Source organism: Gnatocerus cornutus, chromosome 3, assembly GCF_029298725.1.
Source record: "Gnatocerus cornutus isolate USDA-ARS CGAHR chromosome 3, icGnaCorn1.1, whole genome shotgun sequence".
Classification (NCBI taxonomy): domain Eukaryota; kingdom Metazoa; phylum Arthropoda; class Insecta; order Coleoptera; family Tenebrionidae; genus Gnatocerus; species Gnatocerus cornutus.
In genome coordinates, this window is record NC_142235.1 from 9,067,366 (window position 1) to 9,139,454 (window position 72,089).

Consider the following 72,089-nt stretch of genomic DNA (forward strand, 5'->3'; position numbering starts at 1 on the left):
AAATCGTTGTTTTGCATCGAAATATGCGGTTTTCTGTGAGAATTTTGATGATTTCGTGCAGAATTTTGCTGTTTTCTTGCAATTCAGCCGTTGAATCTAGGTAAAAAGTCATGTTTTTGTAGATTTCGTGCTCTTCTTGGCGAATTCAAGATAGAAAACAACGAAAATCGGCGAGAAATCGTTGTTTTGCATCGAAATATGCAGTTTGCTCTAAGAATTTTGATGATTTCGTGCAGAATTCTGCTGTTTTCTTGCAATTCAGCCGTAGAATCTTGGTAAAAAGTGATGATTTTGTAGATTTCGTGCTCTTCTTTGCGAATTCAAGCCAGAAAACAACGAAAATCGGCGAGAAATCGTTGTTTTGCATCGAAATATGCGGTTTTCTGTAAGAGTTTTGATGATTTCGTGCAGAATTCTGCTGTTTTCTTGCAATTCAGCCGTTGAATCTTGGTAAAAAGTCATGATTTTGTAGATTTCGTGCTCTTCTTTGCGAATTCAAGCCAGAAAACAACGAAAATCGGCGAGAAATCGTTGTTTTGCATCGAAATATGCGGTTTTCTGTAAGAATTTTGATGATTTCGTGCAGAATTCTGCTGTTTTCTTGCAATTCAGCTGTTGAATCTTGGTAAAAAGTCATGATTTTGTAGATTTCGTGCTCTTCTTTGCGAATTCAAGCCAGAAAACAACGAAAATCGGCGAGAAATCGTCGTTTTGCATCGAAAAATGCGGTTTTCTGTAAGAATTTTGATGATTTCGTGCAGAATTCTGCTGTTTTCTTGCAATTCAGCCGTTGAATCTTGGTAAAAAGTCATGATTTTGTAGATTTCGTGCTCTTCTTTGCGAATTCAAGCCAGAAAACAACGAAAATCGGCGAGAAATCGTCGTTTTGCATAGAAATATGCGGTTTTCTGTAAGAATTTTGATGATTTCGTGCAGAATTCTGCTGTTTTCTTGCAATTAAGCCGTTGAATCTTGGTAAAAAGTCATGATTTTGTAGATTTTGTGCTCTTCTTTGCGAATTCAAGCCAGAAAACCACGAAAATCGGCGAGAAATCGTCGTTTTGCATCGAAATATGCGGTTTTCTCTAAGAATTTTGATGATTTCGTGCAGAATTCTGCTGTTTTCTTGCAATTCAGCCGTTGAATCTTGGTAAAAAGTGATGATTTTGTTGATTTCGTGCTCTTCTTTGCGAATTCAAGCCAGAAAACAACGAAAATCGGCGAGAAATCGTCGTTTTGCATCGAAATATGCGGTTTTCTGTAAGAATTTTGATGATTTCGTGCAGAATTCTGCTGTTTTCTTGCAATTCAGCCGTTGAATCTTGGTAAAAAGTCATGATTTTGTAGATTTCGTGCTCTTCTTTGCGAATTCAAGCCAGAAAACAACGAAAATCGGCGAGAAATTGTCGATTTGCATCGAAAAATGCGGTTTTCTGTTAGAATTTTGATGATTTCGTGCAGAACTCTGCTGTTTTCTTGCAATTCAGCAGTAGAATCTTGGTAAAAAGTAATGATTTTGTAGATTTCGTGCTCTTCTTTGCGAATTAAAGCCAGAAAACAACGAAAATCGGCGAGAAATCGTCGTATTGCATCGAAATATGCGGTTTTTTGTAAGAATTTTGATAATTTCGTGCAGAATTCTGCTGTTTTCTTGCAATTCAGCCGTTGAATCTTGGTAAAAAGTCATGATTTTGTAGATTTCGTGCTCTTCTTTGCGAATTCAAGCCAGAAAACAACGAAAATCGGCGAGAAATCGTCGTTTTGCATCGAAATATGCGGTTTTCTCTAAGAATTTTGACGATTTCGTGCAGAATTCTGCTGTTTTCTTGCAATTCAGCTGTTGAATCTTGGTAAAAAGTCATGATTTTGTAGATTTCGTGCTCTTCTTTGCGAATTCATGCCAGAAAACAACGAAAATCGGCGAGAAATCGTCGTTTTGCATCGAAATATGCGGTTTTCTGTAAGAATTTTGATGATTTCGTGCAGAATTCTGCTGTTTTCTTGCAATTCAGCTGTTGAATCTTGGTAAAAAGTCATGATTTTGTAGATTTCGTGCTCTTCTTTGCGAATTCAAGCCAGAAAACAACGAAAATCGGCGAGAAATCGTTGTTTTGCATCGAAATATGCGGTTTTCTGTAAGAATTTTGATGATTTCGTGCAGAATTCTGCTGTTTTCTTGCAATTCAGCCGTTGAATCTTGGTAAAAAGTCATGATTTTGTAGATTTCGTGCTCTTCTTTGCGAATTCATGCCAGAAAACAACGAAAATCGGCGAGAAATCGTCGTTTTGCATCGAAATATGCGGTTTTCTGTAAGAATTTTGATGATTTCGTGCAGAATTCTGCTGTTTTCTTGCAATTCAGCCGTTGAATCTTGGTAAAAAGTCATGATTTTGTAGATTTCGTGCTCTTCTTTGCGAATTCAAGCCAGAAAACAACGAAAATCGGCGAGTAATCGTCGTTTTGCATCGAAATATGCGGTTTTCTGTAAGAATTTTGATGATTTCGTGCAGAATTCTGCTGTTTTCTTGCAATTCAGCCGTTGAATCTATGTAAAAAGTCATGATTTTGTGGATTTCGTGCTCTTCTTGGCGAATTCAAGATAGAAAACAACGAAAATCGGCGAGAAATCGTTGTTTTGCATCGAAATATGCAGTTTTCTCTAAGAATTTTGACGATTTCGTGCAGAATTCTGCTGTTTTCTTGCAATTCAGCCGTTGAATCTTGGTAAAAAGTGATGATTTTGTAGATTTCGTGCTCTTCTTTGCGAATTCAAGCCAGAAAACAACGAAAATCGGCGAGAAATTGTCGATTTGCATCGAAAAATGCGGTTTTCTGTAAGAATTTTGATGATTTCGTGCAGAATTCTGCGTTTTTCTTGCAATTCAGCCGTTGAATCTTGGTAAAAAGTCATGATTTTGTAGATTTCGTGCTCTTCTTTGCGAATTCAAGCCCGAAAACAACGAAAATCGGCGAGAAATCGTCGTTTTGCATCGAAATATGCGGTTTTCTGTAAGAATTTTGATGATTTCGTGCAGAATTCTGCGTTTTTCTTGCAATTCAGCCGTTGAATCTTGGTAAAAAGTCATGATTTTGTAGATTTCGTGCTCTTCTTTGCGAATTCAAGCCCAAAAACAACGAAAATCGGCGAGAAATCGTCGTTTTGCATCGAAATATGCGGTTTTCTGTAAGAATTTTGATGATTTCGTGCAGAATTCTGCTGTTTTCTTGCAATTCAGCCGTTGAATCTTGGTAAAAAGTCATGATTTTGTAGATTTCGTGCTCTTCTTTGCGAATTCAAGCCAGAAAACAACTAAAATCGGCGAGAAATAATCGTTTTGCATCGAAATATGCGGTTTTCTGTAAGAATTTTGATGATTTCGTGCAGAATTCTGCTGTTTTCTTGCAATTCAGCCGTTGAATCTTGGTAAAAAGTCATGATTTTGTAGATTTCGTGCTCTTCTTTGCGAATTCAAGCCAGAAAACCGCGAAAATCGGCGAGAAATCGTCGTTTTGCATCGAAATATGCGGTTTCCTCTAAGAATTTTGATGATTTCGTGCAGAATTCTGCTGTTTTCTTGCAATTCAGCCGTTGAATCTTGGTAAAAAGTCATGATTTTGTTGATTTCGTGCTCTTCTTGGCGAATTCAATATAGAAAACAACGAAAATCGGCGAGAAATCGTTGTTTTGCATCGAAATATGCAGTTTTCTCTAAGAATTTTGATGATTTCGTGCAGAATTCTGCTGTTTTCTTGCAATTCAGCCGTTGAATCTTGGTAAAAAGTCATGATTTTGTAGATTTCGTGCTCTTCTTTGCGAATTCAAGCCAGAAAACAACGAAAATCGGCGAGAAATCGTCGTTTTGCATCGAAATATGCGGTTTTCTGTAAGAATTTTGATGATTTCGTGCAGACTTCGGCTGTTTTCTTGCAATTCAGCCGTAGAATCTTGGTAAAAAGTGATGATTTTGTAGATTTCGTGCTCCTTTTTGCGAATTCAAGCCAGAAAACAACGAAAATCGGCGAGAAATCGTTGTTTTGCATCGAAATATGCGGTTTTCTGTAAGAATTTTGATGATTTCGTGCAGAATTCTGCTGTTTTCTTGCAATTCAGCTGTAGAATCTTGGTAAAAAGTGATGATTTTGTAGATTTCGTGCTCTTCTTTGCGAATTCAAGCCAGAAAACAACGAAAATCGGCGAGAAATCGTCGTTTTGCATCGAAATATGCGGTTTTCTGTAAGAATTTTGATGATTTCGTGCAGAATTCTGCTGTTTTCTTGCAATTCAGCCGTTGAATCTTGGTAAAAAGTCATGATTTTGTAGATTTCGTGCTCTTCTTTGCGAATTCAAGCCAGAAAACAACGAAAATCGGCGAGAAATCGTCGTTTTGCATAGAAATATGCGGTTTTCTGTAAGAATTTTGATGATTTCGTGCAGAATTCTGCTGTTTTCTTGCAATTCAGCCGTTGAATCTTGGTAAAAAGTCATGATTTTGTAGATTTCGTGCTCTTCTTTGCGAATTCATGCCAGAAAACAACGAAAATCGGCGAGAAATCGTCGTTTTGCATCGAAATATGCGGTTTTCTGTAAGAATTTTGATGATTTCGTGCAGAATTCTGCTGTTTTCTTGCAATTCAGCCGTTGAATCTTGGTAAAAAGTCATGATTTTGTAGATTTCGTGCTCTTCTTTGCGAATTCAAGCCAGAAAACAACGAAAATCGGCGAGTAATCGTCGTTTTGCATCGAAATATGCGGTTTTCTGTAAGAATTTTGATGATTTCGTGCAGAATTCTGCTGTTTTCTTGCAATTCAGCCGTTGAATCTATGTAAAAAGTCATGATTTTGTGGATTTCGTGCTCTTCTTGGCGAATTCAAGATAGAAAACAACGAAAATCGGCGAGAAATCGTTGTTTTGCATCGAAATATGCGGTTTTCTGTGAGAATTTTGATGATTTCGTGCAGAATTTTGCTGTTTTCTTGCAATTCAGCCGTTGAATCTAGGTAAAAAGTCATGATTTTGTAGATTTCGTGCTCTTCTTGGCGAATTCAAGATAGAAAACAACGAAAATCGGCGAGAAATCGTTGTTTTGCATCGAAATATGCAGTTTTCTCTAAGAATTTTGACGATTTCGTGCAGAATTCTGCTGTTTTCTTGCAATTCAGCCGTAGAATCTTGGTAAAAAGTGATGATTTTGTAGATTTCGTGCTCTTCTTTGCGAATTCAAGCCAGAAAACAACGAAAATCGGCGAGAAATCGTTGTTTTGCATCGAAATATGCGGTTTTCTGTAAGAGTTTTGATGATTTCGTGCAGAATTCTGCTGTTTTCTTGCAATTCAGCCGTTGAATCTTGGTAAAAAGTCATGATTTTGTAGATTTCGTGCTCTTCTTTGCGAATTTAAGCCAGAAAACAACGAAAATCGGCGAGAAATCGTTGTTTTGCATCGAAATATGCGGTTTTCTGTAAGAATTTTGATGATTTCGTGCAGAATTCTGCTGTTTTCTTGCAATTCAGCTGTTGAATCTTGGTAAAAAGTCATGATTTTGTAGATTTCGTGCTCTTCTTTGCGAATTCAAGCCAGAAAACAACGAAAATCGGCGAGAAATCGTCGTTTTGCATCGAAAAATGCGGTTTTCTGTAAGAATTTTGATGATTTCGTGCAGAATTCTGCTGTTTTCTTGCAATTCAGCCGTTGAATCTTGGTAAAAAGTCATGATTTTGTAGATTTCGTGCTCTTCTTTGCGAATTCAAGCCAGAAAACAACGAAAATCGGCGAGAAATCGTCGTTTTGCATAGAAATATGCGGTTTTCTGTAAGAATTTTGATGATTTCGTGCAGAATTCTGCTGTTTTCTTGCAATTAAGCCGTTGAATCTTGGTAAACAGTCATGATTTTGTAGATTTCGTGCTCTTCTTTGCGAATTCAAGCCAGAAAACCACGAAAATCGGCGAGAAATCGTCGTTTTGCATCGAAATATGCGGTTTTCTCTAAGAATTTTGATGATTTCGTGCAGAATTCTGCTGTTTTCTTGCAATTCAGCCGTTGAATCTTGGTAAAAAGTCATGATTTTGTAGATTTCGTGCTCTTCTTTGCGAATTCAAGCCCGAAAACAACGAAAATCGGCGAGAAATCGTCGTTTTGCATCGAAACATGCGGTTTTCTGTAAGAATTTTGATGATTTCGTGCAGAATTCTGCTGTTTTCTTGCAATTCAGCCGTTGAATCTTGGTAAAAAGTCATGATTTTGTAGATTTCGTGCTCTTCTTTGCGAATTCAAGCCAGAAAACAACTTAAATCGGCGAGAAATAGTCGTTTTGCATCGAAATATGCGGTTTTCTGTAAGAATTTTGATGATTTCGTGCAGAATTCTGCTGTTTTCTTGCAATTCAGCCGTTGAATCTTGGTAAAAAGTCATGATTTTGTAGATTTCGTGCTCTTTTTTGCGAATTCAAGCCAGAAAACCGCGAAAATTGGCGAGAAATCGTTGTTTTGCATCGAAATATGCAGTTTTCTCTAAGAATTTTGATGATTTCGTGCAGAATTCTGCTGTTTTCTTGCAATTCAGCTGTTGAATCTTGGTAAAAAGTCATGATTTTGTAGATTTCGTGCTCTTCTTTGCGAATTCAAGCCAGAAAACAACGAAAATCGGCGAGAAATCGTCGTTTTGCATCGAAATATGCGGTTTTCTGTAAGAATTTTGATGATTTCGTGCAGACTTCTGCTGTTTTCTTGCAATTCAGCCGTAGAATCTTGGTAAAAAGTGATGATTTTGTAGATTTCGTGCTCCTCTTTGCGAATTCAAGCCAGAAAACAACGAAAATCGGCGAGAAATCGTTGTTTTGCATCGAAATATCCGGTTTTCTGTAAGAATTTTGATGATTTCGTGCAGAATTCTGCTGTTTTCTTGCAATTCAGCCGTAGAATCTTGGTAAAAAGTGATGATTTTGTAGATTTCGTGCTCTTCTTTGCGAATTCAAGCCAGAAAACAACGAAAATCGGCGAGAAATCGTTGTTTTGCATCGAAATATGCGGTTTTCTGTAAGAATTTTGATGATTTCGTGCAGAATTCCGCTGTTTTCTTGCAATTCAGCCGTTGAATCTTGGTAAAAAGTCATGATTTTGTAGATTTCGTGCTCTTCTTTGCGAATTCATGCCAGAAAACAACGAAAATCGGCGAGAAATCGTCGTTTTGCATCGAAATATGCGGTTTTCTGTAAGAATTTTGATGATTTCGTGCAGAATTTTGCTGTTTTCTTGCAATTCAGCCGTTGAATCTAGGTAAAAAGTCATGATTTTGTAGATTTCGTGCTCTTCTTGGCGAATTCAAGATAGAAAACAACGAAAATCGGCGAGAAATCGTTGTTTTGCATCGAAATATGCAGTTTTCTCTAAGAATTTTGACGATTTCGTGCAGAATTCTGCTGTTTTCTTGCAATTCAGCCGTAGAATCTTGGTAAAAAGTGATGATTTTGTAGATTTCGTGCTCTTCTTTGCGAATTCAAGCCAGAAAACAACGAAAATCGGCGAGAAATCGTTGTTTTGCATCGAAATATGCGGTTTTCTGTAAGAGTTTTGATGATTTCGTGCAGAATTCTGCTGTTTTCTTGCAATTCAGCCGTTGAATCTTGGTAAAAAGTCATGATTTTGTAGATTTCGTGCTCTTCTTTGCGAATTTAAGCCAGAAAACAACGAAAATCGGCGAGAAATCGTTGTTTTGCATCGAAATATGCGGTTTTCTGTAAGAATTTTGATGATTTCGTGCAGAATTCTGCTGTTTTCTTGCAATTCAGCTGTTGAATCTTGGTAAAAAGTCATGATTTTGTAGATTTCGTGCTCTTCTTTGCGAATTCAAGCCAGAAAACAACGAAAATCGGCGAGAAATCGTCGTTTTGCATCGAAAAATGCGGTTTTCTGTAAGAATTTTGATGATTTCGTGCAGAATTCTGCTGTTTTCTTGCAATTCAGCCGTTGAATCTTGGTAAAAAGTCATGATTTTGTAGATTTCGTGCTCTTCTTTGCGAATTCAAGCCAGAAAACAACGAAAATCGGCGAGAAATCGTCGTTTTGCATAGAAATATGCGGTTTTCTGTAAGAATTTTGATGATTTCGTGCAGAATTCTGCTGTTTTCTTGCAATTAAGCCGTTGAATCTTGGTAAAAAGTCATGATTTTGTAGATTTCGTGCTCTTCTTTGCGAATTCAAGCCAGAAAACAACGAAAATCGGCGAGAAATCGTCGTTTTGCATAGAAATATGCGGTTTTCTGTAAGAATTTTGATGATTTCGTGCAGAATTCTGCTGTTTTCTTGCAATTAAGCCGTTGAATCTTGGTAAAAAGTCATGATTTTGTAGATTTCGTGCTCTTCTTTGCGAATTCAAGCCAGAAAACCACGAAAATCGGCGAGAAATCGTCGTTTTGCATCGAAATATGCGGTTTTCTCTAAGAATTTTGATGATTTCGTGCAGAATTCTGCTGTTTTCTTGCAATTCAGCCGTTGAATCTTGGTAAAAAGTGATGATTTTGTAGATTTCGTGCTCTTCTTTGCGAATTCAAGCCAGAAAACAACGAAAATCGGCGAGAAATTGTCGATTTGCATCGAAAAATGCGGTTTTCTGTAAGAATTTTGATGATTTCGTGCAGAATTCTGCGTTTTTCTTGCAATTCAGCCGTTGAATCTTGGTAAAAAGTCATGATTTTGTAGATTTCGTGCTCTTCTTTGCGAATTCAAGCCCGAAAACAACGAAAATCGGCGAGAAATCGTCGTTTTGCATCGAAATATGCGGTTTTCTGTGAGAATTTTGATGATTTCGTGCAGAATTCTGCGTTTTTCTTGCAATTCAGCCGTTGAATCTTGGTAAAAAGTCATGATTTTGTAGATTTCGTGCTCTTCTTTGCGAATTCAAGCCCGAAAACAACGAAAATCGGCGAGAAATCGTCGTTTTGCATCGAAATATGCGGTTTTCTGTAAGAATTTTGATGATTTCGTGCAGAATTCTGATGTTTTCTTGCAATTCAGCCGTTGAGTCTTGGTAAAAAGTCATGATTTTGTAGATTTCGTGCTCTTCTTTGCGAATTCAAGCCAGAAAACAACTAAAATCGGCGAGGAATAATCGTTTTGCATCGAAATATGCGGTTTTCTGTAAGAATTTTGATGATTTCGTGCAGAATTCTGCTGTTTTCTTGCAATTCAGCCGTTGAATCTTGGTAAAAAGTCATGATTTTGTAGATTTCGTGCTCTTTTTTGCGAATTCAAGCCAGAAAACCGCGAAAATCGGCGAGAAATCGTTGTTTTGCATCGAAATATGCAGTTTTCTCTAAGAATTTTGATGATTTCGTGCAGAATTCTGCTGTTTTCTTGCAATTCAGCTGTTGAATCTTGGTAAAAAGTCATGATTTTGTAGATTTCGTGCTCTTCTTTGCGAATTCAAGCCAGAAAACAACGAAAATCGGCGAGAAATCGTCGTTTTGCATCGAAATATGCGGTTTTCTGTAAGAATTTTGATGATTTCGTGCAGACTTCTGCTGTTTTCTTGCAATTCAGCCGTAGAATCTTGGTAAAAAGTGATGATTTTGTAGATTTCGTGCTCCTCTTTGCGAATTCAAGCCAGAAAACAACGAAAATCGGCGAGAAATCGTTGTTTTGCATCGAAATATCCGGTTTTCTGTAAGAATTTTGATGATTTCGTGCAGAATTCTGCTGTTTTCTTGCAATTCAGCCGTAGAATCTTGGTAAAAAGTGATGATTTTGTAGATTTCGTGCTCTTCTTTGCGAATTCAAGCCAAAAAACAACGAAAATCGGCGAGAAATCGTCGTTTTGCATCGAAATATGCGGTTTTCTGTAAGAATTTTGATGATTTCGTGCAGAATTCTGCTGTTTTCTTGCAATTCAGCCGTTGAATCTTGGTAAAAAGTCATGATTTTGTAGATTTCGTGCTCTTCTTTGCGAATTCATGCCAGAAAACAACGAAAATCGGCGAGAAATCGTCGTTTTGCATCGAAATATGCGGTTTTCTGTAAGAATTTTGATGATTTCGTGCAGAATTCTGCTGTTTTCTTGCAATTCAGCCGTTGAATCTTGGTAAAAAGTCATGATTTTGTAGATTTCGTGCTCTTCTTTGCGAATTCAAGCCAGAAAACAACGAAAATCGGCGAAAAATCGTCGTTTTGCATCGAAATATGCGGTTTTCTGTAAGAATTTTGATGATTTCGAGCAGAATTCTGCTGTTTTCTTGCAATTCAGCCGATGAATCTTGGTAAAAAGTCATGATTTTGTAGATTTCGTGCTCTTCTTTGCGAATTCATGCCAGAAAACAACGAAAATCGGCGAGAAATCGTCGTTTTGCATCGAAATATGCGGTTTTCTGCAAGAATTTTGATGATTTCGTGCAGAATTCTGCTGTTTTCTTGCAATTCAGCCGTTGAATCTTGGTAAAAAGTCATGATTTTGTAGATTTCGTGCTCTTCTTTGCGAATTCAAGCCAGAAAACAACGAAAATCGGCGAGAAATCGTCGTTTTGCATCGAAATATGCGGTTTTCTGTAAGAATTTTGATGATTTCGTGCAGAATTCTGCTGTTTTCTTGCAATTCAGCCGTTGAATCTTGGTAAAAAGTCATGATTTTGTAGATTTCGTGCTCTTCTTTGCGAATTCAAGCCAGAAAACAACGAAAATCGGCGAGAAATCGTCGTTTTGCATCGAAATATGCGGTTTTCTCTAAGAATTTTGACGATTTCGTGCAGAATTCTGCTGTTTTCTTGCAATTCAGCCGTTGAATCTTGGTAAAAAGTCATGATTTTGTAGATTTCGTGCTCATCTTTGCGAATTCATGCCAGAAAACAACGAAAATCGGCGAGAAATCGTCGTTTTGCATCGAAATATGCGGTTTTCTGTAAGAATTTTGATGATTTCGTGCAGAATTCTGCTGTTTTCTTGCAATTCAGCCGTTGAATCTTGGTAAAAAGTCATGATTTTGTAGATTTCGTGCTCTTCTTGGCGAATTCAAGATAGAAAACAACGAAAATCGGCGAGAAATCGTTGTTTTGCATCGAAATATGCGGTTTTCTGTGAGAATTTTGATGATTTCGTGCAGAATTTTGCTGTTTTCTTGCAATTCAGCCGTTGAATCTAGGTAAAAAGTCATGATTTTGTAGATTTCGTGCTCTTCTTGGCGAATTCAAGATAGAAAACAACGAAAATCGGCGAGAAATCGTTGTTTTGTATCGAAATATGCAGTTTTCTCTAAGAATTTTGATGATTTCGTGCAGAATTCTGCTGTTTTCTTGCAATTCAGCCGTAGAATCTTGGTAAAAAGTGATGATTTTGTAGATTTCGTGCTCTTCTTTGCGAATTCAAGCCAGAAAACAACGAAAATCGGCGAGAAATCGTTGTTTTGCATCGAAATATGCGGTTTTCTGTAAGAATTTTGATGATTTCGTGCAGAATTCTGCTGTTTTCTTGCAATGCAGCTGTTGAATCTTGGTAAAAAGTCATGATTTTGTAGATTTCGTGCTCTTCTTTGCGAATTCAAGCCAGAAAACAACGAAAATCGGCGAGAAATCGACGTTTTGCATCGAAAAATGCGGTTTTCTGTAAGAATTTTGATGATTTCGTGCAGAATTCTGCTGTTTTCTTGCAATTCAGCCGTTGAATCTTGGTAAAAAGTCATGATTTTGTAGATTTCGTGCTCTTCTTTGCGAATTCAAGCCAGAAAACAACGAAAATCGGCGAGAAATCGTCGTTTTGCATCGAAATATGCGGTTTTCTGTAAGAATTTTGATGATTTCGTGCAGAATTCTGCTGTTTTCTTGCAATTAAGCCGTTGAATCTTGGTAAAAAGTCATGATTTTGTAGATTTTGTGCTCTTCTTTGCGAATTCAAGCCAGAAAACAACGAAAATCGGCGAGAAATAATCATTTTGCATCGAAAAATGCGGTTTTCTCTAAGAATTTTGATGATTTCGTGCAGAATTCTGCTGTTTTCTTGCAATTCAGCCGTTGAATCTTGGTAAAAAGTCATGATTTTGTAGATTTCGTGCTCTTCTTTGCGAATTCAAGCCAGAAAACAACGAAAATCGGCGAGAAATCGTCGTTTTGCATCGAAATATGCGGTTTTCTGTAAGAATTTTGATGATTTCGTGCAGAATTCTGCTGTTTTCTTGCAATTCAGCCGTAGAATCTTGGTAAAAAGTGATGATTTTGTAGATTTCGTGCTCTTCTTTGCGAATTCAAGCCAGAAAACAACGAAAATCGGCGAGAAATCGTTGTTTTGCATCGAAATATGCGGTTTTCTGTAAGAATTTTGATGATTTCGTGCAGAATTCTGCTGTTTTCTTGCAATTCAGCCGTTGAATCTTGGTAAAAAGTCATGATTTTGTAGATTTCGTGCCCTTCTTTGCGAATTCAAGCCAGAAAACAACGAAAATCGGCGAGAAATCGTTGTTTTGCTTCGAAATATGCGGTTTTCTGTAAGAATTTTGATGATTTCGTGCAGAATTCTGCTGTTTTCTTACAATTCAGCCGTTGAATCTTGGTAAAAAGTCATGATTTTGTAGATTTCGTGCTCTTCTTGGCGAATTCATAATAGATAACAACGAAAATCGGCGAGAAATCGTTGTTTGGCATCGAAATATGCGGTTTTCTGTAAGAATTTTGATGATTTCGTGCAGAATTCTGCTGTTTTCTTGCAATTCAGCCGTTGAATCTAGGTAAAAAGTCATGATTTTGTAGATTTCGTGCTCTTCTTGGCGAATTCAAAATAGAAAACAACGAAAATCGGCGAGAAATCGTTGTTTTGCATCGAAATATGCAGTTTTCTCTAAGAATTTTGATGATTTCGTGCAGAATTCTGCTGTTTTCTTGCAATTCAGATGTTGAATCTTGGTAAAAAGTCATGATTTTGTAGATTTCGTGCTCTTCTTTGCTAATTCAAGCCAGAAAACAACGAAAATCGGCGAGAAATCGTCGTTTTGCATCGAAATATGCGGTTTTCTCTAAGAATTTTGATGATTTCGTGCAGAATTCTGCTGTTTTCTTGCAATTCAGCCGTTGAATCTTGGTAAAAAGTCATGATTTTGTAGATTTCGTGCTCTTCTTTGCAAATTCATGCCAGAAAACAACGAAAATCGGCGAGAAATCGTCGTTTTGCATCGAAATATGCGGTTTTCTGTAAGAATTTTGATGATTTCGTGCAGAATTCTGCTGTTTTATTGCAATTCAGCCGTTGAATCTAGGTAAAAAGTCATGATTTTGTAGATTTCGTGCTCTTCTTGGCGAATTCATAATAGAAAACAACGAAAATCGGCGAGAAATCGTTGTTTGGCATCGAAATATGCGGTTTTCTCTAAGAATTTTGATGATTTCGTGCAGAATTCTGCTGTTTTCTTGCAATTCAGATGTTGAATCTTGGTAAAAAGTCATGATTTTGTAGATTTCGTGCTCTTCTTTGCGAATTCAAGCCAGAAAACAACGAAAATCGGCGAGAAATCGTCGTTTTGCATCGAAATATGCGGTTTTCTGTAAGAATTTTGATGATTTTGTGCAGAATTCTGCTGTTTTCTTGCAATTCAGCCGTTGAATCTTGGTAAAAAGTCATGATTTTGTAGATTTCGTGCTCTTCTTTGCGAATTCAAGCCAGAATACAACGAAAATCGGCGAGAAATCGTCGTTTTGCATCGAAAAATGCGGTTTTCTGTAAGAATTTTGATGATTTCGTGCAGAATTCTGCTGTTTTCTTGCAATTCAGCCGTTGAATCTTGGTAAACAGTCAAGATTTTGTAGATTTCGTGCTCTTCTTGGCGAATTCAAGATAGAAAACAACGAAAATCGGCGAGAAATCGTTGTTTTGCATCGAAATATGCAGTTTTCTCTAAGAATTTTGATGATTTCGTGCAGAATTCTGCTGTTTTCTTGCAATTCAGATGTTGAATCTTGGTAAAAAGTCATGATTTTGTAGATTTCGTGCTCTTCTTTGCGAATTCAAGCCAGAAAACAACGAAAATCGGCGAGAAATCGTCGTTTTGCATCGAAATATGCGGTTTTCTGTAAGAATTTTGATGATTTCGTGCAGAATTCTGCTGTTTTCTTGAAATTCAGCCGTAGAATCTTGGTAAAAAGTGATGATTTTGTAGATTTCGTGCTCTTCTTTGCGAATTCAAGCCAGAAAACAACAAAAATCGGCGAGAAATCGTTGTTTTGCATCGAAATATGCGAAGTCATGATTTTGTAGATTTCGTGCTCTACTTTGCGAATTCAAGCCAGAAAACAACGAAAATCGGCGAGAAATCGTCGTTTTGCATCGAAATATGCGATTTTCTGTAAGAATTTTGATGATTTCGTGCAGAATTCTGCTGTTTTCTTGCAATTCAGCCGTTGAATCTTGGTAATAAGTCATGATTTTGTAGATTTCGTGCTCTTCTTTGCGAATTCAAGCCAGAAAACAACGAAAATCGGCGAAAAATAATCGTTTTGCATCGAAATATGCGGTTTTCTGTAAGAATTTTGATGATTTCGTGCAGAATTCTGCTGTTTTCTTGCAATTCAGCCGTTGAATCTTGGTAAAAAGTCATGATTTTGTAGATTTCGTGCTCTTCTTTGCGAATTTAAGCCAGAAAACCACGAAAATCGGCGAGAAATCGTCGTTTTGCATCGAAATATGCGGTTTTCTCTAAGAATTTTGACGATTTCGTGCAGAATTCTGCTGTTTTCTTGCAATTCAGCCGTTGAATCTTGGTAAAAAGTGATGATTTTGTAGATTTCGTGCTCTTCTTTGCGAATGCAAGCCAGAAAACAACGAAAATCGGCGAGAAATCGTCGTTTTGCATCGAAATAGGCGGTTTTCTGTAAGAATTTTGATGATTTCGTGCAGAATTCTGCTGTTTTCTTGCAATTCAGCCGTTAAATCTAGGTAAAAAGTCATGATTTTGTAGATTTCGTGCTCTTCTTGGCGAATTCAAGATAGAAAACAACGAAAATCGGCGAGAAATCGTTGTTTTGCATCGAAATATGCAGTTTTCTCTAAGAATTTTGATGATTTCGTGCAGAATTCTGCTGTTTTCTTACAATTCAGCCGTTGAATCTTGATAAAAAGTCTTGATTTTGTAGATTTCGTGCTCTTCTTTGCGAATTCAAGCCAGAAAACAACGAAAATCGGCGAGAAATCGTCGTTTTGCATCGAAATATGCGGTTTTCTGTAAGAATTTTGATGATTTCGTGCAGAATTCTGCTGTTTTCTTGCAATTCAGCCGTAGAATCTTGGTAAAAAGTGATGATTTTGTAGATTTCGTGCTCTTCTTTGCGAATTCAAGCCAGAAAACAACAAAAATCGGCGAGAAATCGTTGTTTTGCATCGAAATATGCGAAGTCATGATTTTGTAGATTTCGTGCTCTTCTTTGCGAATTCAAGCCAGAAAACAACGAAAATCGGCGAGAAATCGTCGTTTTGCATCGAAATATGCGATTTTCTGTAAGAATTTTGATGATTTCGTGCAGAATTCTGCTGTTTTCTTGCAATTCAGCCGTTAAATCTTGGTAATAAGTCATGATTTTGTAGATTTCGTGCTCTTCTTTGCGAATTCAAGCCAGAAAACAACGAAAATCGGCGAGAAATAATCGTTTTGCATCGAAATATGCGGTTTTCTGTAAGAATTTTGATGATTTCGTGCAAAATTCTGCTGTGTTCTTGCAATTCAGCGGTTGAATCTTGGTAAAAAGTCATGATTTTGTAGATTTCGTGCTCTTCTTTGCGAATTTAAGCCAGAAAACCACGAAAATCGGCGAGAAATCGTCGTTTTGCATCGAAATATGCGGTTTTCTCTAAGAATTTTGATGATTTCGTGCAGAATTCTGCTGTTTTCTTCCAATTCAGCCGTTGAATCTTGGTAAAAAGTCATGATTTTGTAGATTTCGTGCTCTTCTTTGCAAATTCATGCCTGAAAACAACGAAAATCGGCGAGAAATCGTCGTTTTGCATCGAAATATGCGGTTTTCTGTAAGAATTTTGATGATTTCGTGCAGAATTCTGCTGTTTTCTTGCAATTCAGCCGTTGAATCTTGGTAAAAAGTCATGATTTTGTAGATTTCGTGCTCTTCTTTGCGAATTCAAGCCAGAAAACAACGAAAATCGGCGAGAAATCGTCGTTTTGCATCGAAATATGCGGTTTTCTGTAAGAATTTTGATGATTTCGTGCAGAATTCTGCTGTTTTCTTGCAATTCAGCCGTAAAATCTTGGTAAAAAGTGATGATTTTGTAGATTTTGTGCTCTTCTTTGCGAATTCAAGCCAGAAAACAACGAAAATCGGCGAGAAATCGTTGTTTTGCATCGAAATATGCGGTTTTCTGTAAGAATTTTGATGATTTCGTGCAGAATTCTGCTGTTTTCTTGCAATTCAGTCGTTGAATTTTGGTAAAAAGTCATGATTTTGTAGATTTCGTGCTCTTATTTGCGAATTCAAGCCAGAAAACAACGAAAATCGGCGAAAAATCGTCGTTTTGCATCGAAATATGCGGTTTTCTCTAAGAATTTTGATGATTTCGTGCAGAATTCTGCTGTTTTCTTGCAATTCAGCCGTTGAATCTTGGTAAAAAGTGATGATTTTGTAGATTTCGTGCTCTTCTTTGCGAATTCAAGCCCGAAAACAACGAAAATCGGCGAGAAATCGTCGTTTTGCATCGAAATATGCGGTTTTCTCTAAGAATTTTGATGATTTCGTGCAGAAATCTGCTGTTTACTTGCAATTCAGCCGTTGAATCTTGGTAAAAAGTCATGATTTTGTAGATTTCGTGCTCTTCTTTGCGAATTCAAGATAGAAAACAACGAAAATCAGCGAGAAATCGTCGTTTTGCATCGAAATATGCGGTTTTCTCTAAGAATTTTGATGATTTCGTGCAGAATTCTGCTGTTTTCTTGTAATTCAGCCGTTGAATCTTGGTAAAAAGTCATGATTTTGTAGATTTCGTGCTCTTCTTTGCGAATTCAAGCCAGAAAACAATGAAAATCGGCGAGAAATCGTCGTTTTGCATCGAAAAATGCGGTTTTCTGTAAGAATTTTGGTGATTTCGTGCAGAATTCTGCTGTTTTCTTGCAATTCAGCCGTTGAATCTTGGTAAAAAGTCATGATTTTGTAGATTCCGTGCTCTTCTTTGCGAATTCAAGATAGAAAACATCGAAAATCAGCGAGAAATCGTCGGTTTACATCGAAATATGCGGTTTTCTCTAAGAATTTTGATGATTTCGTGCAGAATTCTGCTGTTTTCTTGCAATTCAGCCGTTGAATCTTGGTAAAAAGTCATGATTTTGTAGATTTCGTGCTCTTCTTTGCGAATTCAAGCCAGAAAACAACGAAAATCGGCGAGAAATCGTCGTTTTGCATCGAAATATGCGGTTTTCTGTAAGAATTTTGATGATTTCGTGCAGAATTCTGCTGTTTTCTTGCAATTCAGCCGTAGAATCTTGGTAAAAAGTGATGATTTTGTAGATTTCGTGCTCTTCTTTGCGAATTCAAGCCAGAAAACAACAAAAATCGGCGAGAAATCGTTGTTTTGCATCGAAATATGCGAAGTCATGATTTTGTAGATTTCGTGCTCTTCTTTGCGAATTCAAGCCAGAAAACAACGAAAATCGGCGAGAAATCGTCGTTTTGCATCGAAATATGCGATTTTCTGTAAGAATTTTGATGATTTCGTGCAGAATTCTGCTGTTTTCTTGCAATTCAACCGTTGAATCTTGGTAATAAGTCATGATTTTGTAGATTTCGTGCTCTTCTTTGCGAATTCAAGCCAGAAAACAACGAAAATCGGCGAGAAATCGTCGTTTTGCATCGAAAAATGCGGTTTTCTGTAAGAATTTTGGTGATTTCGTGCAGAATTCTGCTGTTTTCTTGCAATTCAGCCGTTGAATCTTGGTAAAAAGTCATGATTTTGTAGATTCCGTGCTCTTCTTTGCGAATTCAAGATAGAAAACATCGAAAATCAGCAAGAAATCGTCGGTTTGCATCGAAATATGCGGTTTTCTATAAGAATTTTGATGATTTCGTGCAGAATTCTGCTGTTTTCTTGCAATTCAGCCGTTGAATCTTGGTAAAAAGTGATGATTTTGTAGATTTCGTGCTCTTCTTTGCGAATTCAAGCCAGAAAACAACGAAAATCGGCGAGAAATCGTCGTTTTGCATCGAAATATGCGGTTTTCTCTAAGAATTTTGATGATTTCGTGCAGAAATCTGCTGTTTTCTTGCAATTCAGCTCTTGAATCTTGGTAAAAAGTCATGATTTTGTAGATTTCGTGCTCTTCTTTGCGAATTCAAGCCAGAAAACAACGAAAATCGGCGAGAAATCGTCGTTTTGCATCGAAATATGCGGTTTTCTGTAAGAATTTTGATGATTTCGTGCAGAATTCTGCTGTTTTCTTGCAATTCAGCCGTAGAATCTTGGTAAAAAGTGATGATTTTGTAGATTTCGTGCTTTTCTTTGCGAATTCAAGCCAGAAAACAACAAAAATCGGCGAGAAATCGTTTGTTTTGCATCGAAATATGCGAAGTCATGATTTTGTAGATTTCGTGCTCTTCTTTGCGAATTCAAGATAGAAAACATCGAAAATCAGCGAGAAATCGTCGGTTTGCATCGAAATATGCGGTTTTCTCTAAGAATTTTGATGATTTCGTGCAGAATTCTGCTGTTTTCTTGCAATTCAGCCGTTGAATCTTGGTAAAAAGTGATGATTTTGTAGATTTCGTGCTCTTCTTTGCGAATTCAAGCCAGAAAACAACGAAAATCGGCGAGAAATCGTCGTTTTGCATCGAAATATGCGGTTTTCTCTAAGAATTTTGATGATTTCGTGCAGAAATCTGCTGTTTTCTTGCAATTCAGCTCTTGAATCTTGGTAAAAAGTCATGATTTTGTAGATTTCGTGCTCTTCTTTGCGAATTCAAGCCAGAAAACAACGAAAATCGGCGAGAAATCGTCGTTTTGCATCGAAATATGCGATTTTCTGTAAGAATTTTGATGATTTCGTGCAGAATTCTGCTGTTTTCTTGCAATTCAGCCGTAGAATCTTGGTAAAAAGTGATGATTTTGTAGATTTCGTGCTCTTCTTTGCGAATTCAAGCCAGAAAACAACAAAAATCGGCGAGAAATCGTTGTTTTGCATCGAAATATGCGAAGTCATGATTTTGTAGATTTCGTGCTCTTCTTTGCGAATTCAAGCCAGAAAACAACGAAAATCGGCGAGAAATCGTCGTTTTGCATCGAAATATGCGATTTTCTGTAAGAATTTTGATGATTTCGTGCAGAATTCTGCTGTTTTCTTGCAATTCAGCCGTTGAATCTTGGTAATAAGTCATGATTTTGTAGATTTCGTGCTCTTCTTTGCGAATTCAAGCCAGAAAACAACGAAAATCGGCGAGAAATAATCGTTTTGCATCGAAATATGCGGTTTTCTGTAAGAATTTTGATGATTTCGTGCAGAATTCTGCTGTTTTCTTGCAATTCAGCGGTTGAATCTTGGTAAAAAGTCATGATTTTGTAGATTTCGTGCTCTTCTTTGCGAATTTAAGCCAGAAAACCACGAAAATCGGCGAGAAATCGTCGTTTTGCATCGAAATATGCGGTTTTCTCTAAGAACTTTGATGATTTCGTGCAGAATTCTGCTGTTTTCTTCCAATTCAGCCGTTGAATCTTGGTAAAAAGTGATGATTTTGTAGATTTCGTGCTCTTCTTTGCAAATTCATGCCTGAAAACAACGAAAATCGGCGAGAAATCGTCGTTTTGCATCGAAATATGCGGTTTTCTGTAAGAATTTTGATGATTTCGTGCAGAATTCTGCTGTTTTCTTGCAATTCAGCCGTTGAATCTTGGTAAAAAGTCATGATTTTGTAGATTTCGTGCTCTTCTTTGCGAATTCAAGCCAGAAAACAACGAAAATCGGCGAGAAATCGTCGTTTTGCATCGAAATATGCGGTTTTCTGTAAGAATTTTGATGATTTCGTGCAGAATTCTGCTGTTTTCTTGCAATTCAGCCGTAGAATCTTGGTAAAAAGTGATGATTTTGTAGATTTTGTGCTCTTCTTTGCGAATTCAAGCCAGAAAACAACGAAAATCGGCGAAAAATCGTTGTTTTGCATCGAAATATGCGGTTTTCTGTAAGAATTTTGATGATTTCGTGCAGAATTCTGCTGTTTTCTTGCAATTCAGTCGTTGAATTTTGGTAAAAAGTCATGATTTTGTAGATTTCGTGCTCTTATTTGCGAATTCAAGCCAGAAAACAACGAAAATCGGCGAGAAATAATCGTTTTGCATCGAAATATGCGGTTTTCTGTAAGAATTTTGATGATTTCGTGCAGAATTCTGCTGTTTTCTTGCAATTCAGCCGTTGAATCTTGGTAAAAAATCATGATTTTGTAGATTTCGTGCTCTTCTTTGCGAATTCAAGCCAGAAAACCACGAAAATCGGCGAAAAATCGTCGTTTTGCATCGAAATATGCGGTTTTCTCTAAGAATTTTGATGATTTCGTGCAGAATTCTGCTGTTTTCTTGCAATTCAGCCGTTGAATCTTGGTAAAAAGTGATGATTTTGTAGATTTCGTGCTCTTCTTTGCGAATTCAAGCCCGAAAACAACGAAAATCGGCGAGAAATCGTCGTTTTGCATCGAAATATGCGGTTTTCTCTAAGAATTTTGATGATTTCGTGCAGAAATCTGCTGTTTTCTTGCAATTCAGCCGTTGAATCTTGGTAAAAAGTCATGATTTTGTAGATTTCGTGCTCTTCTTTGCGAATTCAAGATAGAAAACAACGAAAATCAGCGAGAAATCGTCGTTTTGCATCGAAATATGCGGTTTTCTCTAAGAATTTTGATGATTTCGTGCAGAATTCTGCTGTTTTCTTGTAATTCAGCCGTTGAATCTTGGTAAAAAGTCATGATTTTGTAGATTTGGTGCCCTTCTTTGCGAATTCATGCCAGAAAACAACGAAAATCGGCGAGAAATCGTCGTTTTGCATCAAAATATGCGGTTTTCTGTTAAAATTTTGATGATTTCGTGCAGAATTCTGCTGTTTTCTTGTAATTCAGCCGTTGAATCTTGGTAAAAAGTCATGATTTTGAAAATTTCGTGCCCTTCTTTGCGAATTCAAGCCAGAAAACAACGAAAATCGGCGAGAAATCGTTGTTTTGCATCGAAATATGCGGTTTTCTGTAAGAATTTTGATGATTTCGTGCAGAATTCTGCTGTTTTCTTGCAATTCAGCTGTTGAATCTTGATAAAAAGTCATGATTTTGTAGATTTCGTGCTCTTCTTTGCGAATTCAAGCCAGAAAACAATGAAAATCGGCGAGAAATCGTCGTTTTGCATCGAAAAATGCGGTTTTCTGTAAGAATTTTGATGATTTCGTGCAGAATTCTGCTGTTTTCTTGCAATTCAGCCGTTGAATCTTGGTAAAAAGTCATGATTTTGTAGATTCCGTGCTCTTCTTTGCGAATTCAACATAGAAAACATCGAAAATCAGCGAGAAATCGTCGGTTTGCATCGAAATATGGGGTTTTCTCTAAGAATTTTGATGATTTCGTGCAGAATTCTGCTGTTTTCTTGCAATTCAGCCGTTGAATCTTAGTAACAAGTGATGATTTTGTAGATTTCGTGCTCTTCTTTGCGAATTCAAGCCAGAAAACAACGAAAATCGGCGAGAAATCGTCGTTTTGCATCGAAATATGCGGTTTTCTCTAAGAATTTTGATGATTTCGTGCAGAAATCTGCTGTTTTCTTGCAATTCAGCTCTTGAATCTTGGTAAAAAGTCATGATCTTGTAGATTTCGTGCTCTTCTTTGCGAATTCAAGATAGAAAACAACGAAAATCAGCGAGAAATCGTCGTTTTGTATCGAAATATGCGGTTTTCTCTAAGAATTTTGATGATTTCGTGCAGAATTCTGCTGTTTTCTTGCAATTCAGCCGTTGAATCTTGGTAAAAAGTCATGATTTTGTAGATTTCGTGCTCTTCTTTGCAAATTCATGCCAGAAAACAACGAAAATCGGCGAGAAATCGTCGTTTTGCATCGAAATATGCGGTTTTCTGTTAGAATTTTGATGATTTCGTGCAGAATTCTGCTGTTTTCTTGTAATTCAGCCGTTGAATCTTGGTAAAAAGTCATGATCTTGTAGATTTCGAGCCCTTCTTTGCGAATTCAAGCCAGAAAACAACGAAAATCGGCGAGAAATCGTCGTTTTGCATCGAAATATGCGGTTTTCTGTAAGAATTTTGATGATTTCGTGCAGAATTCTGCTGTTTTCTTGCAATTCAGCCGTTGAATCTAGGTAAAAAGTCATGATTTTGTAGATTTCGTGCTCTTCTTGGCGAATTCAAGATAGAAAACAACGAAAATCGGCGAGAAATCGTTGTTTTGCATCGAAATATGCGATTTTCTGTAAGAATTTTGATGATTTCGTGCAGAATTCTGCTGTTTTCTTGCAATTCAGCCGTTGAATCTAGGTAAAAAGTCATGATTTTGTAGATTTCGTGCTCTTCTTGGCGAATTCAAGATAGAAAACAACGAAAATCGGCGAGAAATCGTTGTTTTGCATCGAAATATGCAGTTTTCTCTAAGAATTTTGATGATTTCGTGCAGAATTCTGCTGTTTTCTTGCAATTCAGCCGTTGAATCTTGGTAAAAAGTCATGATTTTGTAGATTTCGTGCTCTTCTTTGCGAATTCAAGCCAGAAAACAACGAAAATCGGCGAGAAATCGTCGCTTTGCATCGAAAAATGCGGTTTTCTGTAAGAATTTTGATGATTTTGTGCAGAATTCTGCTGTTTTCTTGCAATTCAGCCGTTGAATCTTGGTAAAAAGTCATGATTTTGTAGATTTCGTGCTCTTCTTTGCGAATTCAAGCCAGAAAACAACGAAAATCGGCGAGAAATCGTCATTTTGCGTCGAAATATGCGGTTTTCTGTAAGAATTTTGATGATTTCGTGCAGAATTCTGCTGTTTTCTTGCAATTCAGCCGTTGAATCGTGGTAAAAAGTCATGATTTTGTAGATTTCGTGCCCTTCTTTGCGAATTCATGCCAGAAAACAACGAAAATCGGCGAGAAATAATCTTTTTGCATCGAAATATGCGGTTTTCTGTAAGAATTTTGATGATTTCGTGCAGAATTCTGCTGTTTTCTTGCAATTCAGCCGTTGAATCTTGGTAAAAAGTCATGATTTTGTAGATTTCGTGCTCTTCTTTGCAAATTCAAGCCAGAAAACCACGAAAATCGGCGAGAAATCGTCGTTTTGCATCGAAATATGCGGTTTTCTCTAAGAATTTTGATGATTTCGTGCAGAATTCTGCTGTTTTCTTGCAATTCAGCCGTTGAATCTTAGTAAAAAGTGATGATTTTGTAGATTTCGTGCTCTTCTTTGCAAATTCAAGATAGAAAACAACGAAAATCAGCGAGAAATCGTCGTTTTGCATCGAAATATGCGGTTTTCTCTAAGAATTTTGAAGATTTCGTGCAGAATTCTGCTGTTTTCTTGCAATTCAGCCGTTGAATCTTGGTAAAAAGTCATGATTTTGTAGATTTCGTGCTCTTCTTTGCGAATTCAAGCCAGAAAACAACGAAAATCGGCGAGAAATCGTCGCTTTGCATCGAAAAATGCGGTTTTCTGTAAGAATTTTGATGATTTTGTGCAGAATTCTGCTGTTTTCTTGCAATTCAGCCGTTGAATCTTGGTAAAAAGTCATGATTTTGTAGATTTCGTGCTCTTCTTTGCGAATTCAAGCCAGAAAACAACGAAAATCGGCGAGAAATCGTCGTTTTGCGTCGAAATATGCGGTTTTCTGTAAGAATTTTGATGATTTCGTGCAGAATTCTGCTGTTTTCTTGCAATTCAGCCGTTGAATCGTGGTAAAATGTCATGATTTTGTAGATTTCGTGCTCTTCTTTGCGAATTCATGCCAGAAAACAACGAAAATCGGCGAGAAATAATCGTTTTGCATCGAAATATGCGGTTTTCTGTAAGAATTTTGATGATTTCGTGCAGAATTCTGCTGTTTTCTTGCAATTCAGCCGTTGAATCTTGGTAAAAAGTTATGATTTTGTAGATTTCGTGCTCTTCTTTGCAAATTCAAGCCAGAAAACCACGAAAATCGGCGAGAAATCGTCGTTTTGCATCGAAATATGCGGTTTTCTGTAAGAATTTTGATGATTTCGTGCAGAATTCTGCTGTTTTCTTGCAATTCAGCCGTTGAATCTTGGTAAAAAGTCATGATTTTGTAGATTTCGTGCTCTTCTTACGAATTCAAGCCAGAAAACCACGAAAATCGGCGAGAAATCGTCGTTTTGCATCGAAATATGCGGTTTTCTCTAAGAATTTTGATGATTTCGTGCAGAATTCTGCTGTTTTCTTGCAATTCAGCCGTTGAATCTTGGTAAAAAGTGATGATTTTGTAGATTTCGTGCTCTTCTTTGCGAATTCAAGCCAGAAAACAACGAAAATCGGCGAGAAATCGTCGTTTTGCATCGAAATATGCGGTTTTCTCTAAGAATTTTGACGATTTTGTGCAGAATTCTGCTGTTTTCTTGCAATTGAGCCGTTGAATCTTGGTAAAAAGTCATGATTTTGTAGATTTCGTGCTCTTCTTTGCAAATTCAAGATAGAAAACAACGAAAATCAGCGAGAAATCGTCGTTTTGCATCGAAATATGCGGTTTTCTCTAAGAATTTTGATGATTTCGTGCAGAATTCTGCTGTTTTCTTGCAATTCAGCCGTTGAATCTTGGTAAAAAGTCATGATTTTGTAGATTTCGTGCTCTTCTTTGCGAATTCATGCCAGAAAACAACGAAAATCGGCGAGAAATCGTCGTTTTGCATCGAAATATGCGGTTTTCTGTAAGAATTTTGATGATTTCGTGCAGAATTCTGCTGTTTTCTTGCAATTCAGCCGTTGAATCTAGGTAAAAAGTCATGATTTTGTAGATTTCGTGCTCTTCTTGGCGAATTCAAGATAGAAAACAACGAAAATCGGCGAGAAATCGTTGTTTTGCATCGAAATATGCCAGTTTTCTCTAAGAATTTTGATGATTTCGTGCAGAATTCTGCTGTTTTCTTGCAATTCAGCCATTGAATCTTGGTAAAAAGTCATGATTTTGTAGATTTCGTGCTCTTCTCTGCGAATTCAAGCCAGAAAACAACGAAAATCGGCGAGAAATCGTCGTTTTGCATCGAAATATGCGGTTTTCTGTAAGAATTTTGATGATTTCGTGCAGAATTCTGCTGTTTTCTTGCAATTCAGCAGTTGAATCTTGATAAAAAGTCATGATTTTGTAGATTTCGTGCTCTTCTTTGCGAATTCAAGCCAGAAAACAACGAAAATCGGCGAGAAATCGTCGTTTTGCATCGAAAAATGCGGTTTTCTGTAAGAATTTTGATGATTTCGTGCAGAATTCTGCTGTTTTCTTGAAATTCAGCCGTTGAATCTTGGTAAAAAGTCATGATTTTGTAGATTTCGTGCTCTTCTTTGCAAATTCAAGCCAGAAAACAACGAAAATCGGCGAGAAATCTTCGTTTTGCATCGAAAAATGCGGTTTTCTATAAGAATTTTGATGATTTCGTGCAGAATTCTGCTGTTTTCTTGCAATTCAGCCGTTGAATCTTGGTAAAAAGTCATGATTTTGTAGATTTCGTTCTCTTCTTTGCGAATTCAAGCCAGAAAACAACGAAAATCGGCGAGAAATCGTCGTTTTGCATCAAAATATGCGGTTTTCTCTAAGAATTTTGATGATTTCGTGCAGAAATCTGCTGTTTTCTTGCAATTCAGATGTTGAATCTTGGTAAAAAGTCATGATTTTGTAGATTTCGTGCTCTTCTTTGCGAATTCAAGATAGAAAACAACGAAAATCAGCGAGAAATCGTCGTTTTGCATCGAAATATGCGGTTTTCTCTAAGAATTTTGATGATTTCGTGCAGAATTCTGCTGTTTTCTTGCAATTCAGCCTTGAATCTTGGTAAAAAGTCATGGTTTTGTAGATTTCGTGCTCTTGTTTGCAAATTCATGCCAGAAAACAACGAAAATCGGCGAGAAATCGTCGTTTTGCATCGAAATATGCGGTTTTCTGTAAGAATTTTGATGATTTCGTGCAGAATTCTGCTGTTTTCTTGCAATTCAGCCGTAGAATCTTAGTAAAATGTGATGATTTTGTAGATTTCGTGCTCTTCTTTGCGAATTCAAGCCAGAAAACAACGAAAATCGGCGAGAAATCGTTGTTTTGCATCGAAATATGCGGTTTTCTGTAAGAATTTTGATGATTTCGTGCGAATTCTGCTGTTTTCTTGCAATTCAGCCGTTGAATCTTGATAAAAAGTCATGATTTTGTAGATTTCGTGCTCTTCTTTGCGAATTCAAGCCAGAAAACAACGAAAATCGGCGAGAAATCGTCGTTTTGCATCGAAAAATGCGGTTTTCTGTAAGAATTTTGATGATTTCGTGCAGAATTCTGCTGTTTTCTTGCAATTCAGCCGTTGAATCTTGGTAAAAAGTCATGATTTTGTAGATTTCGTGCTCTTCTTTGCAAATTCATGCCAGAAAACAACGAGAATCGGCGAGAAATCGTCGTTTTGCATCGAAATATGCGGTTTTCTGTTAAAATTTTGATGATTTCGTGCAGAATTCTGCTGTTTTCTTGCAATTCAACCGTTGAATCTAGGTAAAAAGTCATGATTTTGTAGATTTCGTGCTCTTCTTGGCGAATTCAAGATAGAAAACAACGAAAATCGGCGAGAAATCGTTGTTTTGCATCGAAATATGCGGTTTTCTGTAAGAATTTTGATGATTTCGTGCAGAATTCTGCTGTTTTCTTGCAATTCAGCCGTTGAATCTAGGTAAAAAGTCATGATTTTGTAGACTTCGTGCTCTTCTTGGCGAATTCAAGATAGAAAACAACGAAAATCGGCGAGAAATCGTTGTTTTGCATCGAAATATGCAGTTTTCTCTAAGAATTTTGATGATTTCGTGCAGAATTCTGCTGTTTTCTTGCAATTCAGCCGTTGAATCTTGGTAAAAAGTCATGATTTTGTAGATTTCGTGCTCTTCTTTGCGAATTCATGCCAGAAAACAACGAAAATCGGCGAGAAATCGTCGTTTTGCATCGAAAAATGCGGTTTTCTGTAAGAATTTTGATGATTTCGTGCAGAATTCTGCTGTTTTCTTGAAATTCAGCCGTTGAATCTTGGTAAAAAGTCATGATTTTGTAGATTTCGTGCTCTTCTTTGCAAATTCAAGCCAGAAAACAACGAAAATCGGCGAGAAATCTTCGTTTTGCATCGAAAAATGCGGTTTTCTATAAGAATTTTGATGATTTCGTGCAGAATTCTGCTGTTTTCTTGCAATTCAGATGTTGAATCTTGGTAAAAAGTCATGATTTTGTAGATTTCGTGCTCTTCTTTGCGAATTCAAGCCAGAAAACCACGAAAATCGGCGAGAAATCGTCGTTTTGCATCGAAATATGCGGTTTTCTCTAAGAATTTTGATGATTTCGTGCAGAATTCTGCTGTTTTCTTGCAATTCAGCCGTTGAATCTTGGTAAAAAGTGATGATTTTGTAGATTTCGTGCTCTTCTTTGCGAATTCAAGCCAGAAAACAACGAAAATCGGCGAGAAATCGTCGTTTTGCATCGAAATATGCGGTTTTCTCTAAGAATTTTGACGATTTTGTGCAGAATTCTGCTGTTTTCTTGCAATTGAGCCGTTGAATCTTGGTAAAAAGTCATGATTTTGTAGATTTCGTGCTCTTCTTTGCAAATTCAAGATAGAAAACAACGAAAATCAGCGAGAAATCGTCGTTTTGCATCGAAATATGCGGTTTTCTCTAAGAATTTTGATGATTTCGTGCAGAATTCTGCTGTTTTCTTGCAATTCAGCCGTTGAATCTTGGTAAAAAGTCATGATTTTGTAGATTTCGTGCTCTTCTTTGCGAATTCATGCCAGAAAACAACGAAAATCGGCGAGAAATCGTCGTTTTGCATCGAAATATGCGGTTTTCTGTAAGAATTTTGATGATTTCGTGCAGAATTCTGCTGTTTTCTTGCAATTCAGCCGTTGAATCTAGGTAAAAAGTCATGATTTTGTAGATTTCGTGCTCTTCTTGGCGAATTCAAGATAGAAAACAACGAAAATCGGCGAGAAATCGTTGTTTTGCATCGAAATATGCCAGTTTTCTCTAAGAATTTTGATGATTTCGTGCAGAATTCTGCTGTTTTCTTGCAATTCAGCCATTGAATCTTGGTAAAAAGTCATGATTTTGTAGATTTCGTGCTCTTCTCTGCGAATTCAAGCCAGAAAACAACGAAAATCGGCGAGAAATCGTCGTTTTGCATCGAAATATGCGGTTTTCTGTAAGAATTTTGATGATTTCGTGCAGAATTCTGCTGTTTTCTTGCAATTCAGCAGTTGAATCTTGATAAAAAGTCATGATTTTGTAGATTTCGTGCTCTTCTTTGCGAATTCAAGCCAGAAAACAACGAAAATCGGCGAGAAATCGTCGTTTTGCATCGAAAAATGCGGTTTTCTGTAAGAATTTTGATGATTTCGTGCAGAATTCTGCTGTTTTCTTGAAATTCAGCCGTTGAATCTTGGTAAAAAGTCATGATTTTGTAGATTTCGTGCTCTTCTTTGCAAATTCAAGCCAGAAAACAACGAAAATCGGCGAGAAATCTTCGTTTTGCATCGAAAAATGCGGTTTTCTATAAGAATTTTGATGATTTCGTGCAGAATTCTGCTGTTTTCTTGCAATTCAGCCGTTGAATCTTGGTAAAAAGTCATGATTTTGTAGATTTCGTTCTCTTCTTTGCGAATTCAAGCCAGAAAACAACGAAAATCGGCGAGAAATCGTCGTTTTGCATCAAAATATGCGGTTTTCTCTAAGAATTTTGATGATTTCGTGCAGAAATCTGCTGTTTTCTTGCAATTCAGATGTTGAATCTTGGTAAAAAGTCATGATTTTGTAGATTTCGTGCTCTTCTTTGCGAATTCAAGATAGAAAACAACGAAAATCAGCGAGAAATCGTCGTTTTGCATCGAAATATGCGGTTTTCTCTAAGAATTTTGATGATTTCGTGCAGAATTCTGCTGTTTTCTTGCAATTCAGCCTTGAATCTTGGTAAAAAGTCATGGTTTTGTAGATTTCGTGCTCTTGTTTGCAAATTCATGCCAGAAAACAACGAAAATCGGCGAGAAATCGTCGTTTTGCATCGAAATATGCGGTTTTCTGTAAGAATTTTGATGATTTCGTGCAGAATTCTGCTGTTTTCTTGCAATTCAGCCGTAGAATCTTAGTAAAATGTGATGATTTTGTAGATTTCGTGCTCTTCTTTGCGAATTCAAGCCAGAAAACAACGAAAATCGGCGAGAAATCGTTGTTTTGCATCGAAATATGCGGTTTTCTGTAAGAATTTTGATGATTTCGTGCGAATTCTGCTGTTTTCTTGCAATTCAGCCGTTGAATCTTGATAAAAAGTCATGATTTTGTAGATTTCGTGCTCTTCTTTGCGAATTCAAGCCAGAAAACAACGAAAATCGGCGAGAAATCGTCGTTTTGCATCGAAAAATGCGGTTTTCTGTAAGAATTTTGATGATTTCGTGCAGAATTCTGCTGTTTTCTTGCAATTCAGCCGTTGAATCTTGGTAAAAAGTCATGATTTTGTAGATTTCGTGCTCTTCTTTGCAAATTCATGCCAGAAAACAACGAGAATCGGCGAGAAATCGTCGTTTTGCATCGAAATATGCGGTTTTCTGTTAAAATTTTGATGATTTCGTGCAGAATTCTGCTGTTTTCTTGCAATTCAACCGTTGAATCTAGGTAAAAAGTCATGATTTTGTAGATTTCGTGCTCTTCTTGGCGAATTCAAGATAGAAAACAACGAAAATCGGCGAGAAATCGTTGTTTTGCATCGAAATATGCGGTTTTCTGTAAGAATTTTGATGATTTCGTGCAGAATTCTGCTGTTTTCTTGCAATTCAGCCGTTGAATCTAGGTAAAAAGTCATGATTTTGTAGACTTCGTGCTCTTCTTGGCGAATTCAAGATAGAAAACAACGAAAATCGGCGAGAAATCGTTGTTTTGCATCGAAATATGCAGTTTTCTCTAAGAATTTTGATGATTTCGTGCAGAATTCTGCTGTTTTCTTGCAATTCAGCCGTTGAATCTTGGTAAAAAGTCATGATTTTGTAGATTTCGTGCTCTTCTTTGCGAATTCATGCCAGAAAACAACGAAAATCGGCGAGAAATCGTCGTTTTGCATCGAAAAATGCGGTTTTCTGTAAGAATTTTGATGATTTTGTGCAGAATTCTGCTGTTTTCTTGCAATTCAGCCGTTGAATCTTGGTAAAAAGTCATGATTTTGTAGATTTCGTGCTCTTCTTTGCGAATTCAAGCCAGAAAACAACGAAAATCGGCGAGAAATCGTCGTTTTGCGTCGAAATATGCGGTTTTCTGTAAGAATTTTGATGATTTCGTGCAGAATTCTGCTGTTTTCTTGCAATTCAGCCGTTGAATCGTGGTAAAAAGTCATGATTTTGTAGATTTCGTGCTCTTCTTTGCGAATTCATGCCAGAAAACAACGAAAATCGGCGAGAAATAATCGTTTTGCATCGAAATATGCGGTTTTCTGTAAGAACTTTGATGATTTCGTGCAGAATTCTGCTGTTTTCTTGCAATTCAGCCGTTGAATCTTGGTAAAAAGTCATGATTTTGTAGATTTCGTGCTCTTCTTTGCAAATTCAAGCCAGAAAACCACGAAAATCGGCGAGAAATCGTCGTTTTGCATCGAAATATGCGGTTTTCTCTAAGAATTTTGATGATTTCGTGCAGAATTCTGCTGTTTTCTTGCAATTCAGCCGTTGAATCTTGGTAAAAAGTGATGATTTTGTAGATTTCGTGCTCTTCTTTGCGAATTCAAGCCAGAAAACAACGAAAATCGGCGAGAAATCGTCGTTTTGCATCGAAATATGCGGTTTTCTCTAAGAATTTTGACGATTTTGTGCAGAATTCTGCTGTTTTCTTGCAATTGAGCCGTTGAATCTTGGTAAAAAGTCATGATTTTGTAGATTTCGTGCTCTTCTTTGCAAATTCAAGATAGAAAACAACGAAAATCAGCGAGAAATCGTCGTTTTGCATCGAAATATGCGGTTTTCTCTAAGAATTTTGATGATTTCGTGCAGAATTCTGCTGTTTTCTTGCAATTCAGCCATTGAATCTTGGTAAAAAGTCATGATTTTGTAGATTTCGTGCTCTTCTTTGCGAATTCAAGCCAGAAAACAACGAAAATCGGCGAGAAATCGTCGTTTTGCATCAAAATATGCGGTTTTCTGTAAGAATTTTGTTGATTTCGTGCAGAATTCTGCTGTTTTCTTGCAATTCAGCCGTTGAATCTTGGTAAAAAGTCATGATTTTGTAGATTTCGTGCTCTTCTTTGCAAATTCAAGCCAGAAAACAACGAAAATCGGCGAGAAATCGTCGTTTTGCATCGAAATATGCGGTTTTCTGTAAGAATTTTGATGATTTCGTGCAGAATTCTGCTGTTTTCTTGCAATTCAGCCGTTGAATCTTGATAAAAAGTCATGATTTTGTAGATTTCGTGCTCTTCTTTGCGAATTCAAGCCAGAAAACAACGAAAATCGGCGAGAAATCGTCGTTTTGCATCGAAAAATGCGGTTTTCTGTAAGAATTTTGATGATTTCGTGCAGAATTCTGCTGTTTTCTTGAAATTCAGCCGTTGAATCTTGGTAAAAAGTCATGATTTTGTAGATTTCGTGCTCTTCTTTGCAAATTCAAGCCAGAAAACAACGAAAATCGGCGAGAAATCTTCGTTTTGCATCGAAAAATGCGGTTTTCTATAAGAATTTTGATGATTTCGTGCAGAATTCTGCTGTTTTCTTGCAATTCAGCCGTTGAATCTTGGTAAAAAGTCATGATTTTGTAGATTCCGTACTCTTCTTTGCGAATTCAAGATAGAAAACATCGAAAATCAGCGAGAAATCGTCGTTTTGCATCGAAATATGCGGTTTTCTCTAAGAATTTTGATGATTTCGTGCAGAATTCTGCTGTTTTCTTGAAATTCAGCTGTTGAATCTTGGTAAAAAGTCATGATTTTGTAGATTTCGTGCTCTTCTTTGCAAATTCAAGCCAGAAAACAACGAAAATCGGCGAGAAATCTTCGTTTTGCATCGAAATATGCGGTTTTCTATAAGAATTTTGATGATTTCGTGCAGAATTCTGCTGTTTTCTTGCAATTCAGCCGTTGAATCTTGGTAAAAAGTCATGATTTTGTAGATTCCGTGCTCTTCTTTGCGAATTCAAGATAGAAAACATCGAAAATCAGCGAGAAATCGTCGTTTTGCATCGAAATATGCGGTTTTCTCTAAGAATTTTGATGATTTCGTGCAGAATTCTGCTGTTTTCTTGCAATTCAGCCGTTGAATCTTGGTAAAAAGTCACGATTTTGTAGATTTCGTGCTCTTCTTTGCGAATTCATGCCAGAAAACAACGAAAATCGGCGAGAAATCGTCGTTTTGCATCGAAATATGCGGTTTTCTGTAAGAATTTTGATGACTTCGTGCAGAATTCTGCTGTTTTCTTGCAATTCAGCCGTTGAATCTAGGTAAAAAGTCATGATTTTGTAGATTTCGTGCTCTTCTTGGCGAATTCAAGATAGAAAACAACGAAAATCGGCGAGAAATCGTTGTTTTGCATCGAAATATGCCAGTTTTCTCTAAGAATTTTGATGATTTCGTGCAGAATTCTGCTGTTTTCTTGCAATTCAGCTATTGAATCTTGGTAAAAAGTCATGATTTTGTAGATTTCGTGATCTTCTTTGCGAATTCAAGCCAGAAAACAACGAAAATCGGCGAGAAATCGTCGTTTTGCATCAAAATATGCGGTTTTCTGTAAGAATTTTGTTCATTTCGTGCAGAATTCTGCTGTTTTCTTGCAATTCAGCCGTTGAATCTTGGTAAAAAGTCATGATTTTGTAGATTTCGTGCTCTTCTTTGCAAATTCAAGCCAGAAAACAACGAAAATCGGCGAGAAATCGTCGTTTTGCATCGAAATATGCGGTTTTCTGTAAGAATTTTGATGATTTCGTGCAGAATTCTGCTGTTTTCTTGCAATTCAGCCGTTGAATCTTGATAAAAAGTCATGATTTTGTAGATTTCGTGCTCTTCTTTGCAAATTCAAGCCAGAAAACAACGAAAATCGGCGAGAAATCGTCGTTTTGCATCGAAAAATGCGGTTTTCTGTAAGAATTTTGATGATTTCGTGCAGAATTCTGCTGTTTTCTTGAAATTCAGCCGTTGAATCTTGGTAAAAAGTCATGATTTTGTAGATTTCGTGCTCTTCTTTGCAAATTCAAGCCAGAAAACAACGAAAATCGGCGAGAAATCTTCGTTTTGCATCGAAAAATGCGGTTTTCTATAAGAATTTTGATGATTTCGTGCAGAATTCTGCTGTTTTCTTGCAATTCAGCCGTTGAATCTTGGTAAAAAGTCATGATTTTGTAGATTCCGTACTCTTCTTTGCGAATTCAAGATAGAAAACAACGAAAATCGGCGAGAAATCGTCGTTTTGCATCGAAATATGCGGTTTTCTCTAAGAATTTTGATGATTTCGTGCAGAAATCTGCTGTTTTCTTGCAATTCAGCCGTTGAATCTTGGTAAAAAGTCATGATTTTGTAGATTTCGTGCTCTTCTTTGCAAATTCAAGATAGAAAACAACGAAAATCAGCAAGAAATCGTCGTTTTGCATCGAAATATGCGGTTTTCTCTAAGAATTTTGATGATTTCGTGCAGAATTCTGCTGTTTTCTTGCAATTCAGCCGTTGAATCTTGGTAAAAAGTCATGATTTTGTAGATTTCGTGCTCTTGTTTGCAAAATCATGCCAGAAAACAACGAAAATCGGCGAGAAATCGTCGTTTTGCATCGAAATATGCGGTTTTCTGTAAGAATTTTGATGATTTCGTGCAGAATTCTGCTGTTTTCTTGCAATTCAGCCGTAGAATCTTGGTAAAATGTGATGATTTTGTAGATTTCGTGCTCTTCTTTGCGAATTCAAGCCAGAAAACAACGAAAATCGGCGAGAAATCGTTGTTTTGCATCGAAATATGCGGTTTTCTGTCAGAATTTTGATGATTTCGTGCAGAATTCTGCTGTTTTCTTGCAATTCAGCCGTTGAATCTTGATAAAAAGTCATGATTTTGTAGATTTTGTGCTCTTCTTTGCGAATTCAAGCCAGAAAACAACGAAAATCGGCGAGAAATCGTCGTTTTGCATCGAAAAATGCGGTTTTCTGTAAGAATTTTGATGATTTCGTGCAGAATTCTGCTGTTTTCTTGAAATTCAGCTGTTGAATCTTGGTAAAAAGTCATGATTTTGTAGATTTCGTGCTCTTCTTTGCAAATTCAAGCCAGAAAACAACGAAAATCGGCGAGAAATCTTCGTTTTGCATCGAAATATGCGGTTTTCTATAAGAATTTTGATGATTTCGTGCAGAATTCTGCTGTTTTCTTGCAATTCAGCCGTTGAATCTTGGTAAAAAGTCATGATTTTGTAGATTTCGTGCTCTTCTTTGCGAATTCATGCCAGAAAACAACGAAAATCGGCGAGAAATCGTCGTTTTGCATCGAAATATGCGGTTTTCTGTAAGAATTTTGATGATTTCGTGCAGAATTCTGCTGTTTTCTTGCAATTCAGCCGTTGAATCTAGGTAAAAAGTCATGATTTTGTAGATTTCGTGCTCTTCTTGGCGAATTCAAGATAGAAAACAACGAAAATCGGCGAGAAATCGTTGTTTTGCATCGAAATATGCCAGTTTTCTCTAAGAATTTTGATGATTTCGTGCAGAATTCTGCTGTTTTCTTGCAATTCAGCCATTGAATCTTGGTAAAAAGTCATGATTTTGTAGATTTCGTGCTCTTCTTTGCGAATTCAAGCCAGAAAACAACGAAAATCGGCGAGAAATCGTCGTTTTGCATCAAAATATGCGGTTTTCTGTAAGAATTTTGTTGATTTCGTGCAGAATTCTGCTGTTTTCTTGCAATTCAGCCGTTGAATCTTGGTAAAAAGTCATGATTTTGTAGATTTCGTGCTCTTCTTTGCAAATTCAAGCCAGAAAACAACGAAAATCGGCGAGAAATCGTCGTTTTGCATCGAAATATGCGGTTTTCTGTAAGAATTTTGATGATTTCGTGCAGAATTCTGCTGTTTTCTTGCAATTCAGCCGTTGAATCTTGATAAAAAGTCATGATTTTGTAGATTTCGTGCTCTTCTTTGCGAATTCAAGCCAGAAAACAACGAAAATCGGCGAGAAATCGTCGTTTTGCATCGAAAAATGCGGTTTTCTGTAAGAATTTTGATGATTTCGTGCAGAATTCTGCTGTTTTCTTGAAATTCAGCCGTTGAATCTTGGTAAAAAGTCATGATTTTGTAGATTTCGTGCTCTTCTTTGCAAATTCAAGCCAGAAAACAACGAAAATTGGCGAGAAATCTTCCTTTTGCATCGAAAAATGCGGTTTTCTATAAGAATTTTGATGATTTCGTGCAGAATTCTGCTGTTTTCTTGCAATTCAGCCGTTGAATCTTGGTAAAAAGTCATGATTTTGTAGATTCCGTACTCTTCTTTGCGAATTCAAGATAGAAAACATCGAAAATCAGCGAGAAATCGTCGTTTTGCATCGAAATATGCGGTTTTCTCTAAAAATTTTGATGATTTCGTGCAGAATTCTGCTGTTTTCTTGCAATTCAGCCGTTGAATCTTGGTAAAAAGTCATGATTTTGTAGATTTCGTGCTCTTCTTTGCAAATTCATGCCAGAAAACAACGAGAATCGGCGAGAAATCGTCGTTTTGCATCGAAATATGCGGTTTTCTGTTAAAATTTTGATGATTTCGTGCAGAATTCTGCTGTTTTCTTGCAATTCAACCGTTGAATCTAGGTAAAAAGTCATGATTTTGTAGATTTCGTGCTCTTCTTGGCGAATTCAAGATAGAAAACAACGAAAATCGGCGAGAAATCGTTGTTTTGCATCGAAATATGCGGTTTTCTGTAAGAATTTTGATGATTTCGTGCAGAATTCTGCTGTTTTCTTGCAATTCAGCCGTTGAATCTAGGTAAAAAGTCATGATTTTGTAGACTTCGTGCTCTTCTTGGCGAATTCAAGATAGAAAACAACGAAAATCGGCGAGAAATCGTTGTTTTGCATCGAAATATGCAGTTTTCTCTAAGAATTTTGATGATTTCGTGCAGAATTCTGCTGTTTTCTTGCAATTCAGCCGTTGAATCTTGGTAAAAAGTCATGATTTTGTAGATTTCGTGCTCTTCTTTGCGAATTCATGCCAGAAAACAACGAAAATCGGCGAGAAATCGTCGTTTTGCATCGAAAAATGCGGTTTTCTGTAAGAATTTTGATGATTTTGTGCAGAATTCTGCTGTTTTCTTGCAATTCAGCCGTTGAATCTTGGTAAAAAGTCATGATTTTGTAGATTTCGTGCTCTTCTTTGCGAATTCAAGCCAGAAAACAACGAAAATCGGCGAGAAATCGTCGTTTTGCGTCGAAATATGCGGTTTTCTGTAAGAATTTTGATGATTTCGTGCAGAATTCTGCTGTTTTCTTGCAATTCAGCCGTTGAATCGTGGTAAAAAGTCATGATTTTGTAGATTTCGTGCTCTTCTTTGCGAATTCATGCCAGAAAACAACGAAAATCGGCGAGAAATAATCGTTTTGCATCGAAATATGCGGTTTTCTGTAAGAACTTTGATGATTTCGTGCAGAATTCTGCTGTTTTCTTGCAATTCAGCCGTTGAATCTTGGTAAAAAGTCATGATTTTGTAGATTTCGTGCTCTTCTTTGCAAATTCAAGCCAGAAAACCACGAAAATCGGCGAGAAATCGTCGTTTTGCATCGAAATATGCGGTTTTCTCTAAGAATTTTGATGATTTCGTGCAGAATTCTGCTGTTTTCTTGCAATTCAGCCGTTGAATCTTGGTAAAAAGTGATGATTTTGTAGATTTCGTGCTCTTCTTTGCGAATTCAAGCCAGAAAACAACGAAAATCGGCGAGAAATCGTCGTTTTGCATCGAAATATGCGGTTTTCTCTAAGAATTTTGACGATTTTGTGCAGAATTCTGCTGTTTTCTTGCAATTGAGCCGTTGAATCTTGGTAAAAAGTCATGATTTTGTAGATTTCGTGCTCTTCTTTGCAAATTCAAGATAGAAAACAACGAAAATCAGCGAGAAATCGTCGTTTTGCATCGAAATATGCGGTTTTCTCTAAGAATTTTGATGATTTCGTGCAGAATTCTGCTGTTTTCTTGCAATTCAGCCATTGAATCTTGGTAAAAAGTCATGATTTTGTAGATTTCGTGCTCTTCTTTGCGAATTCAAGCCAGAAAACAACGAAAATCGGCGAGAAATCGTCGTTTTGCATCAAAATATGCGGTTTTCTGTAAGAATTTTGTTGATTTCGTGCAGAATTCTGCTGTTTTCTTGCAATTCAGCCGTTGAATCTTGGTAAAAAGTCATGATTTTGTAGATTTCGTGCTCTTCTTTGCAAATTCAAGCCAGAAAACAACGAAAATCGGCGAGAAATCGTCGTTTTGCATCGAAATATGCGGTTTTCTGTAAGAATTTTGATGATTTCGTGCAGAATTCTGCTGTTTTCTTGCAATTCAGCCGTTGAATCTTGATAAAAAGTCATGATTTTGTAGATTTCGTGCTCTTCTTTGCGAATTCAAGCCAGAAAACAACGAAAATCGGCGAGAAATCGTCGTTTTGCATCGAAAAATGCGGTTTTCTGTAAGAATTTTGATGATTTCGTGCAGAATTCTGCTGTTTTCTTGAAATTCAGCCGTTGAATCTTGGTAAAAAGTCATGATTTTGTAGATTTCGTGCTCTTCTTTGCAAATTCAAGCCAGAAAACAACGAAAATCGGCGAGAAATCTTCGTTTTGCATCGAAAAATGCGGTTTTCTATAAGAATTTTGATGATTTCGTGCAGAATTCTGCTGTTTTCTTGCAATTCAGCCGTTGAATCTTGGTAAAAAGTCATGATTTTGTAGATTCCGTACTCTTCTTTGCGAATTCAAGATAGAAAACATCGAAAATCAGCGAGAAATCGTCGTTTTGCATCGAAATATGCGGTTTTCTCTAAGAATTTTGATGATTTCGTGCAGAATTCTGCTGTTTTCTTGAAATTCAGCTGTTGAATCTTGGTAAAAAGTCATGATTTTGTAGATTTCGTGCTCTTCTTTGCAAATTCAAGCCAGAAAACAACGAAAATCGGCGAGAAATCTTCGTTTTGCATCGAAATATGCGGTTTTCTATAAGAATTTTGATGATTTCGTGCAGAATTCTGCTGTTTTCTTGCAATTCAGCCGTTGAATCTTGGTAAAAAGTCATGATTTTGTAGATTCCGTGCTCTTCTTTGCGAATTCAAGATAGAAAACATCGAAAATCAGCGAGAAATCGTCGTTTTGCATCGAAATATGCGGTTTTCTCTAAGAATTTTGATGATTTCGTGCAGAATTCTGCTGTTTTCTTGCAATTCAGCCGTTGAATCTTGGTAAAAAGTCACGATTTTGTAGATTTCGTGCTCTTCTTTGCGAATTCATGCCAGAAAACAACGAAAATCGGCGAGAAATCGTCGTTTTGCATCGAAATATGCGGTTTTCTGTAAGAATTTTGATGACTTCGTGCAGAATTCTGCTGTTTTCTTGCAATTCAGCCGTTGAATCTAGGTAAAAAGTCATGATTTTGTAGATTTCGTGCTCTTCTTGGCGAATTCAAGATAGAAAACAACGAAAATCGGCGAGAAATCGTTGTTTTGCATCGAAATATGCCAGTTTTCTCTAAGAATTTTGATGATTTCGTGCAGAATTCTGCTGTTTTCTTGCAATTCAGCTATTGAATCTTGGTAAAAAGTCATGATTTTGTAGATTTCGTGATCTTCTTTGCGAATTCAAGCCAGAAAACAACGAAAATCGGCGAGAAATCGTCGTTTTGCATCAAAATATGCGGTTTTCTGTAAGAATTTTGTTCATTTCGTGCAGAATTCTGCTGTTTTCTTGCAATTCAGCCGTTGAATCTTGGTAAAAAGTCATGATTTTGTAGATTTCGTGCTCTTCTTTGCAAATTCAAGCCAGAAAACAACGAAAATCGGCGAGAAATCGTCGTTTTGCATCGAAATATGCGGTTTTCTGTAAGAATTTTGATGATTTCGTGCAGAATTCTGCTGTTTTCTTGCAATTCAGCCGTTGAATCTTGATAAAAAGTCATGATTTTGTAGATTTCGTGCTCTTCTTTGCAAATTCAAGCCAGAAAACAACGAAAATCGGCGAGAAATCGTCGTTTTGCATCGAAAAATGCGGTTTTCTGTAAGAATTTTGATGATTTCGTGCAGAATTCTGCTGTTTTCTTGAAATTCAGCCGTTGAATCTTGGTAAAAAGTCATGATTTTGTAGATTTCGTGCTCTTCTTTGCAAATTCAAGCCAGAAAACAACGAAAATCGGCGAGAAATCTTCGTTTTGCATCGAAAAATGCGGTTTTCTATAAGAATTTTGATGATTTCGTGCAGAATTCTGCTGTTTTCTTGCAATTCAGCCGTTGAATCTTGGTAAAAAGTCATGATTTTGTAGATTCCGTACTCTTCTTTGCGAATTCAAGATAGAAAACAACGAAAATCGGCGAGAAATCGTCGTTTTGCATCGAAATATGCGGTTTTCTCTAAGAATTTTGATGATTTCGTGCAGAAATCTGCTGTTTTCTTGCAATTCAGCCGTTGAATCTTGGTAAAAAGTCATGATTTTGTAGATTTCGTGCTCTTCTTTGCAAATTCAAGATAGAAAACAACGAAAATCAGCAAGAAATCGTCGTTTTGCATCGAAATATGCGGTTTTCTCTAAGAATTTTGATGATTTCGTGCAGAATTCTGCTGTTTTCTTGCAATTCAGCCGTTGAATCTTGGTAAAAAGTCATGATTTTGTAGATTTCGTGCTCTTGTTTGCAAAATCATGCCAGAAAACAACGAAAATCGGCGAGAAATCGTCGTTTTGCATCGAAATATGCGGTTTTCTGTAAGAATTTTGATGATTTCGTGCAGAATTCTGCTGTTTTCTTGCAATTCAGCCGTAGAATCTTGGTAAAATGTGATGATTTTGTAGATTTCGTGCTCTTCTTTGCGAATTCAAGCCAGAAAACAACGAAAATCGGCGAGAAATCGTTGTTTTGCATCGAAATATGCGGTTTTCTGTCAGAATTTTGATGATTTCGTGCAGAATTCTGCTGTTTTCTTGCAATTCAGCCGTTGAATCTTGATAAAAAGTCATGATTTTGTAGATTTTGTGCTCTTCTTTGCGAATTCAAGCCAGAAAACAACGAAAATCGGCGAGAAATCGTCGTTTTGCATCGAAAAATGCGGTTTTCTGTAAGAATTTTGATGATTTCGTGCAGAATTCTGCTGTTTTCTTGAAATTCAGCTGTTGAATCTTGGTAAAAAGTCATGATTTTGTAGATTTCGTGCTCTTCTTTGCAAATTCAAGCCAGAAAACAACGAAAATCGGCGAGAAATCTTCGTTTTGCATCGAAATATGCGGTTTTCTATAAGAATTTTGATGATTTCGTGCAGAATTCTGCTGTTTTCTTGCAATTCAGCCGTTGAATCTTGGTAAAAAGTCATGATTTTGTAGATTTCGTGCTCTTCTTTGCGAATTCATGCCAGAAAACAACGAAAATCGGCGAGAAATCGTCGTTTTGCATCGAAATATGCGGTTTTCTGTAAGAATTTTGATGATTTCGTGCAGAATTCTGCTGTTTTCTTGCAATTCAGCCGTTGAATCTAGGTAAAAAGTCATGATTTTGTAGATTTCGTGCTCTTCTTGGCGAATTCAAGATAGAAAACAACGAAAATCGGCGAGAAATCGTTGTTTTGCATCGAAATATGCCAGTTTTCTCTAAGAATTTTGATGATTTCGTGCAGAATTCTGCTGTTTTCTTGCAATTCAGCCATTGAATCTTGGTAAAAAGTCATGATTTTGTAGATTTCGTGCTCTTCTTTGCGAATTCAAGCCAGAAAACAACGAAAATCGGCGAGAAATCGTCGTTTTGCATCAAAATATGCGGTTTTCTGTAAGAATTTTGTTGATTTCGTGCAGAATTCTGCTGTTTTCTTGCAATTCAGCCGTTGAATCTTGGTAAAAAGTCATGATTTTGTAGATTTCGTGCTCTTCTTTGCAAATTCAAGCCAGAAAACAACGAAAATCGGCGAGAAATCGTCGTTTTGCATCGAAATATGCGGTTTTCTGTAAGAATTTTGATGATTTCGTGCAGAATTCTGCTGTTTTCTTGCAATTCAGCCGTTGAATCTTGATAAAAAGTCATGATTTTGTAGGTTTCGTGCTCTTCTTTGCGAATTCAAGCCAGAAAACAACGAAAATCGGCGAGAAATCGTCGTTTTGCATCGAAAAATGCGGTTTTCTGTAAGAATTTTGATGATTTCGTGCAGAATTCTGCTGTTTTCTTGAAATTCAGCCGTTGAATCTTGGTAAAAAGTCATGATTTTGTAGATTTCGTGCTCTTCTTTGCAAATTCAAGCCAGAAAACAACGAAAATTGGCGAGAAATCTTCCTTTTGCATCGAAAAATGCGGTTTTCTATAAGAATTTTGATGATTTCGTGCAGAATTCTGCTGTTTTCTTGCAATTCAGCCGTTGAATCTTGGTAAAAAGTCATGATTTTGTAGATTCCGTACTCTTCTTTGCGAATTCAAGATAGAAAACATCGAAAATCAGCGAGAAATCGTCGTTTTGCATCGAAATATGCGGTTTTCTCTAAAAATTTTGATGATTTCGTGCAGAATTCTGCTGTTTTCTTGCAATTCAGCCGTTGAATCTTGGTAAAAAGTGATGATTTTGTAGATTTCGTTCTCTTCTTTGCGAATTCAAGCCAGAAAACAACGAAAATCGGCGAGAAATCGTCGTTTTGCATCGAAATATGCGGTTTTCTCTAAGAATTTTGATGATTTCGTGCAGAAATCTGCTGTTTTCTTGCAATTCAGCCGTTGAATCTTGGTAAAAAGTCATGATTTTGTAGATTTCGTGCTCTTCTTTGCGAATTCAAGATAGAAAACAACGAAAATCAGCGAGAAATCGTCGTTTTGCATCGAAATATGCGGTTTTCTCTAAGAATTTTGATGATTTCGTGCAGAATTCTGCTGTTTTCTTGCAATTCAGCCGTTGAATCTTGGTAAAAAGTCATGATTTTGTGGATTTCGTGCTCTTGTTTGCAAATTCATGCCAGAAAACAACGAAAATCGGCGAGAAATCGTCGTTTTGCATCGAAATATGCGGTTTTCTGTAAGAATTTTGATGATTTCGTGCAGAATTCTGCTGTTTTCTTGCAATTCAGCCGTAGAATCTTGGTAAAATGTGATGATTTTGTAGATTTCGTGCTCTTCTTTGCGAATTCAAGCCAGAAAACAACGAAAATCGGCGAGAAATCGTTGTTTTGCATCGAAATATGCGGTTTTCTATAAGAATTTTGATGATTTCGTGCAGAATTCTGCTGTTTTCTTGCAATTCAGCCGTTGAATCTTGATAAAAAGTCATGATTTTGTAGATTTTGTGCTCTTCTTTGCGAATTCAAGCCAGAAAACAACGAAAATCGGCGAGAAATCGTCGTTTTGCATCGAAAAATGCGGTTTTCTGTAAGAATTTTGATGATTTCGTGCAGAATTCTGCTGTTTTCTTGAAATTCAGCTGTTGAATCTTGGTAAAAAGTCATGATTTTGTAGATTTCGTGCTCTTCTTTGCAAATTCAAGCCAGAAAACAACGAAAATCGGCGAGAAATCTTCGTTTTGCATCGAAATATGCGGTTTTCTATAAGAATTTTGATGATTTCGTGCAGAATTCTGCTGTTTTCTTGCAATTCAGCCGTTGAATCTTGGTAAAAAGTCATGATTTTGTAGATTCCGTGCTCTTCTTTGCGAATTCAAGATAGAAAACATCGAAAATCAGCGAGAAATCGTCGTTTTGCATCGAAATATGCGGTTTTCTCTAAGAATTTTGATGATTTCGTGCAGAATTCTGCTGTTTTCTTGCAATTCAGCCGTTGAATCTTGGTAAAAAGTCATGATTTTGTAGATTTCGTGCTCTTCTTTGCGAATTCATGCCAGAAAACAACGAAAATCGGCGAGAAATCGTCGTTTTGCATCGAAATATGCGGTTTTCTGTAAGAATTTTGATGATTTCGTGCAGAATTCTGCTGTTTTCTTGCAATTCAGCCGTTGAATCTAGGTAAAAAGTCATGATTTTGTAGATTTCGTGCTCTTCTTGGCGAATTCAAGATAGAAAACAACGAAAATCGGCGAGAAATCGTTGTTTTGCATCGAAATATGCCAGTTTTCTCTAAGAATTTTGATGATTTCGTGCAGAATTCTGCTGTTTTCTTGCAATTCAGCCATTGAATCTTGGTAAAAAGTCATGATTTTGTAGATTTCGTGCTCTTCTTTGCGAATTCAAGCCAGAAAACAACGAAAATCGGCGAGAAATCGTCGTTTTGCATCAAAATATGCGGTTTTCTGTAAGAATTTTGTTGATTTCGTGCAGAATTCTGCTGTTTTCTTGCAATTCAGCCGTTGAATCTTGGTAAAAAGACATGATTTTGTAGATTTCGTGCTCTTCTTTGCAAATTCAAGCCAGAAAACAACGAAAATCGGCGAGAAATCGTCGTTTTGCATCGAAATATGCGGTTTTCTGTAAGAATTTTGATGATTTCGTGCAGAATTCTGCTGTTTTCTTGAAATTCAGCCGTTGAATCTTGGTAAAAAGTCATGATTTTGTAGATTTCGTGCTCTTCTTTGCAAATTCAAGCCAGAAAACAACGAAAATCGGCGAGAAATCTTCGTTTTGCATCGAAAAATGCGGTTTTCTATAAGAATTTTGATGATTTCGTGCAGAATTCTGCTGTTTTCTTGCAATTCAGCCGTTGAATCTTGGTAAAAAGTCATGATTTTGTAGATTCCGTACTTTTCTTTGCGAATTCAAGATAGAAAACATCGAAAATCAGCGAGAAATCGTCGTTTTGCATCGAAATATGCGGTTTTCTCTAAGAATTTTGATGATTTCGTGCAGAATTCTGCTGTTTTCTTGCAATTCAGCCGTTGAATCTTGGTAAAAAGTGATAATTTTGTAGATTTCGTTCTCTTCTTTGCGAATTCAAGCCAGAAAACAACGAAAATCGGCGAGAAATCGTCGTTTTGCATCGAAATATGCGGTTTTCTCTAAGAATTTTGATGATTTCGTGCAGAAATCTGCTGTTTTCTTGCAATTCAGCCGTTGAATCTTGGTAAAAAGTCATGATTTTGTAGATTTCGTGCTCTTCTTTGCGAATTCAAGATAGAAAACAACGAAAATCAGCGAGAAATCGTCGTTTTGCATCGAAATATGCGGTTTTCTCTAAGAATTTTGATGATTTCGTGCAGAATTCTGCTGTTTTCTTGCAATTCAGCCGTTGAATCTTGGTAAAAAGTCATGATTTTGTAGATTTCGTGCTCTTGTTTGCAAATTCATGCCAGAAAACAACGAAAATCGGCGAGAAATCGTCGTTTTGCATCGAAATATGCGGTTTTCTGTAAGAATTTTGATGATTTCGTGCAGAATTCTGCTGTTTTCTTGCAATTCAGCCGTAGAATCTTGGTAAAATGTGATGATTTTGTAGATTTCGTGCTCTTCTTTGCGAATTCAAGCCAGAAAACAACGAAAATCGGCGAGAAATCGTTGTTTTGCATCGAAATATGCGGTTTTCTGTCAGAATTTTGATGATTTCGTGCAGAATTCTGCTGTTTTCTTGCAATTCAGCCGTTGAATCTTGATAAAAAGTCATGATTTTGTAGATTTTGTGCTCTTCTTTGCGAATTCAAGCCAGAAAACAACGAAAATCGGCGAGAAATCGTCGTTTTGCATCGAAAAATGCGGTTTTCTGTAAGAATTTTGATGATTTCGTGCAGAATTCTGCTGTTTTCTTGAAATTCAGCTGTTGAATCTTGGTAAAAAGTCATGATTTTGTAGATTTCGTGCTCTTCTTTGCAAATTCAAGCCAGAAAACAACGAAAATCGGCGAGAAATCTTCGTTTTGCATCGAAATATGCGGTTTTCTATAAGAATTTTGATGATTTCGTGCAGAATTCTGCTGTTTTCTTGCAATTCAGCCGTTGAATCTTGGTAAAAAGTCATGATTTTGTAGATTCCGTGCTCTTCTTTGCGAATTCAAGATAGAAAACATCGAAAATCAGCGAGAAATCGTCGTTTTGCATCGAAATATGCGGTTTTCTCTAAGAATTTTGATGATTTCGTGCAGAATTTTGGTGTTTTCTTGCAATTCAGCCGTTGAATCTTGGTACAAAGTGATGATTTTGTAGATTTCGTGCCCTTCTTTGCGAATTCAAGCCAGAAAACAACGAAAATCGGCGAGAAATCGTCGTTTTGCATCGAAATATGCGGTTTTCTCTAAGAATTTTGATGATTTCGTGCAGAATTCTGCTGTTTTCTTGCAATTCAGCCGTTGAATCTTGGTAAAAAGTGATGATTTTGTAGATTTCGTGCCCTTCTTTGCGAATTCAAGCCAGAAAACAACGAAAATCGGCGAGAAATCGTCGTTTTGCATCGAAATATGCGGTTTTCTCTAAGAATTTTGATGATTTCATGAAGAATTCTGCTGTTTTCTTGCAATTCAGCCGTTGAATCTTGGTAAAAAGTCATGATTTTGTAGATTTCGTGCTCTTCTTTGCAAATTCATGCCAGAAAACAACGAAAATCGGCGAGAAATCGTCGTTTTAGATCGAAATATGCGGTTTTCTGTAAGAATTTTGATGATTTCGTGCAGAATTCTGCTGTTTTCTTGTAATTCAGCAGTTGAATCTTGGTAAAAAGTCATGATTTTGTAGATTTCGTGCCCTTCTTTGCGAATTCAAGCCAGAAAACAACGAAAATCGGCGAGAAATCGTCGTTTTGCATCGAAATATGCGGTTTTCTGTAAGAATTTTGATGATTTCGTGCAGAATTCTGCTGTTTTCTTGCAATTCAGCCGTTGAATCTAGGTAAAAAGTCATGATTTTGTAGATTTCGTGCTCTTCTTGGCGAATTCAAGATAGAAAACAACGAAAATCGGCGAGAAATCGTTGTTTTGCATCGAAATATGCGGTTTTCTGTAAGAATTTTGATGATTTCGTGCAGAATTCTGCTGTTTTCTTGCAATTCAGCCGTTGAATTTTGGTTAAAAGTCATGATTTTGTAGATTTCGTGCTCTTCTTTGCAAATTCAAGCCAGAAAACCACGAAAATCGGCGAGAAATCGTCGTTTTGCATCGAAATATGCGGTTTTCTCTAAGAATTTTGATGATTTCGTGCAGAATTCTGCTGTTTTCTTGTAATTCAGCAGTTGAATCTTGGTAAAAAGTCATGATTTTGTAGATTTCGTGCCCTTCTTTGCGAATTCAAGCCAGAAAACAACGAAAATCGGCGAGAAATCGTCGTTTTGCATCGAAATATGCGGTTTTCTGTAAGAATTTTGATGATTTCGTGCAGAATTCTGCTGTTTTCTTGCAATTCAGCCGTTGAATCTTGGTAAAAAGTCATGATTTTGTAGATTTCGTGCTCTTCTTTGCGAATTCATGCCAGAAAACAACGAAAATCGGCGAGAAATCGTCGTTTTGCATCGAAATATGCGGTTTTCTGTAAGAATTTTGATGATTTCGTGCAGAATTCTGCTGTTTTCTTGCAATTCAGCCGTTGAATCTAGGTAAAAAGTCATGATTTTGTAGATTTCGTGCTCTTCTTGGCGAATTCAAGACAGAAAACAACGAAAATCGGCGAGAAATCGTTGTTTTGCATCGAAATATGCAGTTTTCTCTAAGAATTTTAATGATTTCGTGCAGAATTCTGCTGTTTTCTTGCAATTCAGCCGTTGAATCTTGGTAAAAAGTCATGATTTTGTAGATTTCGTGCTCTTCTTTGCGAATTCAAGCCAGAAAACAACAAAAATCGGCGAGAAATCGTCGTTTTGCATCAAAATATGCGGTTTTCTGTAAGAATTTTGATGATTTCGTGCAGAATTCTGCTGTTTTCTTGCAATTCAGCCGAAGAATCTTGGTGAAAAGTGATGATTTTGTAGATTTCGTTTTACCAAGATTTTTAACCAAGATTTCATTTTACCAAGATTCAACGGCTGAATTGCAAGAAAACAGCAGAATTCTGCACGAAATCATCAAAATTCTTACAGAAAACCGCATATTTCGATGCAAAACGACGATTTCTCGCCGATTTTCGTTGTTTTCTGGCATGAATTTGCAAAGAAGAGCACGAAATCTACAAAATCATGACTTTTTACCAAGATTCAACGGCTGAATTGCAAGAAAACAGCAGAATTCTGCACGAAATCATCAAAATTCTTAGAGAAAACCGCATATTTCGATGCAAAACGACGATTTCTCGCTGATTTTCGTTGTTTTCTATCTTGAATTCGCAAAGATGAAAACGAAATCTACAAAATCATGACTTTTTACCAAGATTCAACGGCTGAATTGCAAGAAAACAGCAGAATTCTGCACGAAATCATCAAAATTCTTAGAGAAAACTGCATATTTCGATGCAAAACAACGATTTCTCGCCGATTTTCGTTGTGTTCTATCTTGAATTCGCCAAGAAGAGCACGAAATCTACAAAATCATGACTTTTTACCTAGATTCAACGGCTGAATTGCAAGAAAACAGCAGAATTCTGCACGAAATCATCAAAATTCTTAGAGAAAACTGCATATTTCGATGCAAAACAACGATTTCTCGCCGATTTTCGTTGTTTTCTGGCTTGAATTCGCAAAGAAGAGCAAAATCAACAAAATCATGACGTTTTACCAAGATTCAACGGCTGAATTGCAAGAAAACAGCAGAATTCTGCACGAAATCATCAAAATTCTTGGAGAAAACTGCATATTTTGATGCAAAACAACGATTTCTCGCCGATTTTCGTTGTTTTCTATCTTGAATTCGCAAAGAAGAGCACGAAATCTACAAAATCATGACTTTTTACCTAGATTCAACGGCTGAATTGCAAGAAAACAGCAGAATTCTGCACGAAATCATCAAAATTCTTACAGAAAACCGCATATTTCGATGCAAAACGACGATTTCTCGCCGATTTTCGTTGTTTTCTGGCTTGAATTCGCAAAGAAGAGCACGAAATCTACAAAATCATCACTTTTTACCAAGATTCAACGGCTGAATTGCAAGAAAACAGCAGAATTCTGCACGAAATCATCAAAATTCTTAGAGAAAACCGCATATTTCGATGCAAAACGACGATTTCTCGCCGATTTTCGTGGTTTTCTGGCTTGAATTCGCAAAGAAGAGCACGAAATCTACAAAATCATGACTTTTTACCAAGATTCAACGGCTGAATTGCAAGAAAACAGCAGAATTCTGCACGAAATCATCAAAATTCTTAGAGAAAACCGCATATTTCGATGCAAAGCGACGATTTCTCGCCGATTTTCGTTGTTTTCTGGCTTGAATTCGCAAAGAAGAGCACGAAATCTACAAAATCATCACTTTTTACCAAGATTCAACGGCTGAATTGCAAGAAAACAGCAGAATTCTGCACGGAATCATCAAAATTCTTAGAGAAAACCGCATATTTCGATGCAAAACGACGATTTCTCGCTGATTTTCGTTGTTTTCTATCTTGAATTCGCAAAGAAGAGCACGGAATCTACAAAATCATGACTTTTTACCAAGATTCAACAGCTGAATTGCAAGAAAACAGCAGAAATCTGCACTAAATCATCAAAATTCTTACAGAAAACCGCATATTTCGATGTAAAACGACGATTTCTCGCCGATTTTCGTTGTTTTCTGGCTTGAATTCGCAAAGAAGAGCACGAAATCTACAAAATCATGACTTTTTACCAAGATTCAACGGCTGAATTGCAAGAAAACAGCAAAATTCTGCACGAAATCATCAAAATTCTTAAAGAAAACTGCATATTTCGATGCAAAACAACGATTTCTCGCCGATTTTCGTTGTTTTCTATCTTGAATTCGCCAAGAAGAGCACGAAATCTACAAAATCATGACTTTTTACCTAGATTCAACGGCTGAATTGCAAGAAAACAGCAGAATTCTGCACGAAATCATCAAAATTCTTACAGAAAACCGCATATTTCGATGCAAAACGACGATTTCTCGCCGATTTTCGTTGTTTTCTGGCTTGAATTCGCAAAGAAGAGCACGAAATCTACAAAATCATGACTTTTTACCAAGATTCAACGGCTGAATTGCAAGAAAACAGCAGAATTCTGCACGAAATCATCAAAATTCTTACAGAAAACCGCATATTTCGATGCAAAACAATGATTTCTCGCCGATTTTCGTTGTTTTCTGGCATGAATTCGCAAAGAAGAGCACGAAATCTACAAAATCATGACTTTTTACCAAGATTCAACGGCTGAATTGCAAGAAAACAGCAGAATTCTGCACGAAATCATCAAAATTCTTAGAGAAAACCGCATACTTCGATGCAAAACGACGATTTCTCGCTGATTTTCGTTGTTTTCTATCTTGAATTCGCAAAGAAGAGCACGAAATCTACAAAATCATGACTTTTTACCAAGATTCAACGGCTGAATTGCAAGAAAACAGCAAAATTCTGCACGAAATCGTCAAAATTCTTAGAGAAAACCGCATATTTCGATGCAAAACAACGATTTCTCGCCGATTTTCGTTGTTTTCTGGCTTGAATTCGCAAAGAAGAGCAAAATCAACAAAATCATGACGTTTTACCAAGATTCAACGGCTGAATTGCAAGAAAACAGCAGAATTCTGCACGAAATCATCAAAATTCTTGGAGAAAACTGCATATTTCGATGCAAAACAACGATTTCTCGCCGATTTTCGTTGTTTTCTATCTTGAATTCGCAAAGAAGAGCACGAAATCTACAAAATCATGACTTTTTACCTAGATTCAACGGCTGAATTGCAAGAAAACAGCAGAATTCTGCACGAAATCATCAAAATTCTTACAGAAAACCGCATATTTCGATGCAAAACGACGATTTCTCGCCGATTTTCGTTGTTTTCTGGCTTGAATTCGCAAAGAAGAGCACGAAATCTACAAAATCATCACTTTTTACCAAGATTCAACGGCTGAATTGCAAGAAAACAGCAGAATTCTGCACGAAATCATCAAAATTCTTAGAGAAAACCGCATATTTCGATGCAAAACGACGATTTCTCGCCGATTTTCGTGGTTTTCTGGCTTGAATTCGCAAAGAAGAGCACGAAATCTACAAAATCATGACTTTTTACCAAGATTCAACGGCTGAATTGCAAGAAAACAGCAGAATTCTGCACGAAATCATCAAAATTCTTAGAGAAAACCGCATATTTCGATGCAAAGCGACGATTTCTCGCCGATTTTCGTTGTTTTCTGGCTTGAATTCGCAAAGAAGAGCACGAAATCTACAAAATCATCACTTTTTACCAAGATTCAACGGCTGAATTGCAAGAAAACAGCAGAATTCTGCACGGAAACATCAAAATTCTTAGAGAAAACCGCATATTTCGATGCAAAACGACGATTTCTCGCTGATTTTCGTTGTTTTCTATCTTGAATTCGCAAAGAAGAGCACGGAATCTACAAAATCATGACTTTTTACCAAGATTCAACAGCTGAATTGCAAGAAAACAGCAGAAATCTGCACTAAATCATCAAAATTCTTACAGAAAACCGCATATTTCGATGTAAAACGACGATTTCTCGCCGATTTTCGTTGTTTTCTGGCTTGAATTCGCAAAGAAGAGCACGAAATCTACAAAATCATGACTTTTTACCAAGATTCAACGGCTGAATTGCAAGAAAACAGCAAAATTCTGCACGAAATCATCAAAATTCTTAAAGAAAACTGCATATTTCGATGCAAAACAACGATTTCTCGCCGATTTTCGTTGTTTTCTATCTTGAATTCGCCAAGAAGAGCACGAAATCTACAAAATCATGACTTTTTACCTAGATTCAACGGCTGAATTGCAAGAAAACAGCAGAATTCTGCACGAAATCATCAAAATTCTTACAGAAAACCGCATATTTCGATGCAAAACGACGATTTCTCGCCGATTTTCGTTGTTTTCTGGCTTGAATTCGCAAAGAAGAGCACGAAATCTACAAAATCATGACTTTTTACCAAGATTCAACGGCTGAATTGCAAGAAAACAGCAGAATTCTGCACGAAATCATCAAAATTCTTACAGAAAACCGCATATTTCGATGCAAAACAATGATTTCTCGCCGATTTTCGTTGTTTTCTGGCATGAATTCGCAAAGAAGAGCACGAAATCTACAAAATCATGACTTTTTACCAAGATTCAACGGCTGAATTGCAAGAAAACAGCAGAATTCTGCACGAAATCATCAAAATTCTTAGAGAAAACCGCATACTTCGATGCAAAACGACGATTTCTCGCTGATTTTCGTTGTTTTCTATCTTGAATTCGCAAAGAAGAGCACGAAATCTACAAAATCATGACTTTTTACCAAGATTCAACGGCTGAATTGCAAGAAAACAGCAAAATTCTGCACGAAATCGTCAAAATTCTTAGAGAAAACCGCATATTTCGATGCAAAACGACGATTTCTCGCCGATTTTCGTTGTTTTCTGGCTTGAATTCGCAAAGAAGAGCACGAAATCTACAAAATCATCACTTTTTACCAAGATTCAACGGCTGAATTGCACGAAAACAGCAGAATTCTGCACGAAATCATCAAAATTCTTAGAGAAAACGACGATTTCTCGCCGATTTTCGTTGTTTTCTGGCTTGAATTCGCAAAGAAGAGCACGAAATCTACAAAATCATCACTTTTTACCAAGATTCAACGGCTGAATTGCAAGAAAACAGCAGAATTCTGCACGAAATCATCAAAATTCTTAGAGAAAACCGCATATTTCGATGCAAAACGACGATTTCTCGCCGATTTTCGTTGTTTTCTGGCTTGAATTCGCAAAGAAGAGCACGAAATCTACAAAATCATCACTTTTTACCAAGATTCAACGGCTGAATTGCAAGAAAACAGCAGAATTCTGCACGAAATCTTCAAAATTCTTAGAGAAAACCGCATATTTCGATGCAAAACGACGATTTCTCGCTGATTTTCGTTGTTTTCTATCTTGAGTTCGCAAAGAAGAGCACGGAATCTACAAAATCATGACTTTTTACCAAGATTCAACGGCTGAATTGCAAGAAAACAGCAGAATTCTGCACGAAATCATCAAAATTCTTACAGAAAACCGCATATTTCGATGCAAAACAACGATTTCTCGCCGATTTTCGTGTTTTCTGGCTTGAATTCGCAAAGAAGAGCACGAAATCTACAAAATCATCACTTTTTACCAAGATTCTATGGCTGAATTGCAAGAAAACAGCAGAATTCTGCACGAAATCATCAAAATTCTTACATAAAACCGCATATTTCGATGCAAAACGACGATTTCTCGCCGATTTTCGTTGTTTTCTGGCTTGAATTCGCAAAGAAGAGCACGAAATCTACAAAATCATGACTTTTTACCTAGATTCAACGGCTGAATTGCAAGAAAACAGCTGAATTCTGCACGAAATCATCAAAATTCTTACAGAAAACCGCATATTTCGATGCAAAACGATTATTTCTCGCCGATTTTCTTTGTTTTCTGGCTTGAATTCGCAAAGAAGAGCACGAAATCTACAAAATCATGAATTTTTACCGAGATTCAACGGCTGAATTGCAAGAAAACAGCAAAATTCTGCACGAAATCATCAAAATTCTTACAGAAAACCGCATATTTCGATGCAAAACGACGATTTCTCGCCGATTTTCGTTGTTTTCTGGCTTGAATTCGCAAAGAAGAGCACGAAATCAACAAAATCATCACTTTATACCAAGATTCAACGGCTGAATTGCAAGAAAACAGCAGAATTCTGCACGAAATCATCAAAATTCTTAGAGAAAACTGCATATTTCGATGCAAAACAACGATTTCTCGCCGATTTTCGTTGTTTTCTGGCTTGAATTCGCAAAGAAGAGCACGAAATCTACAAAATCATGACTTTTTACCAAGATTCAACGGCTGAATTGCAAGAAAACAGCAGAATTCTGCACGAAATCATCAAAATTCTTACAGAAAACCGCATATTTCGATGCAAAACAATGATTTCTCGCCGATTTTCGTTGTTTTCTGGCATGAATTCGCAAAGAAGAGCACGAAATCTACAAAATCATGACTTTTTACCAAGATTCAACGGCTGAATTGCAAGAAAACAGCAGAATTCTGCACGAAATCATCAAAATTCTTAGAGAAAACCGCATATTTCGATGCAAAACGACGATTTCTCGCTGATTTTCGTTGTTTTCTATCTTGAATTCGCAAAGAAGAGCACGAAATCTACAAAATCATGACTTTTTACCAAGATTCAACGGCTGAATTGCAAGAAAACAGCAAAATTCTGCACGAAATCGTCAAAATTCTTAGAGAAAACCGCATATTTCGATGCAAAACGACGATTTCTCGCCGATTTTCGTGGTTTTCTGGCTTGAATTCGCAAAGAAGAGCACGAAATCTACAAAATCATAACTTTTTACCAAGATTCAACGGTTGAATTGCAAGAAAACAGCAGAATTCTGCACGAAATCATCAAAAATCTTAGAGAAAGCCGCATATTTTGATGCAAAACGACGATTTCTCGCCGATTTTCGTTGTTTTCTGGCTTGAATTCGCAAAGAAGAGCACGAAATCTACAAAATCATGACTTTTTACCAAGATTCAACGGCTGAATTGCAAGAAAACAGCAGAATTCTGCACGAAATCATCAAAATTCTTAGAGAAAACTGCATATTTCGATGCAAAACAACGATTTTTCGCCGATTTTCGTTGTTTTCTATCTTGAATTCGCCAAGAAGAGCACGAAATCTACAAAATCATGACTTTTTACCAAGATTCAACGGCTGAATTGCAAGAAAACAGCAGAATTCTGCACGAAATCATCAAAATTCTTACAGAAAACCGCATATTTCGATGCAAAACGACGATTTCTCGCCGATTTTCGTTGTTTTCTGGCTTGAATTCGCAAAGAAGAGCACGAAATCTACAAAATCATCACTTTTTACCAAGATTCAACGGCTGAATTGCAAGAAAACAGCAGAATTCTGCACGAAATCATCAAAATTCATACAGAAAACCGCATATTTCGATGCAAAACAACGATTTCTCGCCGATTTTCGTTGTTTTCTGGCTTGAATTCGCAAAGAAGAGCACGAAATCTACAAAATCATGACTTTTTACCAAGATTCAACGGCTGAATTGCAAGAAAACAGCAGAATTCTGCACGAAATCATCAAAATTCTTAGAGAAAACTGCATATTTCGATGCAAAACAACGATTTCTCGCCGATTTTCGTTGTTTTCTATCTTGAATTCGCCAAGAAGAGCACGAAATCTACAAAATCATGACTTTTTACCAAGATTCAACGGCTGAATTGCAAGAAAACAGCAGAATTCTGCACGAAATCATCAAAATTCTTACAGAAAACCGCATATTTCGATGCAAAACGACGATTTCTCGCCGATTTTCGTTGTTTTCTGGCTTGAATTCGCAAAGAAGAGCACGAAATCTACAAAATCATGACTTTTTACCAAGATTCAACGGCTGAATTGCAAGAAAACAGCAGAATTCTGCACGAAATCATCAAAATTCTTACAGAAAACCGCATATTTCGATGCAAATCGATGATTTCTCGCCGATTTTCGTTGTTTTCTGGCATGAATTCGCAAAGAAGAGCACGAAATCTACAAAATCATGACTTTTTACCAAGATTCAACGGCTGAATTGCAAGAAAACAGCAGAATTCTGCACGAAATCGTCAAAATTCTTAGAGAAAACCGCATATTTCGATGCAAATCGACGATTTCTCGCCGATTTTCGTTGTTTTCTGGCTTGAATTCGCAAAGAAGAGCACGAAATCTACAAAATCATCACTTTTTACCAAGATTCAACGGCTGAATTGCAAGAAAACAGCAGAATTCTGCACGAAATCATCAAAATTCTTAGAGAAAACCGCATATTTCGATGCAAAACGACGATTTCTCGCCGATTTTCGTTGTTTTCTGGCTTGAATTCGCAAAGAAGAGCACGAAATCTACAAAATCATCACTTTTTACCAAGATTCAACGGCTGAATTGCAAGAAAACAGCAGAATTCTGCACGAAATCTTCAAAATTCTTAGAGAAAACCGCATATTTCGATGCAAAACGACGATTTCTCGCTGATTTTCGTTGTTTTCTATCTTGAGTTCGCAAAGAAGAGCACGGAATCTACAAAATCATGACTTTTTACCAAGATTCAACGGCTGAATTGCAAGAAAACAGCAGAATTCTGCACGAAATCATCAAAATTCTTACAGAAAACCGCATATTTCGATGCAAAACAACGATTTCTCGCCGATTTTCGTGTTTTCTGGCTTGAATTCGCAAAGAAGAGCACGAAATCTACAAAATCATCACTTTTTACCAAGATTCTATGGCTGAATTGCAAGAAAACAGCAGAATTCTGCACGAAATCATCAAAATTCTTACATAAAACCGCATATTTCGATGCAAAACGACGATTTCTCGCCGATTTTCGTTGTTTTCTGGCTTGAATTCGCAAAGAAGAGCACGAAATCTACAAAATCATGACTTTTTACCTAGATTCAACGGCTGAATTGCAAGAAAACAACTGAATTCTGCACGAAATCATCAAAATTCTTACAGAAAACCGCATATTTCGATGCAAAACGATTATTTCTCGCCGATTTTCTTTGTTTTCTGGCTTGAATTCGCAAAGAAGAGCACGAAATCTACAAAATCATGAATTTTTACCGAGATTCAACGGCTGAATTGCAAGAAAACAGCAAAATTCTGCACGAAATCATCAAAATTCTTACAGAAAACCGCATATTTCGATGCAAAACGACGATTTCTCGCCGATTTTCGTTGTTTTCTGGCTTGAATTCGCAAAGAAGAGCACGAAATCTACAAAATCATCACTTTATACCAAGATTCAACGGCTGAATTGCAAGAAAACAGCAGAATTCTGCACGAAATCATCAAAATTCTTAGAGAAAACTGCATATTTCGATGCAAAACAACGATTTCTCGCCGATTTTCGTTGTTTTCTGGCTTGAATTCGCAAAGAAGAGCACGAAATCTACAAAATCATGACATTTTACCAAGATTCAACGGCTGAATTGCAAGAAAACAGCAGAATTCTGCACGAAATCATCAAAATTCTTAGAGAAAACTGCATATTTCGATGCAAAACAACGATTTCTCGCCGATTTTCGTGGTTTTCTGGCTTGAATTCGCAAAGAAGAGCACGAAATCTACAAAATCATGACTTTTTACCAAGATTCAACGGCTGAATTGCAAGAAAACAGCAGAATTCTGCACGAAATCATCAAAATTCATACAGAAAACCGCATATTTCGATGCAAAACAACGATTTCTCGCCGATTTTCGTTGTTTTCTGGCTTGAATTCGCAAAGAAGAGCACGAAATCTACAAAATCATGACTTTTTACCAAGATTCAACGGCTGAATTGCAAGAAAACAGCAGAATTTTGCACGAAATCATCAAAATTCTTAGAGAAAACTGCATATTTCGATGCAAAACAACGATTTTTCGCCGATTTTCGTTGTTTTCTATCTTGAATTCGCCAAGAAGAGCACGAAATCTACAAAATCATGACTTTTTACCAAGATTCAACGGCTGAATTGCAAGAAAACAGCAGAATTCTGCACGAAATCATCAAAATTCTTACAGAAAACCGCATATTTCGATGCAAAACGACGATTTCTCGCCGATTTTCGTTGTTTTCTGGCTTGAATTCGCAAAGAAGAGCACGAAATCTACAAAATCATCACTTTTTTCCAAGATTCAACGGCTGAATTGCAAGAAAACAGCAGAATTCTGCACGAAATCATCAAAATTCATACAGAAAACCGCATATTTCGATGCAAAACAACGATTTCTCGCCGATTTTCGTTGTTTTCTGGCTTGAATTCGCAAAGAAGAGCACGAAATCTACAAAATCATGACCTTTTACCAAGATTCAACGGCTGAATTGCAAGAAAACAGCAGAATTCTGCACGAAATCATCAAAATTCTTAGAGAAAACTGCATATTTCGATGCAAAACAACGATTTCTCGCCGATTTTCGTTGTTTTCTATCTTGAATTCGCCAAGAAGAGCACGAAATTTACAAAATCATGACTTTTTACCAAGATTCAACGGCTGAATTGCAAGAAAACAGCAGAATTCTGCACGAAATCATCAAAATTCTTACAGAAAACCGCATATTTCGATGCAAAACGACGATTTCTCGCCGATTTTCGTTGTTTTCTGGCTTGAATTCGCAAAGAAGAGCACGAAATCTACAAAATCATGACTTTTTACCAAGATTCAACGGCTGAATTGCAAGAAAACAGCAGAATTCTGCACGAAATCATCAAAATTCTTACAGAAAACCGCATATTTCGATGCAAAACGATGATTTCTCGCCGATTTTCGTTGTTTTCTGGCATGAATTCGCAAAGAAGAGCACGAAATCTACAAAATCATGACTTTTTACCAAGATTCAACGGCTGAATTGCAAGAAAACAGCAGAATTCTGCACGAAATCGTCAAAATTCTTAGAGAAAACCGCATATTTCGATGCAAATCGACGATTTCTCGCCGATTTTCGTTGTTTTCTGGCTTGAATTCGCAAAGAAGAGCACGAAATCTACAAAATCATCACTTTTTACCAAGATTCAACGGCTGAATTGCAAGAAAACAGCAGAATTCTGCACGAAATCATCAAAATTCTTAGAGAAAACCGCATATTTCGATGCAAAACGACGATTTCTCGGCGATTTTCGTTGTTTTCTGGCTTGAATTCGCAAAGAAGAGCACGAAATCTACAAAATCATCACTTTTTACCAAGATTCAACGGCTGAATTGCAAGAAAACAGCAGAATTCTGCACGAAATCTTCAAAATTCTTTGAGAAAACCGCATATTTCGATGCAAAACGACGATTTCTCGCTGATTTTCGTTGTTTTCTATCTTGAGTTCGCAAAGAAGAGCACGGAATCTACAAAATCATGACTTTTTACCAAGATTCAACGGCTGAATTGCAAGAAAACAGCAGAATTCTGCACGAAATCATCAAAATTCTTACAGAAAACCGCATATTTCGATGCAAAACAACGATTTCTCGCCGATTTTCGTGTTTTCTGGCTTGAATTCGCAAAGAAGAGCACGAAATCTACAAAATCATCACTTTTTATCAAGATTCTATGGCTGAATTGCAAGAAAACAGCAGAATTCTGCACGAAATCATCAAAATTCTTACATAAAACCGCATATTTCGATGCAAAACGACGATTTCTCGCCGATTTTCGTTGTTTTCTGGCTTGAATTCGCAAAGAAGAGCACGAAATCTACAAAATCATGACTTTTTACCTAGATTCAACGGCTGAATTGCAAGAAAACAGCTGAATTCTGCACGAAATCATCAAAATTCTTACAGAAAACCGCATATTTCGATGCAAAACGATTATTTCTCGCCGATTTTCTTTGTTTTCTGGCTTGAATTCGCAAAGAAGAGCACGAAATCTACAAAATCATGAATTTTTACCGAGATTCAACGGCTGAATTGCAAGAAAACAGCAAAATTCTGCACGAAATCATCAAAATTCTTACAGAAAACCGCATATTTCGATGCAAAACGACGATTTCTCGCCGATTTTCGTTGTTTTCTGGCTTGAATTCGCAAAGAAGAGCACGAAATCTACAAAATCATCACTTTATACCAAGATTCAACGGCTGAATTGCAAGAAAACAGCAGAATTCTGCACGAAATCATCAAAATTCTTAGAGAAAACTGCATATTTCGATGCAAAACAACGATTTCTCGCCGATTTTCGTTGTTTTCTGGCTTGAATTCGCAAAGAAGAGCACGAAATCTACAAAATCATGACTTTTTACCAAGATTCAACGGCTGAATTGCAAGAAAACAGCAGAATTCTGCACGAAATCATCAAAATTCTTACAGAAAACCGCATATTTCGATGCAAAACAATGATTTCTCGCCGATTTTCGTTGTTTTCTGGCATGAATTCGCAAAGAAGAGCACGAAATCTACAAAATCATGACTTTTTACCAAGATTCAACGGCTGAATTGCAAGAAAACAGCAGAATTCTGCACGAAATCATCAAAATTCTTAGAGAAAACCGCATATTTCGATGCAAAACGACGATTTCTCGCTGATTTTCGTTGTTTTCTATCTTGAATTCGCAAAGAAGAGCACGAAATCTACAAAATCATGACTTTTTACCAAGATTCAACGGCTGAATTGCAAGAAAACAGCAAAATTCTGCACGAAATCGTCAAAATTCTTAGAGAAAACCGCATATTTCGATGCAAAACGACGATTTCTCGCCGATTTTCGTTGTTTTCTGGCTTGAATTCGCAAAGAAGAGCACGAAATCTACAAAATCATCACTTTTTACCAAGATTCAACGGCTGAATTGCAAGAAAACAGCAGAATTCTGCACGAAATCATCAAAATTCTTAGAGAAAACGACGATTTCTCGCCGATTTTCGTGGTTTTCTGGCTTGAATTCGCAAAGAAGAGCACGAAATCTACAAAATCATGACTTTTTACCAAGATTCAACGGCTGAATTGCAAGAAAACAGCAGAATCCTGCACGAAATCATCAAAAATCTTAGAGAAAACTGCATATTTCGATGCAAAACAACGATTTTTCGCCGATTTTCGTTGTTTTCTATCTTGAATTCGCCAAGAAGAGCACGAAATCTACAAAATCATGACTTTTTACCAAGATTCAACGGCTGAATTGCAAGAAAACAGCAGAATTCTGCACGAAATCATCAAAATTCTTACAGAAAACCGCATATTTCGATGCAAAACGACGATTTCTCGCCGATTTTCGTTGTTTTCTGGCTTGAATTCGCAAAGAAGAGCACGAAATCTACAAAATCATCACTTTTTACCAAGATTCAACGGCTGAATTGCAAGAAAACAGCAGAATTCTGCACGAAATCATCAAAATTCATACAGAAAACCGCATATTTCGATGCAAAACAACGATTTCTCGCCGATTTTCGTTGTTTTCTGGCTTGAATTCGCAAAGAAGAGCACGAAATCTACAAAATCATGACTTTTTACCAAGATTCAACGGCTGAATTGCAAGAAAACAGCAGAATTCTGCACGAAATCATCAAAATTCTTAGAGAAAACTGCATATTTCGATGCAAAACAACGATTTCTCGCCGATTTTCGTTGTTTTCTATCTTGAATTCGCCAAGAAGAGCACAAAATCTACAAAATCATGACTTTTTACCAAGATTCAACGGCTGAATTGCAAGAAAACAGCAGAATTCTGCACGAAATCATCAAAATTCTTACAGAAAACCGCATATTTCGATGCAAAACGACGATTTCTCGCCGATTTTCGTTGTTTTCTGGCTTGAATTCGCAAAGAAGAGCACGAAATCTACAAAATCATGACTTTTTACCAAGATTCAACGGCTGAATTGCAAGAAAACAGCAGAATTCTGCACGAAATCATCAAAATTCTTACAGAAAACCGCATATTTCGATGCAAAACGATGATTTCTCGCCGATTTTCGTTGTTTTCTGGCATGAATTCGCAAAGAAGAGCACGAAATCTACAAAATCATGACTTTTTACCAAGATTCAACGGCTGAATTGCAAGAAAACAGCAGAATTCTGCACGAAATCGTCAAAATTCTTAGAGAAAACCGCATATTTCGATGCAAATCGACGATTTCTCGCCGATTTTCGTTGTTTTCTGGCTTGAATTCGCAAAGAAGAGCACGAAATCTACAAAATCATCACTTTTTACCAAGATTCAACGGCTGAATTGCAAGAAAACAGCAGAATTCTGCACGAAATCATCAAAATTCTTAGAGAAAACCGCATATTTCGATGCAAAACGACGATTTCTCGCCGATTTTCGTTGTTTTCTGGCTTGAATTCGCAAAGAAGAGCACGAAATCTACAAAATCATCACTTTTTACCAAGATTCAACGGCTGAATTGCAAGAAAACAGCAGAATTCTGCACGAAATCTTCAAAATTCTTAGAGAAAACCGCATATTTCGATGCAAAACGACGATTTCTCGCTGATTTTCGTTGTTTTCTATCTTGAGTTCGCAAAGAAGAGCACGAAATCTACAAAATCATGACTTTTTACCAAGATTCAACGGCTGAATTGCAAGAAAACAGCAGAATTCTGCACGAAATCATCAAAATTCATACAGAAAACCGCATATTTCGATGCAAAACAACGATTTCTCGCCGATTTTCGTTGTTTTCTGGCTTGAATTCGCAAAGAAGAGCACGAAATCTACAAAATCATGACTTTTTACCAAGATTCAACGGCTGAATTGCAAGAAAACAGCAGAATTTTGCACGAAATCATCAAAATTCTTAGAGAAAACTGCATATTTCGATGCAAAACAACGATTTTTCGCCGATTTTCGTTGTTTTCTATCTTGAATTCGCCAAGAAGAGCACGAAATCTACAAAATCATGACTTTTTACCAAGATTCAACGGCTGAATTGCAAGAAAACAGCAGAATTCTGCACGAAATCATCAAAATTCTTACAGAAAACCGCATATTTCGATGCAAAACGACGATTTCTCGCCGATTTTCGTTGTTTTCTGGCTTGAATTCGCAAAGAAGAGCACGAAATCTACAAAATCATCACTTTTTTCCAAGATTCAACGGCTGAATTGCAAGAAAACAGCAGAATTCTGCACGAAATCATCAAAATTCATACAGAAAACCGCATATTTCGATGCAAAACAACGATTTCTCGCCGATTTTCGTTGTTTTCTGGCTTGAATTCGCAAAGAAGAGCACGAAATCTACAAAATCATGACTTTTTACCAAGATTCAACGGCTGAATTGCAAGAAAACAGCAGAATTCTGCACGAAATCATCAAAATTCTTACAGAAAACCGCATATTTCGATGCAAAACGATGATTTCTCGCCGATTTTCGTTGTTTTCTGGCATGAATTCGCAAAGAAGAGCACGAAATCTACAAAATCATGACTTTTTACCAAGATTCAACGGCTGAATTGCAAGAAAACAGCAGAATTCTGCACGAAATCGTCAAAATTCTTAGAGAAAACCGCATATTTCGATGCAAATCGACGATTTCTCGCCGATTTTCGTTGTTTTCTGGCTTGAATTCGCAAAGAAGAGCACGAAATCTACAAAATCATCACTTTTTACCAAGATTCAACGGCTGAATTGCAAGAAAACAGCAGAATTCTGCACGAAATCATCAAAATTCTTAGAGAAAACCGCATATTTCGATGCAAAACGACGATTTCTCGCCGATTTTCGTTGTTTTCTGGCTTGAATTCGCAAAGAAGAGCACGAAATCTACAAAATCATCACTTTTTACCAAGATTCAACGGCTGAATTGCAAGAAAACAGCAGAATTCTGCACGAAATCTTCAAAATTCTTTGAGAAAACCGCATATTTCGATGCAAAACGACGATTTCTCGCTGATTTTCGTTGTTTTCTATCTTGAGTTCGCAAAGAAGAGCACGGAATCTACAAAATCATGACTTTTTACCAAGATTCAACGGCTGAATTGCAAGAAAACAGCAGAATTCTGCACGAAATCATCAAAATTCTTACAGAAAACCGCATATTTCGATGCAAAACAACGATTTCTCGCCGATTTTCGTGTTTTCTGGCTTGAATTCGCAAAGAAGAGCACGAAATCTACAAAATCATCACTTTTTATCAAGATTCTATGGCTGAATTGCAAGAAAACAGCAGAATTCTGCACGAAATCATCAAAATTCTTACATAAAACCGCATATTTCGATGCAAAACGACGATTTCTCGCCGATTTTCGTTGTTTTCTGGCTTGAATTCGCAAAGAAGAGCACGAAATCTACAAAATCATGACTTTTTACCTAGATTCAACGGCTGAATTGCAAGAAAACAGCTGAATTCTGCACGAAATCATCAAAATTCTTACAGAAAACCGCATATTTCGATGCAAAACGATTATTTCTCGCCGATTTTCTTTGTTTTCTGGCTTGAATTCGCAAAGAAGAGCACGAAATCTACAAAATCATGAATTTTTACCGAGATTCAACGGCTGAATTGCAAGAAAACAGCAAAATTCTGCACGAAATCATCAAAATTCTTACAGAAAACCGCATATTTCGATGCAAAACGACGATTTCTCGCCGATTTTCGTTGTTTTCTGGCTTGAATTCGCAAAGAAGAGCACGAAATCTACAAAATCATCACTTTATACCAAGATTCAACGGCTGAATTGCAAGAAAACAGCAGAATTCTGCACGAAATCATCAAAATTCTTAGAGAAAACTGCATATTTCGATGCAAAACAACGATTTCTCGCCGATTTTCGTTGTTTTCTGGCTTGAATTCGCAAAGAAGAGCACGAAATCTACAAAATCATGACTTTTTACCAAGATTCAACGGCTGAATTGCAAGAAAACAGCAGAATTCTGCACGAAATCATCAAAATTCTTACAGAAAACCGCATATTTCGATGCAAAACAATGATTTCTCGCCGATTTTCGTTGTTTTCTGGCATGAATTCGCAAAGAAGAGCACGAAATCTACAAAATCATGACTTTTTACCAAGATTCAACGGCTGAATTGCAAGAAAACAGCAGAATTCTGCACGAAATCATCAAAATTCTTAGAGAAAACCGCATATTTCGATGCAAAACGACGATTTCTCGCTGATTTTCGTTGTTTTCTATCTTGAATTCGCAAAGAAGAGCACGAAATCTACAAAATCATGACTTTTTACCAAGATTCAACGGCTGAATTGCAAGAAAACAGCAAAATTCTGCACGAAATCGTCAAAATTCTTAGAGAAAACCGCATATTTCGATGCAAAACGACGATTTCTCGCCGATTTTCGTTGTTTTCTGGCTTGAATTCGCAAAGAAGAGCACGAAATCTACAAAATCATCACTTTTTACCAAGATTCAACGGCTGAATTGCAAGAAAACAGCAGAATTCTGCACGAAATCATCAAAATTCTTAGAGAAAACGACGATTTCTCGCCGATTTTCGTGGTTTTCTGGCTTGAATTCGCAAAGAAGAGCACGAAATCTACAAAATCATGACTTTTTACCAAGATTCAACGGCTGAATTGCAAGAAAACAGCAGAATTTTGCACGAAATCATCAAAAATCTTAGAGAAAACTGCATATTTCGATGCAAAACAACGATTTTTCGCCGATTTTCGTTGTTTTCTATCTTGAATTCGCCAAGAAGAGCACGAAATCTACAAAATCATGACTTTTTACCAAGATTCAACGGCTGAATTGCAAGAAAACAGCAGAATTCTGCACGAAATCATCAAAATTCTTACAGAAAACCGCATATTTCGATGCAAAACGACGATTTCTCGCCGATTTTCGTTGTTTTCTGGCTTGAATTCGCAAAGAAGAGCACGAAATCTACAAAATCATCACTTTTTACCAAGATTCAACGGCTGAATTGCAAGAAAACAGCAGAATTCTGCACGAAATCATCAAAATTCATACAGAAAACCGCATATTTCGATGCAAAACAACGATTTCTCGCCGATTTTCGTTGTTTTCTGGCTTGAATTCGCAAAGAAGAGCACGAAATCTACAAAATCATGACTTTTTACCAAGATTCAACGGCTGAATTGCAAGAAAACAGCAGAATTCTGCACGAAATCATCAAAATTCTAAGAGAAAACTGCATATTTCGATGCAAAACAACGATTTCTCGCCGATTTTCGTTGTTTTCTATCTTGAATTCGCCAAGAAGAGCACGAAATCTACAAAATCATGACTTTTTACCAAGATTCAACGGCTGAATTGCAAGAAAACAGCAGAATTCTGCACGAAATCATCAAAATTCTTACAGAAAACCGCATATTTCGATGCAAAACGACGATTTCTCGCCGATTTTCGTTGTTTTCTGGCTTGAATTCGCAAAGAAGAGCACGAAATCTACAAAATCATGACTTTTTACCAAGATTCAACGGCTGAATTGCAAGAAAACAGCAGAATTCTGCACGAAATCATCAAAATTCTTACAGAAAACCGCATATTTCGATGCAAAACGATGATTTCTCGCCGATTTTCGTTGTTTTCTGGCATGAATTCGCAAAGAAGAGCACGAAATCTACAAAATCATGACTTTTTACCAAGATTCAACGGCTGAATTGCAAGAAAACAGCAGAATTCTGCACGAAATCGTCAAAATTCTTAGAGAAAACCGCATATTTCGATGCAAATCGACGATTTCTCGCCGATTTTCGTTGTTTTCTGGCTTGAATTCGCAAAGAAGAGCACGAAATCTACAAAATCATCACTTTTTACCAAGATTCAACGGCTGAATTGCAAGAAAACAGCAGAATTCTGCACGAAATCATCAAAATTCTTAGAGAAAACCGCATATTTCGATGCAAAACGACGATTTCTCGCCGATTTTCGTTGTTTTCTGGCTTGAATTCGCAAAGAAGAGCACGAAATCTACAAAATCATCACTTTTTACCAAGATTCAACGGCTGAATTGCAAGAAAACAGCAGAATTCTGCACGAAATCTTCAAAATTCTTAGAGAAAACCGCATATTTCGATGCAAAACGACGATTTCTCGCTGATTTTCGTTGTTTTCTATCTTGAGTTCGCAAAGAAGAGCACGGAATCTACAAAATCATGACTTTTTACCAAGATTCAACGGCTGAATTGCAAGAAAACAGCAGAATTCTGCACGAAATCATCAAAATTCTTACAGAAAACCGCATATTTCGATGCAAAACAACGATTTCTCGCCGATTTTCGTGTTTTCTGGCTTGAATTCGCAAAGAAGAGCACGAAATCTACAAAATCATCACTTTTTACCAAGATTCTATGGCTGAATTGCAAGAAAACAGCAGAATTCTGCACGAAATCATCAAAATTCTTACATAAAACCGCATATTTCGATGCAAAACGACGATTTCTCGCCGATTTTCGTTGTTTTCTGGCTTGAATTCGCAAAGAAGAGCACGAAATCTACAAAATCATCACTTTATACCAAGATTCAACAGCTGAATTGCAAGAAAACAGCAGAATTCTGCACGAAATCATCAAAATTCTTAGAGAAAACCGCATATTTCGATGCAAAACGACGATTTCTCGCCGATTTTCGTTGTTTTCTGGCTTGAATTCACAAAGAAAAGCACGAAATCTACAAAATCATCACTTTTTACCAAGATTCAACAGCTGAATTGCAAGACAACAGCAGAATTCTGCACTAAATCATCAAAATTCTTACAGAAAACCGCATATTTCGATGCAAAACGACGATTTCTCGCCGATTTTCGTTCTTTTCTGGCTTGAATTCGCAAAGAAGAGCACGAAATCTACAAAATCATGACTTTTTACCAAGATTCAACGGCTGAATTGCAAGAAAACAGCAAAATTCTGCACGAAATCATTAAAATTCTTAGAGAAAACTGCATATTTCGATGCAAAACAACGATTTCTCGCCGATTTTCGTTGTTTTCTATCTTGAATTCGCCAAGAACAGCACGAAATCTACAAAATCATGACTTTTTACCTAGATTCAACGGCTGAATTGCAAGAAAACGGCAGAATTCTGCACGAAATCATCAAAATTCTTACAGAAAACCGCATATTTCGATGCAAAACGACGATTTCTCGCCGATTTTCGTTGTTTTCTGGCTTGAATTCGCAAAGAAGAGCACGAAATCTACAAAATCATGACTTTTTACCAAGATTCAACGGCTGAATTGGAAGAAAACAGCAGAATTCTGCACGAAATCATCAAAATTTTTACAGAAAACCGCATATTTCGATGCAAAACGATGATTTCTCGCCGATTTTCGTTGTTTTCTAGCATGAATTCGCAAAGAAGAGCACGAAATCTACAAAATCATGACTTTTTACCAAGATTCAACGGCTGAATTGCAAGAAAACAGCAGAATTCTGCACGAAATCATCAAAATTCTTAGAGAAAACCGCATATTTCGATGCAAAACGACGATTTCTCGCTGATTTTCGTTGTTTTCTATTTTGAATTCGCAAAGAAGAGCACGAAATCTACAAAATCATGACTTTTTAACAAGATTCAACGGCTGAATTGCAAGAAAACAGCAAAATTCTGCACGAAATCGTCAAAATTCTTAGAGAAAACCGCATATTTCGATGCAAAACGACGATTTCTCGCCGATTTTCGTTGTTTTCTGGTTTGAATTCGCAAAGAAGAGCACGAAATCTACAAAATCATCACTTTTTACCAAGATTCAACGGCTGAATTGCAAGAAAACAGCAGAATTCTGCACGAAATCATCAAAATTCTTAGAGAAAACCGCATATTTCGATGCAAAACGACGATTTCTCGCCGATTTTCGTTGTTTTCTGGCTTGAATTCGCAAAGAAGAGCACAAAATCTACAAAATCATGACTTTTTACCAAGATTCGACGGCTGAATTGCAAGACAACAGCAGAATTCTGCACGAAATCATCAAAATTCTTACAGAAAACCGCATATTTCGATGCAAAACGATGATTTCTCGCCGATTTCCGTTGTTTTCTGGCATGAATTCGCAAAGAAGAGCACGAAATCTACAAAATCATGACTTTTTACCAAGATTCAACGGCTGAATTGCAAGAAAACAGCAGAATTTTGCACGAAATCGTCAAAATTCTTAGAGAAAACCGCATATTTCGATGCAAAACGACGATTTCTCGCCGATTTTCGTTGTTTTCTGGCTTGAATTCGCAAAGAAGAGCACGAAATCTACAAAATCATCACTTTTTACCAAGATTCAACGGCTGAATTGCAAGAAAACAGCAGAATTCTGCACGAAATCATCAGAATTCTTAGAGAAAACCGCATATTTCGATGCAAATCGACGATTTCTCGCCGATTTTCGTGGTTTTCTGGCTTGAATTCGCAAAGAAGAGCACGAAATCTACAAAATCATGACTTTTTACCAAGATTCAACGGCTGAATTGCAAGAAAACAGCAGAATTCTGCACGAAATCATCAAAATTCTTACAGAAAACCGCATATTTCGATGCAAAACGACGATTTCTCGCCGATTTTCGTTGTTTTCTGGCTTGAATTCGCAAAGAAGAGCACGAAATCTACAAAATCATCACTTTTTACCAAGATTCAACGGCTGAATTGCAAGAAAACAGCAGAATTCTGCACGAAATCTTCAAAATTCTTAGAGAAAACCGCATATTTCGATGCAAAACGACGATTTCTCGCTGATTTTCGTTGTTTTCTATCTTGAATTCGCAAAGAAGAGCACGGAATCTACAAAATCATGACTTTTTACCAAGATTCAACAGCTGAATTGCAAGAAAACAGCAGAATTCTGCACGAAATCATCAAAATTCTTACAGAAAACCGCATATTTCGATGCAAAACAACGATTTCTCGCCGATTTTCGTGTTTTCTGGCTTGAATTCGCAAAGAAGAGCACGAAATCTACAAAATCATCACTTTTTACCAAGATTCTATGGCTGAATTGCAAGAAAACAGCAGAATTCTGCACGAAATCATCAAAATTCTTACATAAAACCGCATATTTCGATGCAAAACGACGATTTCTCGCCGATTTTCGTTGTTTTCTGGCTTGAATTCGCAAAGAAGAGCACGAGATCTACAAAATCATGACTTTTTACCTAGATTCAACGGCTGAATTGCAAGAAAACAGCAGAATTCTGCACGAAATCATCAAAATTCTTACAGAAAACCGCATATTTCGATGCAAAACGATTATTTCTCGCCAATTTTCGTTGTTTTCTGGCTTGAATTCGCAAAGAAGAGCACAAAATCTACAAAATCATGAATTTTTACCGAGATTCAACGGCTGAATTGCAAGAAAACAGCAGAATTCTGCACGAAATCATCAAAATTCTTACAGAAAACCGCATATTTCGATGCAAAACAACGATTTCTCGCCGATTTTCGTTGTTTTCTGGCTTGAATTCGCAAAGAAGAGCACGAAATCTACAAAATCATGACTTTTTACCAAGATTCAACGGCTGAATTGCAAGAAAACAGCAGAATTCTGCACGAAATCATCAAAATTCTTAGAGAAAACCGCATATTTCGATGCAAAACGACGATTTCTCGCTGATTTTCGTTGTTTTCTATCTTGAATTCGCAAAGAATAGCACGAAATCTACAAAATCATGACTTTTTACCAAGATTCAACAGCTGAATTGCAAGAAAACAGCAGAATTCTGCACGAAATCGTCAAAATTCTTAGAGAAAACCGCATATTTCGATGCCAAACGACGATTTCTCGCCGATTTTCGTTGTTTTCTGGCTTGAATTCGCAAAGAAGAGCACGAAATCTACAAAATCATCACTTTATACCAAGATTCAACGGCTGAATTGCAAGAAAACAGCAGAATTCTGCACGAAATCATCAAAATTTTTACAGAAAACCGCATATTTCGATGCAAAACGACGATTTCTCGCCGATTTTCGTTGTTTTCTGGCTTGAATTCGCAAAGAAGAGCACGAAATCTACAAAATCATGACTTTTTACCAAGATTCAACGGCTGAATTGCAAGAAAACAGCAGAATTCTGCACGAAATCATCAAAATTCTTACAGAAAACCGCATATTTCGATGCAAAACAATGATTTCTCGCCGATTTTCGTTGTTTTCTGGCATGAATTTGCAAAGAAGAGCACGAAATCTACAAAATCATGACTTTTTACCAAGATTCAACGGCTGAATTGCAAGAAAACAGCAGAATTCTGCACGAAATCATCAAAATTCTTAGAGAAAACCGCATATTTCGATGCAAAATGACGATTTCTCGCTGATTTTCGTTGTTTTCTATCTTGAATTCGCAAAGAAGAGCACGAAATCTACAAAATCATGACTTTTTACCAAGATTCAACGGCTGAATTGCAAGAAAACAGCAGAATTCTGCACGAAATCGTCAAAATTCTTAGAGAAAACCGCATATTTCGATGCAAAACGACGATTTCTCGCCGATTTTCGTTGTTTTCTGGCTTGAATTCGCAAAGAAGAGCACGAAATCTACAAAATCATCACTTCTTACCAAGATTCAACGGCTGAATTGCAAGAAAACAGCAGAATTCTGCACGAAATCATCAAAATTCTTAGAGAAAACCGCATATTTCGATGCAAAACGACGATTTCTCGCCGATTTTCGTGGTTTGCTGGCTTGAATTCGCAAAGAAGAGCACGAAATATACAAAATTATGACTTTTTGCTAAGATTCAACGGCTGAATTGCAAGAAAACAGCAGAATTCTGCACGAAATCATCAAAATTCTTAGAGAAAACCGCATATTTCGATGCAAAACGACGATTTCTCGCCGATTTTCGTGGTTTTCTGGCTTGAATTCGCAAAGAAGAGTACGAAATCTACAAAATCATGACATTTTGCCAAGATTCAACGGCTGAATTGCAAGAAAACAGCAGAATTCTGCACGAAATCATCAAAATTCTTAGAGAAAACCGCATATTTCGATGCAAAACGACGATTTCTCGCTGATTTTCGTTGTTTTCTATCTTGAATTCGCAAAGAAGAGCACGGAATCTACAAAATCATGACTTTTTACCAAGATTCAACGGCTGAATTGCAAGAAAACAGCAGAATTCTGCACGAAATCATCAAAATTCTTACAGAAAACCGCATATTTCGATGCAAAACGATTATTTCTCGCCGATTTTCGTTGTTTTCTGGCTTGAATTCGCAAAGAAGAGCACAAAATCTACAAAATCATGACTTTTTACCAAGATTCAACGGCTGAATTGCAAGAAAACAGCAGAATTCTGCACGAAATCATCAAAATTCTTACAGAAAACCGCATATTTCGATGCAAAACGATTATTTCTCGCCGATTTTCGTTGTTTTCTGGCTTGAATTCGCAAAGAAGAGCACAAAATCAACAAAATCATGAATTTTTACCGAGATTCAACGGCTGAATTGCAAGAAAACAGCAGAATTCTGCACGAAATCATCAAAATTCTTACAGAAAACCGCATATTTCGATGCAAAACGATTATTTCTCGCCGATTTTCGTTGTTTTCTGGCTTGAATTCGCAAAGAAGAGAACAAAATCTACAAAATCATGACTTTTTACCAAGATTCAACGGCTGAATTGCAAGAAAACAGCAGAATTCTGCACGAAATCATCAAAATTCTTACAGAAAACCGCATATTTCGATGCAAAACGATTATTTCTCGCCGATTTTCGTTGTTTTCTGGCTTGAATTCGCAAAGAAGAGCACGAAATCTACAAAATCATCACTTTATACCAAGATTCAACGGCTGAATTGCAAGAAAACAGCAGAATTCTGCACGAAATCATCAAAATTTTTACAGAAAACCGCATATTTCGATGCAAAACGACGATTTCTCGCCGATTTTCGTTGTTTTCTGGCTTGAATTCGCAAAGAAGAGCACGAAATCTACAAAATCATGACTTTTTACCAAGATTCAACGGCTGAATTGCAAGAAAACAGCAGAATTCTGCACGAAATCATCAAAATTCTTACAGAAAACCGCATATTTCGATGCAAAACAATGATTTCTCGCCGATTTTCGTTGTTTTCTGGCATGAATTCGCAAAGAAGAGCACGAAATCTACAAAATCATGACTTTTTACCAAGATTCAACGGCTGAATTGCAAGAAAACAGCAGATTTCTGCACGAAATCATCAAAATTTTTAGAGAAAACCGCATATTTCGATGCTAAATGACGATTTCTCGCTGATTTTCGTTGTTTTCTATCTTGAATTCGCAAAGAAGAGCACGAAATCTACAAAATCATGACTTTTTACCAAGATTCAACGGCTGAATTGCAAGAAAACAGCAGAATTCTGCACGAAATCGTCAAAATTCTTAGAGAAAACCGCATATTTCGATGCAAAACGACGATTTCTC